The sequence below is a fragment of the Populus nigra genome, chromosome 11, assembly GCF_951802175.1.
Source record: "Populus nigra chromosome 11, ddPopNigr1.1, whole genome shotgun sequence".
Classification (NCBI taxonomy): domain Eukaryota; kingdom Viridiplantae; phylum Streptophyta; class Magnoliopsida; order Malpighiales; family Salicaceae; genus Populus; species Populus nigra.
The window spans coordinates 953,401-1,025,489 of record NC_084862.1 but is presented as its reverse complement, the minus strand read 5'-3'; the positions used below and the strand labels follow the sequence as shown (position 1 = coordinate 1,025,489).

Here is a 72,089-nt window from a genome sequence, read left to right as displayed (position 1 = left end):
TGCAATGAGGATATAAGAGAAGGTAAAAGAAATCCATGACTAAAGGGAATCTAGTATAGAGAATGGTATGGAATTAAAATAGCGTTTATCAGCCATTTACTCTCAAATTCCTTATTTAAAAGAAGAAAAGAACACATTTAACGAACGTGCTAACCAAATCAACAGCATCAACAAAAACAGCAATTGCTTTGCAATTCGACCAAATTCATAGAATCTTCAAAAACAATTTATCAAGTAGATTGATAACCTTGTAGACTCGTAGATTGAGTGGATTTGTAACCAATAGGATAGTAACTAGTGGGCTTTTAATCAATAAATTGATAATCAGTAGACTTGTAACTATAAACTTGTAATCAACAGACAGTAGTTTTCATAACCTAAAAATCCAAAAAGAACAAAAAATATATATGTTCTTCTATCAAGAATCTTCATTGCATGATTGTACTAACAACTCCATGATTGTAATTCCCGTTTGCAATAAACTTCATTGTTCTTGAATTTCAATCATCTTTTAATAACAAATGTCCAAGTTATTTGATTTATTCGGTGTTTAACTTTGCAATTCAAATTTTTCTTAGTTAAGACAAGCACAAAAGAGCCCGCAACAGTACCCAACAACTATTTTTCACACAAAAAAACATAAATTACTGAGTTTCTTGAATAAGGGTACGTAAGGATAATAAAATGTTATTTGTTTAGATATCTTTATGTATATAATTTCTTACAAGTATTTCTATATTATTTTGTAAATATTTGATATTTGGTAATTGAATGCTGATTTATAAGATTTATATACTATCGTTTTTTTTCTATTTAATAAAATTTTGTATTAAAAGCGAATTCAAGCGTGCGTGCGTGTATATTATTTGTGTGTGTGTGTGTGTGTGTGTAAAACTAGTATCAGATTTCAATTTGGATGCCATGAAATTAAAACCTTAATATATATCAGAGATGGAAAAATTATGCAAATTGTCAATCCAATCAATTTACAAATCAATGTTTCTAACCATTGAGCTAGATATAATTAAAACTTGGCCTCTGGTCAGTGTAAGTGTTAAAGGAAAGCCAATCCAAGAAAATCAAACCAGTTCAGGAAACCAAGAAAATCAAGGCGAGGAATCTGCAGAATAAAGTTGCAGCCACTGTTAGTTAATGTAGATTGATTTGTTTGTTATTTGTTTTAATACAAAAGCTCTGTTTTCATGCTGGTGGTTAGCGGTGAGAAAAAAATAAAAAAATTAATTAAATTGAGAAAACCAGAAAAAAATAATTGAAAAAACTGAACCGTGAAAAAAAACGGATTAAAATTTTAGAAAAACTGATCATTCGGTTTGGTTTCGATTTTATAATCCTAAAACCAAAAAAACCGAACCGAACCGAACCCAAACCGAAAAACGGAAAAAAAAAGTCAAACAAGAAAAAAACGAGCCAAACTGAAAAAACCAAGCCAAACCAGTTTTTGTTCTAAAAACTAAACCGAAACAGGTCGGTTTGAACTATTTTTTTTAAATCAAAATCAAATAAAAAATAATCACCCCTGTTGATGGTAGTGATGCTTATACTCACCTTTGGTCAAGTTAAGGCTGAATCCAAAGAAAGCATTTACAAATGCCATGCTTGTAGGAAGGAATGCAGGGCGTTTGTAATTGTATTTTTTATAAAGAAATAAAATTTTTATTTAAAATTATATTTTTTTATGTTTTTAAATCATTTTTAATATTAAAAATAAAAAAATATATTATTTTAATATATTAAAAAAAACATTTCAAAAACTAATTAATATTACATATTCTCAAGTACCCTCAAATGCATTGCGGGGTGGGTGCGCTGCCTTGGGTTTCCATAATTAATAATATGGAAGACAAAATAGCTCTTTCAATAAGCTCAGCTCATGAAAGGAAGATTGAATGATATGCTTTTATATTATCATTACGTACTAAAAACATGATGATGTGGTTAGTTTTCGATAATTAGTTTGACACGTCACTAATGTGTTTATTATTATTATTATTATTATACTTTAAAATTTTTATTTTATTTTTATTTTTTCTGATTTTATGAATATTGAGTTTCCCAATAAAGAAAGATGATACACGTGTAGCTGGGGTTGGGTATTGTCTTAGCAATTACTAGTTTATAGGCAAAAAAATTTAAAAATAAAATATGGCAAAAAATTGTTCAAGATAATTATTTAATAATATTATTAAATCTTGTCTAATAAATCAACTTCGAAATCTCTAATCTGACTAGTAGTCAGTTACCTCTATGGACACCTTCTTTGTGAGACAATTTGGTATTTTATCATATGGGCTGGGCTCAGCCCATTGGACCTTCTCTTTATTAAGTAACCGTTTAGTTAGCCTCATGTAATTCTTCCTTTTCTTCCCGGTGGTGATATTTTCTTCTACTATCAGTCAGGTCACGCGTTACCAAAATTAATTATTTTCTTTATATGGTTTCAAAGAGTAGTTTTAATATTGCTCTTATATCAGTATGGTATGTGTAAAGAAACATTTCCCTTTTGATTTATATTCTTAGTTTACTGCACCGCATGGTTGATTTGATCGGGATTGCATTGCCAGTACGTGATTTGCATCCATTTTGTCCTCTTCTATTTGCCTGAAAGCTGGACATGCTATTATTCCATGTCAGGGTATTAAGATGCATGTAAAACGAGCTCGAAGCGCAGACATATGAGGGCCAAAGAAAGATGAAAAGACTGCTTCCACCGTCCATTCATGCATTGCCCCACGGGCCACTAATTCTTCAAATGAAAGCTCATCGTAAACCAATGGCCTACAAAAATTGACATCATTTGGCATTTTCCTCACAAGCCTTTGATAACTAATGATGGCTAGATTTTTATTTGATGTAGGGCTCATAGTCCACCATATCCAACTTCAGATGATATTTTTAACTGCTGTGGATCATATACGGATGTGAAGCCTTTCCAGTCATTAATTGCAGATATCTTTCTTTCAGCCTCACAAATAGATAATGGGGTTCTGTGTTTTGCTGCTTTTAATGTCAATCTCAGTTTCTCTACTGCCAATCGGTGCAGGTGAAGGGATTATAGTTCCAGGCAGATATGTCAGTGCAAATCAATCCATAATTTCTGCTAGTGGAACTTTTGCTCTAGGCTTCTTTAGTGTGGGAAATTCAACTCCAAGGTACTATCTTGGCATTTGGTATAACAAAATTCAGCAGAAATCTGTTGTCTGGGTTGCGAATAGAGAATCCCCTACTGATTCTCTAGGAACTTTCTCACTCGGGGTCGATGGAAATCTAGTGGTTTTGGATGCAACAGGGAAAATTGTTTGGTCATCTAATGTAAAGATTGCTCATTCAGCTATAAATAGCATGATGGGTGTCCTAATGGATAGTGGAAACTTTTTATTGAGAAGTGGGGAAACCATCCTGTGGCAGAGCTTTGATCATCCGTCGGATACGTTCTTGCCTGGCATGAAAGTTGGAAATAATCGCAAAACTGGTCAAAGAAGGCAGCTTACATCTTGGATAGACGCTGAAGATCCACAACCAGGATTATTCTCTTTCGGCTTGGATACGACGGGACCTCTGCAGTTTTTCATATGGAAGGATCATGTTCCTTATAGCCGAACCAATGTCTACAGCAATTCTATGTCATTAACGAAGTTATCCCGATGGCTACCTTTTGCTTATTACATTACTGTGAAGTTAGAGGGTGATGATATTTATCTTTCTTACAGTATCTCAGATATCTCAGCTATATTAAGGATCACACTGGTCCCTAATGGGCGACTTGAGGCTCTGATATGGGAGGAGAAAAACAGTAAATGGTTTTCTATGTGGCAGTGGCCTAAAGTTTACTGTGATTTCTATGGTCATTGCAGTCCATTTAGTAGCTGTGACAAAAAAGGTTCTCCAGTTTATTGCAAATGTTTGACAGGTTTCCAGCCAAAAGTTCAGCAAGAGTGGCATATGAGGAATTGGACTAGTGACACTTGTGTGAGGCAAAAGGCACTAACATGTGACAAGGGTGATGGGTTTTTGAAGATTGAAACTATAAAATTACCAGATCATTCGTATCTAGTGGAAAATATGAGTGCCAATGATTGTGAATCAAGATGCCTACAAAACTGCTCTTGCACAGCTTATGCACTTGTCAATGCAAGTCAAGGAAATTCAGTTAATTGCCTGAGCTGGTATGGGGAATTGATGGATATTGTACATGACATTGAAGGGCAAATTCTTTACGTTCGTGTTCATGACAGAGAACTTGGTATGATCATATAATTTCAACTAGTTTTGACTTTCTCAACATCTGCATTGAGCCTCATGGATTAGGACTAACTGTCCCCTTTAGTGAATTTCAATAACAACTAATCTACCTTTACTTTTATATGCAGTTGAAAATGATGGAAGTAGTGATAACTTTTCCAGTAGACGCAAGCGCTCTATTATAATTCTAGTAGCAGTAATTTCTTTAGGGGTTCTTACTATTCTATCTGGCTATTTCACCTGGAGAAAAAGATTTGGAAAACAAGGTGTCTTTCCATACCTTTCTTCATCAAAAAGATAATGATTATTGTTGGCTGTCCTGGTTTACTCTGTAGCTTAACATTAATTGATACCTGACAGGGATAATTGAAGGGAGTTTTTCAGGGACCAGCACCCCCATTGGAGGTGAAGCTGGTAATGGTGACACGGAGCTGAACATATTTAGCTTGAACAGAATACAGGCTGCCACAAATGACTTCTCTGAAGATAATAGACTGGGAGAGGGTGGTTTTGGCACCGTTTATAAGGTTTTATTTCCACTTTTAGGAAATGCTGCATCCAACTTCTCAAATTTAGTTGATTTCAGTTACTTTCCGTTCTTGATTCTATTCTCTTTCCTGATGATGTGATTGGTTTTATTGAGCATTTGCTCTGTAGGGGGATTTGGCATTTCAAGAAGTCGCAATAAAAAGGCTTTCTAAGAAATCTGGACAAGGACTAGAAGAGTTCATGAATGAGTCAAAACTTATTTCTAAGCTCCAACACACTAATCTGGTGAGTCTCTTAGGTTGCTGTGCTGAAGGGGAGGAGAGAATATTGGTGTACGAATACATGCGGAATCGAAGCCTGGATAAGTTTTTGTTTGGTAAACTTCGTTCTCTCTTTTGAAACTCCTAAAATATGTAGCCATCCTTGTCTGAACATCGTCAATAGCTTGAACACTTACATTGCATTACATTAGGTTTGTTCTACCATAATCACATTGTCAGCTAATGATTTCTTCTATCAGATCCTTCTGAAAAGGCAAACCTTAATTGGAGCAAACGTTTTCGAATCATTGAGGGCATTGCTCAAGGTCTACTTTACATTCACAAGTACTCTAGATTGAAAGTGATCCACAGGGACCTAAAGGCAAGTAACATATTACTGGATGATGCAATGCATCCTAAGATTTCAGATTTTGGATTGGCAAGGATGTTTGGATCTGACCAAACCGAAGCAGATACCAAACGGGTGGTTGGTACTTAGTAAGTTTGAATACTCCACATAAACTTCGATTGGCGTCAACGTGATTCTACTGATATTCTAATTTTCTGTCACTACTAATTCATTTGCACTATTACTTCTGCAGTGGCTACATGTCACCTGAATATGCACAATATGGAAAATTCTCAGAAAAATCAGATGTCTTCAGCTTTGGAGTTTTGCTATTAGAGATTGTGACCGGTAAGAGAAATGCTGAATTTTTTCGCAACGATCTTCCTCAAACCCTTCAAGGATGGGTAAGTTGAAAAAATAAAAGAAAAAAGAAACCTTTCCTTCTGTGTTATCTCCATATAATAGTTGATTACCAGTAAAACAAGACATTAATGTATTTAAAATGCTTCTCAGGCATGGGAATTGTGGAATGAAGCTAGAGGACTAGACCTTATCGATCCATCGATAAAGGACTCATGTGAAAGTCCTGACAGAATTTTCAGGTGCATCCATGTAGGGCTTTTGTGTGTTCAGGAATCTCCAGCTGATAGACCTACGATGCCATTAGTGGTTCAGATGTTGAGCAATGACAATGCATCACTTCCTTCTCCAAAAGAACCTGCATTCTCGAGTCTTAGTCGTCGGAGATCTAGCAATTTTGTTGCCTTTCACAACACATCAACTACATATTCTAACAACGAATTGACAATTAGCCTGCCTGAGGCTCGATAAGACTTTCCAGGTTCTTCGTTCACTTGACATGTATATACATTGAAATTCATCAATATTTCAAGTATCAAAATTTACTGGTTCATAATGCTTCCGTACCATTTGAAAACGAGGTGCAAATAATGTTTCTAAAAAATTAATTATTTTATTAAAAATTAAATTTTTTGTGTGTTTTGAATTGTTTTGATACGTTAATCTTAAAAATAATTTTTAAAAAATAAAAAAAATATCATTTTGATATATTTCAACATAAAATATATTTTGAAAAGTAATCGCAACCACACTCCTAAATAGACAAATTCATATCCAACTTGAGATCTTATTGCAGCTATGACCAAGAAAAATATTAGAAATATCAACTGCATCAAAGAAAACAAATAGTGAATTTAAAAAATAAAACACATCATCAGCTTCAAACCACTATCAGAAAATTGAAAAACGCTGACAAGGATATTCTTTTAATGTCTAGGAAAACATTTTGTTAGTATCTGACCTGTCAATGGAATTGTTGAAGGAAATATGTTAGTGGCAAGTTTCTCGTCAGGGATTTACATTCCATCAGCAATTTCTGTTGGCAACTTCCAACTCCGATAGAAATGCGGATGAAATATCCACTAAAAAAAATAAGTTTTTTTCCGCCGGCAACCCCATCGACACCTTAAATGCGAAAAGAACTGTCCATCGTGAATTACGTTGAAAATGCCAAAACCTTCTACAACTTTTCGAAGAAATTTGTGCGAACATTGCCACTGAAATGGTTGATGGAATCCCATGTCCATCAACGATTTTTTCAGCGTTTCATTTTTCTTTTTTATTTTTAAATTCACCCTGTAATCACAAAAACAACAACAAAAATGCAATCACAACAAAAATACATCTTCATAACAAAAATTTTATAATACAAGTTTCTCTATTCATCTAAATATTCTACACACAAATATTTTTTAAACAAGACATAAACTCCTAAAAAAGTAGAGGTTGAGGGAGAGGAAAGTATCCTGAACTAGAAGGTCCAAAGAGAGGGAGTCAAATGTTGTTAAATAATCATCTCAACTCAAAAGTTTAAGCTGTTAGGTGAGGTCCCAATATATGATTTATATTATTCTCTAACACACCCTCTCAAGTGAAAGCCCTTTGGGCTTGAAACTTGCACAGGTCCATATTATCTTATGTTTAATTTTTATCAAATAAATAGGGATGTTGAGATTTGAACTCGAGATCATTTAGTCATCAAGGCTCTGATACCATGTTAAAAAACCATCCCAACCCAAAAGCTTAAGCTGTTAGGTGAGGTTCTAGGATATGATTTATATTATTTTCTAACAAATATAAAGTCATATATGCATGTAATGTTTCCCAATACCTCTTAGTTTCTTGTTCAAGTTGTGCTTTTTTTCTCTCTTCAAATTAGGTAATTGTACTTCCAGTTGTTCCTGAACCATTTTTGGGACAGACTCATTAACATCTTGTGATTTCTAGCATGGGTTGAAATGTGGTGTGCCTCTTGTTGAAACATAATGGCCTACCCTCATTTTTAAGTCGTTGCTATAAACATATTATAAACTCGATTCCTATAAGGTCTATTAGTTGCACCAACTTCCAACCATAATTGAAGATATTGAGAAAGATGGGTGGAAGTGTCTTCACCAAATTTTACAGTTATGCCAACATTATTTTTATCCTACAAAATAAAATAAAATAAAGTCAAAATTCTAAATTCATATTAATAATGCAAAGAAACATTATTAATACAATGATATATATATATATATATATATATATATATATATAACCTTACAATGAACACTTCTACTTTTTTATTGAAAAACTTTTTTTTCTCATTTCCCTTTATTTTTCTTTTTTAGATGAGTTTCCTCGAATAATTCAATTGGAGTCGATTTGCACCCAAGCTATTTTTTTTTACAAATTAAATAGTTTATTTTAACAGTTTCATAAATAAAAAATTAATTAAAACTTAAAAAATAATACAATATATAATTTTTGAATCCTGGATCATAAGCATTTTTTTAAAACCTTCTGATACCACAAAATCTTGAAACAATGCGCAATTACGCTCCATGATGTACCCCAGTTAATTGCTTGTTTGCGGGCATCATACCACAAATCATGTAACTTGGTACATAAATTTGTTAAACAGAAATAGGATAAGGAAATAAAAGAATAAAAATTTACAATAATATAATTTTTTTAATTGATACCTACCTTATAAAGGAAGATTCTGCAGATCATGATCAAGTTAAAACAGCGCACAATTAGCCTACAATCATGTTAACTATTCTGTCACTGATATTGCAATTACAATTGATTATATGCTCAACATCTACAGCTGTAATGGCAGCATAGATTTAGCATAGACATTCGAACATTTTCTAAGATAGATTCTTTACCATTGTAAATATAAGACACAACTCCTATCTATGAAAATAATACAGACTTTGAGCATTCTTGCTATCTTATATGGTATTAGAGCATCTAATCTCTAACGAGCCAATGATCCAAGCATCCATCATGTCTGTTTCCCCCAATTAAACTTCAACCTTTCCTCTCCAACCCCAACCCTCTTCCACAATAGATAAGCCACTCATTGCCTAAATCAATGAAAAATTAACCCCCTCCACCTTTCTTCAATGGTGTGCTCAATTTGAAGCTCTCCTTATCGGGTATGATTTACTCAACTATGTCGAAGGCACTTTTCCATGTTGTTCCTCCAATGGTACCACCACTGATGAGTTGCAAAAGAACCACTGGATCAAACAGGATAAACTCATATTGAGTGTTGTTCTAGCCTCTACATCTTTCTCAATAACACCCTTAATTGCTACAGCACAAACCTCTCATGGAGCCTGGAAAAAGCTCAAAACTCTATGTGTTAGCAGATCTAAAACTCGTGCTATGAAGTTAAAGGAGGAGCTCACATTAATCCAGTGCGAAAATTGATCAATCACAGACTACCTCCAAGTTGTGAAGACATTGGCTGATGAAATAACCATTATTGACCACCTAATTTCAAATAATGACCTAACCCTTTATGTGTTAAATGGTTTAGGTCCAAATTTTCGGGAGATCGCAGGACCCATCTGTGTCAGGGAGTCCTCTCTAAACTTTGAGGAGTTCCATGATCTTCTAGTTGGCCATGAGGCATATCTAAGGCGCCTGGAAACTGTAACATAAATCATGGTTGTCTTTGTCAACTACACGAAGACAAAGCAGTATGTGCAATGAGGATATAATTAGGGGTCTTCATGGCACAATAGGCCACAATGTGGGCCTCACACTTTCAGCCCAGGATGAAACTCCAATGGAGTTCACCGTGATAGATATAGCTCCAACACTAGCAGGCCCACCAACTCCAATCGGCGTTATCAGCCCAAATGCTAACTATGTTATCAATTGGGTCACACTGCCAAGTTTTGTTCCCAATCAAATTCATCAAATGTTTTTGCCAACTATTCCACATCATCTATGGACAAAGAAAAAAATCGGCTCATTGATTCAATAGCCTCTTATAATATCACAGAAGATCTCTCTAATTTATCTATTCATTCTGAATATGATGGCACTGATGGAGTACTTTTTGGTGATGGTTCAGGTTTGGTAGTCTTACATATTGGTTCTTTGGCTTTGCACTCCCCTAACCAAACTTTTCTCTTACGTGATACCCTTTGTGTTCCAAACCTTTGCAAAAATTTAATTTATATTCATCATCTTACCAAACAAAATAATGTGTTTATTGAATTTCAACCTTTTTATTTTCTTGTGAAGGACATAATCACGGGGGCGATACTGCTAAGAGGAGTATGTAACGATGTCATCTATACCTTCCCAACATCAATGGTCCCAGTCTCCTCCAAAAAGGTTGCTAATGTTCATGTACGAACTTCTATTGATGGATGACATAAGCGTTTTGGGCATCCTTCTAATAAAATCATTCGCGGTCTTGTTAAGAGTTTTTTCCTTCCTATTACATCCAATAAAAAGTTGCCTTCATTATGTCACTCATACTCTATTAATAAATCACATCAACAACCCTTTTGTGTCTCAAGTCTTTAAAGCCATGGACCACTTAACATTATCTACATTGATGTGTGGGGTCCCGTTAGTTATACTAGCATTGATGGATCCATATAATATCTTATTTTTATGAATCATTATACTAAATATACATCGTTTTATCCAACGGCCACTAAATCTAATGTCTCCACTATTTTTCCACATTTTAAAAAGTTTGTGGAAAATCGTTTTTAAAAAACCATCAAAACATTATATTTTAAAAATGATGGTGAATTCATTACTTTAAAATCATATCTTTTACTTCATGGTATATCTCACTATACCACTGCTCCACACACCCTTCAACAAAATAGTGTCTCTGAACGTCACCATCATCATTTAGTTGAAACGGGCCTTACCCTTCTTCAAGATGCAAATCTTGATTTCTTGTTTTGGCCTTATGCTTTTCAAATTGCCTCTTATCTCATCAATAGACAACCTACACCTCTTCTCCAAGCAAAATCACCCCTTGAAGTTTTTTTTAGTCAACCACCAAATTATTTCAAATTAAGAAAATTTAGGTGTATTTGCTACTCTCTTACCTGGTCTTATAATTCAAACAAAATGTAACCCAAATCCCAAACCTGTATTTTTCTTGGCTATTTTTCAACACAAAATGCATACAAATGTTTTGAACCCACTGCAAAAAAAATTCTTTACTTCAAGACACGTGTTATTTAATGAAAATAAATACTTCTTCAAACCATCCACTCCCATGTCATCCCTTCTTTTCACAAACCTTCAGTGTTTCAAACATGGCTTCCCCTCTCTCTTGCTCCTTCGATGTCTGTTCTCCCTCCATCACACCAACCCAGCAACCACTAGGAAGGTACACCTGCCATCGTTACATCCTTTTCAGGTAATTTCAAAAACCCTTCTGATCACTCCATTCTTAATTGTTCCCAAAACCTAAGTCATCACACATCTTCGCATGATCCACTACATGATACTATGCCTAGCTCTTACCAATCCTCTTCTGATACCACCTCAAGTTCCCATCCAAATTCCCCCAACCATATTACCCTAACCTTCCCAAAGCACATGCATCTACTCAATGCACTCACAGCATGACCACCAGATCAATGAACCAAATCTTCAAGCCTAACAACTCAATACCATATCCAAATATCCCCTTCCCCAAACCATTGAGCCAACAAGTGTTAGTCAAACCCCATCTCAACCTCACTAGAGTGTTGTTATGTCTCATGAGCTTACTGCTCTCATGAAATACTGAACTTGAGACTTGGTTTTATTACTTTCAAACTATCAACCATTAGGTTGCAAGTGAGTGTTCCGTATAAAACGCAAACAAATGGGTTAGTGGATCGATTCAAAGCCTGTCTAGTTGCTAAAAGCTATAATCAACGTCCTAGTGTTGATTACAAAAAGACTTTCAATCCCGTGGTCAAACGAGCCACCATCAAGGTTGTCCTCTCTATTGCTGTCATAAATGAATGGGTATTGAGGCAAATGGATGTTCATTATGCCTTTTTAAATAGTGAACTAACTGAGATTGTGTTTATGCAGTAGCCCATAGGATTCAAGGATTTGTCCAAGCCTTATCATATATGCAGGATAATCAAAGCACTCTATGGCCTCAAGTAAGCCCACGGGCTTGGTATACAGCTCTTAAATATGCCATTCTTCAACAAGGTTTTCACAATTCCAAGGCAGACTCCTCTCTTTTCATTTACAGGGACGAATCAATTCTTTGTTATCTCCTAGTATATGTGGATGATCTTGTCATTACAGGAAATAATCCATCATTTGTGCACTCTGTTATTCAGCAGCTAGTTGTCATGTTCTCTCTCAAATATATGGGTTCGCTTTATTATTTCTTAGGTATTGAAGTGATCCCTAATCCAACAAAGTTATTTCTTTCTCAACATAAATATGTTCGTGACCTCTTAGCTATAACAAGTATGAGTGGTGCGAAAGATGTCTCCATACCTCCCTTACCAACTCAGTCCTTTTAATTGGTTGATGGCACCATTGTTGTGGATAGCTCAGATTTTCATCGCATTATTGGCAAGTCTTCAATACCTTATTTTGACACACCCGGATATCTCATTTGTTGTCACCAGATTATCTCAATTTATGTACAGGCCTACTACAACACACTAGACTGCCACCAAAAGGCTCATTTGCTGTTTAAAACACACCATTTGTCATGTATTCAGCCTTACAAAACTGGCACCCCAGCCTTACAGACTTGCTCTGATGCTAACTGGGCTGGAAACATTGATGATTGCACGTCCACCTCTGCATATATCATTTTTTTAGGCTCTAATCCTATTTCTTGGAGTTCAAAGAAGCAACAAGTTGTTACACGTTCCACAACCAAGGCTGAATATCAAGCTCTCGCAACTACGGCTTCCGAAACTATGTGGTTGTCCACTTTTCTCAAAGAACTAGGACTTTCAGTCACAGAATGTCCACAACTGTTGTGTGATAATCTCAGTGCAACATATCTTAGTTTCAACCTAGTTAATCATTCGCACATGAAGCACATTTAAATAGATCTTCATTTCATACGTAACTTGGTACAAAATTAGGTCTGACACATTCACACTTAGGACCAATTATCTGATCTCTTAACAAAGCCATTGTCGAGGCAACACACCAAGTTATTGCGAAACAAGATTGGTCTTGCTGATGAAAGCTCAATCTTGCGGGGGCGTATAAAGGAAGATTCTACAGATCATGATCAAGTTAAAACAGTGCACAATTAGCCTATAATCATGGTAGCTATTTTGTCACTGATATTGCAATTACAACTAATTCTATGTTCAATATCTACAGCTGTAATGGTAGCATAGATTTAGCATAGACATTCAAATATTTTCTAAGATAGATTCTCTACCATTGTAAATATAAGACACAACTCCTATCTATGAAAATAATATAGACTTGAAGCATTCTTGTTATCTTATATACCTAGTAGCACGATATTGTCCCAACAGAAAATTTCTTTATATTAAATTCATACGTTAATTACTTTTCAAAATTTAAATAATTATTAACTTAAATTAGAGATTATTTATCTAACGTTAATTTTTTTTCCTACCAAGCTTATACCTTATTCGTCCATTCAGAATATTCATGAAGTTGACTCCATTGAAATAATAGTTCTTTGAATAATAATTTCATCATAGACGAGATTGAATAGGCAACTTCAATATTGATAAACCTGAAAATCAATTCATCAAAGCCATTTCAATTTAAAGTAAATCTTAAAATAATCTAATACAAATAAATAACTTTAATATTTGGAAAAAAGAACATTAATTATAAAGGTCACCACTCTAGAATAATTATGCCTGATCATACTAAGTATCTAATAGAAGGGATTCCAGCTCTACTGTTTGTATTGATTGAGCTTTGATTGTTAACATCATAATAGGTGTTTTATAATCATCAACACCTGAGTTAACAACATAATCATCCCAATTAACAAACCTAAATTTTCAATTACAATCAAGCCATTAAAATTCATATTTTCTACCTTAAAAATTCAGCCTTCTTCCCCATTCAAATGCCAACATCATCCCCATTTAACTAGGTTCGACAGTGCCTCGTATCAATAGCCAATCCCTAAGCATCTCTCATTGCAACAATTATATATATATATGTCGAAAACACTTAACAAGGACGCTGAAATTGAGTATGCCCTTATAAATTCATCAACATTCTACTTATATCCTTGTATTTTTAATTTTCAAATATTACCCTTCAACTTTTCAAAAAGTTTCCATGAAATGATGAAACCTGTTTTTAATTGGTTGTTTTGGATCTTTAAGTTTTTTATTTTTATTTTTATTTTTATTTTGAGATAGTGAAGCATTCATGAGGATTTGTGGGGGGGGGGGGAATAAGAGAATAAATAGAAAGACAAGAGTGAGCTTGTTGGTAGTTATTTTCTTTTAGGGATAACAATGGATATCTATAAGTCAATTTTTTATATATATCTATATCATATCCATTACATATCAGATAAAAAATTTAGTTATTTATATTTTATGTATAACTTTTTGGGTATCCATATAAATATCCATTATATTACTATTATTTATTATTCAATAAAAAATGAAATGGTAATATATATATGAATAAGTATATTAAATGACAAAATTATAAATGTTATACACACATATGTATATCATATCAAAATTGATATATATATATAAAACTACATATTTGGGTCTCACTTACAAAGTTACAGGAACTATAGGGATAATATTAGTAATTATCAAACTATGTGGGGCAGGAGTATATGTACACCATCCATTTACTTTGTGAGTGGGTCTACGCAAGCATTATCTTCGATTTCTCTATCTCTAGCGATATCGAACGTTTTAAAGGGCGATTACTTTAGATATCGATTAATTTCGCAGATCAATTGTTCGATGGAATTTTCCCTAATGTTGTTACTTATTAAGGGTCAACTCTCGCTCACTCAAATCCATAATCCCCTTCCCGAAAGAGAAAAAACAAAAAACATTGAAATCATATACTTGATGAGGTTTGAAATTATTTCCTTTTTTTCTCTTATGCATAGATTTTTTTCTGTTTAGAGTAAAGTTTAACAATACTCTTCTTTCTTGGTTTCTTTCTTGGTTTGGTAGATGGAAGGCAGCTTGGGTAAGGAGGATTCCAATTCGGCTAAGGATCTACAAGAAAAAAACGGTAAGTCAAATAATTGTGGTTATAATTTATAGTTTACATTTTATAAAACCATTTAATCTTTCATATTTTAGAGACTTCACCTAATCAAAATCACTTGGAGTTGAATACTAAAGTTTGATCATATATATGTTCTATGGTTTTTTTTTTTTTTTTGCTAAATAGATGCATGGTTAGATCTAGTTAGATAGATGAGTTTTTATAATAAGGAAAGGTTTTACGCATCCTCTTTTGGATAATCTTTGATTTCTCTCTTACTGTTTCAGCTCTGGTTCATTTTTAAGTCAAGCTCTTCAGGCCGCCTGGGTTTCTAGCAATTACTCTTTTTTAGTTTTTTGTTTGTTTTAGAATTGCTTTTTTCCTTATTAAATATTGACTTTTATTAAACAAAAAGTGTAGGAGCCAACCTGAGAATGACTCAACGGTGTAGATGAAAAGCAATACAAAAATGTTAAAGCCATGTTAGTCGTTAATACTATTACCTAAGGATATGGTAGACTCACCTTTGATGAATTACAAACTTCTTTGCTGATTTATAAGCAGAAGTTGAATTGATAAGACAAGGAGAAGCAGGTTTTATAAGTTTAATCTGATAATAACTTTTTTACCTTGCATAAAGGTGGTTAAGAAAACGGGAGTATAAGCAATAATAATAGTAGATTCACACTAATAATTAGTCTTCCAATTATTCTCAAAGAAGAGGATATAACAACAAATCAGAATGTCAAACTGATTTAAATAGAAATGGTGATGAAAAACATAACTTCATAGAGAAGGAAGAAGATGAAACATTTGTATTGATGACTTGTCATATGAACAAGAAAAAAACATTTGGTATCCTATAGCATTTGTTCTACTTTGCTGCATGTTGGATCAGAAATCTAAACTCTTCATTTTGGTATAATAATGTTGATTTGTATAGAAATCACGAATGTATTTCGGCTTAATCCGCTTAAGTCCTGATTTCGTTTGATTTTTGTGTTGTTTGCTTCATTAGTACGGTTGGTTGTTTCCTTGTTTTTCTTCCTTGTAATTAGATTGATGCCGAGGCTACAACCTATGTAGCTAAAGCTCTGCTTTCTTTAATCAGGTATTCTCTTTTTATTCTATATATATTCTTGATTTCACCAAAATAAAAAAAAAAACAAGAAAAAAACATTAAAATTTATGTTACTTAGACACTTGTTATAGTAATTACATAAGTGAAGATAAGTCAATTTTCTCTAATTTAAATGAATCTTACCAAGATTTTGTTTGATGATGCGTAACACTTGCTATAGGATTGTTCAGAGTCAAGGTGAGTATTTATGCATGCTTGCCCCAAAGCAGCTCATGTATACACGTTCAAATTAACTCGCAGGCTCTGGTCATAAGCGGCAAGGTTCTGTTCAACCATCATCACCTAGAGCTGGGAAGAAACCCAAACGGGATATCGACAGAGATCACCGTGAGAAAAAGAAGGTACGTAGCCAGCTAAATATTACCACTCTCTAGCACTACTTTGTGTTACGTTTCTTTCTTTTTCTTTCCCTCGTACATAACTCATATTCATTTCTATTTCTATCTAATTTGCAGGGAGAGATGAACGAGTTGAAGAAAGAGAATGGGATACTTCAGGAATCCTATTGGCGTTTTCTAGGACAAATAGATCAGATAAACATGGAACTGAGGGAACGTGGAGAAGAAATTATCAGCTTGAGGATAAAGCAAGATAGACACGATAATTCTCTACGTGAACTAGAAGAGGTGGGATTTTCTCTTCATCTTCTATACACTGATCTTTCCACAAAACAACTACATTGTACGTGTGTATTGAGAAATCATAATAAAATTATCCGTCTAATTAAGGCAGAATCTTGATATATACTCAAAACAAAACATTTACTGGGAAAAGATGAAAATACCGTCTCTTAACTGTTGGGAAGCATGACTCGTATCAATGAAAATGTTGAAATTATGCATATTGATATTATTATTTTCATGAGGAAGTAAATATCTCTGTTTACTGACTCTCTAATTCAGCTAATTTACTCAGGACTTGTCCATGTCTCTTGTGTCACACCCTATGAATTGCTGTCTCGAATCCATTTGGTCTAAATTATTTGTGAACCTTTCATAGTAAATTATATTATTATACACTATTGATGAGTAAATTTCATGACTCTCATTCTTGCATTTATAAACTTTAATTAGAAATCTACGTACATGATCTCTTTGAAAGCAGATGTAGATTATTAGTACACACTCCTCAAAAGAAGGCTAATTACATCGTGTCTCATATAATATCCATTAATTTCATCAACACACTTTTGGCTGCAGTTGACTGCCTCAGGTGAGGAAAAGATGAGTGCCTTAAAAGAGGAACATGCACAGGAGATTCATGCCTTGAAAGCGAAACATGCACAGGAATTGCTGGAGCGCGACAGAAAGTTTAATGCCTTAAAAGAGGAACATGAACTGCATATGCGGGTGTGCACCTCGTGGGACATAGACCTGGGAAATTGGCTTGAGAACGCCGGAGAGATGGTAATGCAGCACTAAAAGCTCTCATTTCTTTATTTAAGTACATTCTGTCATATAAAATCATTTGAGGGGATGCAGTAGTAAGTTCAAAAGAGCTGGGTCTCATCAACTGGTTTAAATTTCTGCATAGAGATGGTTATTAGAGTTTTCTTTTTACTATGGTGTTGTGTAGGTTTCAAACTTGGTTATGACTTAATATAAAATTAGTTTTTAAGCCTTACACAGTAGTTAAAGTTTTAAAATTAAGATAAATTTTCAATATTTTTTTAATAAAATCCTAGTATTCTCCTTTTCTTCTTATTAATCTGTCATACTATCAATATTCTAACTGTTCTATGAACAATATTGTTCACAGAACAACCCCATGGAGACACCTGCCACTGCTCAGGCCACCACCAACTGCTTCAACTCTGACCACTTCGCATCCCAAATGGCCTAACTCAGCAAGACATCTGTAGCAAGAGTAAACATTTTGAACTACTAAACCCTTATTTTATATTTTCAAACTGTACTGAGAGGCATGAATAATTGCAAGATGGACACCTTCTATGTGAGACAATGTGGTATTTTATCGTATGGGCTGCGCTCAGCCTATTGGATATTCTCTTTATTATGTAACCTTATTTATGGTGTTTATGGTTGTGATTGAGGTTGGGTATAATTTATTTATACACAAAATTTAATTATAAAAATTAATTTTTCTGTTTTTTTTTTAGTTTTTTTTAGTCCCATACAAGGTTTGATCAAATTTTTTTTCAAGTTTTGATAAATTATTTTTCAAAAAAATCAACAAATTAAAGATCATGTTTCTATTAGATTAGGCTCTAGTTAACTTAAATTTTGATTTAGTTGGCTGAGTTTTTTTTTTTTAACTCGGATTGGTTTAGGCTTCGGGTTAGTTGCGTTCCAAGTCAAACTCCAAGTTTAATTTGGATTTTACAACTATAATTTATATGGTTTTAAAGAGGAGTTTTAATATTGCTTTTATATTATTTGGTATATGTAAAGAAATAAGCTTTTCAACAACTTAGAAGAGATCATCGCGTTTTTATTGCATTTGTTCTTATATGACTATTCTTTCTCATGCTTACGACTCTGTTAGTCCCTATATTCTTCCATAATATTTAATTGAATCTCGTTTTCACAAAGTTAATTATGTCCTTGGATGTCAATGATTTGCTTAATTATCCCTTTATTTGTTCTTAACATTACATGGGAGCTTGTCTAGGGAAGGGAGTATTTGAAAGTGTGGTAATAGTTATTTTTTGAAGTATTTTTTATTTAAAAAAGTATTAAAATAACTTTTTTTGTTTTTTTTTTAATTTATTTTTTATATCACCATATCAAAATGATCATAAAACACTAAAAATTTAATTTGAAGAAAAAAATTAAATTAAAAAAAAATAAGTTAAAACTCAATCCAAAACATTATCAAAAGATCAGCAATTCTAACATTGTATTTTTATAGTTGGATTAAAGTTTTTTTAATCATAAAATAATATATCCATATTTAATTTTTAAACCTGACAAGCTTTCATGCAACAGCAGGTTAAAGTATAACTTGGACTACTCTCCTCCTCGAAAACTAACTTATAAGGTTCCATTTGTAAACTCTTCTACAACTCCAATTTCACATGATAGAAGAGATTTTAAAATATTATATATATATATATATATATATATATATATATATATATATATATATATATATATATATATATATATATATATTTAATACATATGTCAAGTTTAAAATTTTTAGGGCCTAAGCCGAATTCACTATAGGCCAACGAGTTAAGGGTCACAATCCGAGTCTTAAATGTTCATGCTCCTATTAAGACTAACCAGTAAAGACCTCCAAATATTTTTATTTTAACTCTACGGTGAAGGGTATTTAAATATTTTTTCCTGCATATTGTTCGTATTGAATTGGTGTATTTTAAAAAAATTCAATACATTTCTGTAAATGTTAGTCAAAGTAAAAGTAAAAGCCTTCCTTGACTATAAAAGCAACCGGATCACCTTTAAAAATCCTGAGTACCTGTTATACATAAAAATTAATTAAGAAGAAATGAAGTCTGTGAAAGGAAAAATGAGCCGAAGTTACTTATATAATAAGTAACAGGTTGTTTTCATATTTGCTTGGATGAAAGATGGAAGCAGGCTCACGTTTTGGGCTTAAGCAATTCAGATGCAATGAGGATATAAGAGAAGGTAAAAGAAATCCATGACTAAAGGGAATCTAGTATAGAGAATGGTATGGAATTAAAATAGCGTTTATCAGCCATTTACTCTCAAATTCCTTATTTAAAAGAAGAAAAGAACACATTTAACGAACGTGCTAACCAAATCAACAGCATCAACAAAAACAGCAATTGCTTTGCAATTCGACCAAATTCATAGAATCTTGAATTTTTTTTATATCAAGTAGATATATTGATAACCTTGTAGACTCATAGATTGAGTGGATTTGTAACCAATAGTGTCGCATGTCTGCGATGTCGCTGTGATTGTCCACTCTCTTATGTGTGTATTGTGTATTTCTATTCTGGCAAATGGAAAGACAATGAATTCTTGTCTTTAATCAATAAAAAAAAAATAAGAGTCGTCACCTAGTATTTTGATCACTAGGAACCCTAACTAGTCTTAGAGATCGGATACGAAAACTGGTTGCGTAAAGGAAAGGTATTAACACCCCAAATACATCCTACCTAAGGTAAGCTGTATTGTTTTGTTGTCTGATAAAAAACTAAGGTCTTGTGCTTTCTAATTGCTAGTTAGTCTAAGGTTGAAGAAAAGTTCTTTTCGGTAAGAAGATTCTTATCTCATCGGGTAAAACTTAATCATTTAATATCAATAAAAAAACTATTTTTTTAATATCGAGACTACGCTTTACGTATAAGCGCATAATCCTTAATATTAAAAGAAAAAACATAATGATCTTTTGGAGTTTTTTGAAATATTATCCTAGTCCTCATGACTTTAACAAACTAGTTATTAAAGTCAAGATGCATGCTAAAACATATGTTTTTTTTTTGAAATTTTATTTTTATGAAAATACAATGTGATTTTTTTTTGTTTGAGAGACTTGACCGTATGTATGAAAACAAAATATTTTTTTAATTTTTAACGAAAACTAGTTATTTTAATACTAAATTTGTATCTTTACGGTATAAAATTATAAATCAATATTAATCAAAATATCATTAAATATTTACGCAGGAAAATCATAAATTTCAAAATGATTTTTTTTGAATTTTTTTTATGGGCCAGACACAATCCAAAAAACTAGGCTGAAATCTGTCTAAAATGAAATCGAACTAAAACCAACTCGAAAAAAAACATACTTGTGGCTGTACTCAACCCAGCAGCCGCATGAACTGGGCTGATGTCCAGCCCAAAACAACCAATGCACTCAACTAATTATAATTAGGTGGTTACTGTGCTCTACAGCAACCATCTAATTATATTTCATTTGTTGCGGAATGTGAAAACATGAATTGCTCACGTTCTCCATGCAAATGAAGACGAACAAAAAATGAACAGAAGAGGGGGGAAGGTTACCTGGAATGAAGGAGCGTGGTTGCTGTCTCTGGTGGCTTGTGGTGGTGGCGGCGGCTGGAAACCCTGGTGATTCTTCTCCCAAACGTGGTGGCTGTACAGTAAGGAGCTGCTGCGCCGGTCGATGGTTCTCCTCCTGAGAGTGTTCTTTTTTTCTGCTTTGTTTCTACTCTTCTTCCTTCTCTTTTTCTCTTCTATTTTCTTTTCTTTCGCTTCGTTCACTCTTTCTCTCTTCTCTGTTTCTGTTTCCCTCTTTCCCCTCTCCTTCTTCCCGCCTCTGTTCTCCCATGTTTCCTTCTCTCTATCTCTCTATCCCCTGTTCTTCTTTCGATTTCTCTTCCCAATCCCCCTCTGTTTCGGTTTCTTTATTTCTTCGTTCTCCCATCAACTCCCCCCTGTTCTGTTGGTTTCCCCCCCTCTCCGTCTCTGTCTCTATCGTTTTTTCTTCTCCTCTCCTCTGTTCTGTTCGGTTTTTTCTTCTCTGTCTTAAAGGAAAAAGAAAAAAGAAAAAGAAAAGATTACTAGTAAAAGAATAAACCTTTCCTTCAAGGATGGGTAAGTTGAAAAATAAAAGAAAAAAGAAACCTTTCCTTCTGTGTTATCTCCATATAATAGTTGATTACCAGTAAAACAAGACATTAATGTATTTAAAATGCTTCTCAGGCATGGGAATTGTGGAATGAAGCTAGAGGACTAGACCTTATCGATCCATCGATAAAGGACTCATGTGAAAGTCCTGACAGAATTTTCAGGTGCATCCATGTAGGGCTTTTGTGTGTTCAGGAATCTCCAGCTGATAGACCTACGATGCCATTAGTGGTTCAGATGTCGAGCAATGACAATGCATCACTTCCTTCTCCAGAAGAACCTGCATTCTCTAGTCTTAGTAGTCGGAGATCTAGCAATTTTGCTGCCTTTCACAACACATCAACTATATATTCTAACAACGAATTGACAATAAGCCTGGCAGAGGCTCGATAAGACTTTCCAGGTTCTTCAGTTCACTTGACATGTATAAACATGAAATTCATCAATATTTCAATTATCAAAATTTACTGGCTCATAGTGCTTCATATCCAACTTGAGATCTTATTGCAGCTGTGACCAGAAAAATATTAGAAATATCTACTGCATCAAAGAAAACAAATAGTGAATTTAAAAAATAAACACATCATCAGCTTCAAACCACCAAGAAAATTGGAAAACGCTGACAGGATATTCTTTTGATGTCTAGGAAAACATTTTGTTAGTATCTAACTTGTCAATGGAATTGTCGAAGGAAATATGTTGTTGGCAAGTTTCTCGTCAGGGATTTACATTCCATCAGCATTTCTGCCGGCAACTTCCAACTCCGATAGAAATGCGGATGAAATATCCAAGTAGTGAGTTTTATGAGTTACCCTTATTAACTCAAGTTTTTTATTTGTTTTTTTTAATGAAATATTATTTTTTTCAATTTCATTCTTCATAAAAATTAATATTTTATATTTTATATATTTTTATATTAAGTTATCTTGCTTTTCTAATTCTATTTTGATAAGTTAACTTAAGTTAATTGGATTATTTTATTTTTTATTTTTATTTAATCTCTTAAATTGAGGAGTGCTATAGGACTTACTAGAGCTAGCGTGTTTGTATACACAGCAGTTGCAGTTGCGTTTTGAAAAAACCATAAAAAATTGTGTTCGGTTAAAATGTTAATTAGCGTTTTTCAATCAAAAAACAGTATAAAAACATAGTTTCAGGAGAAACATTTGACTGTAACATGGACAGGAAAGGCAAGGAAAGAATGGCGCAGGGAACCAAGTCATATTTCTAGCTGTCCAATAGATAATGAAGGTTCCGAGGGATTTACCAACATAGCCATGAGTAGTTTCTTGGAAGTCCAAATCAGAGAAGTTGTCTCGTATAATATCTACTTTAGTTTCCCTAAATATTCCAGAAATTGAACTTTCCTTTCTGTCATTGTCCCCAACTCCATTCACATAACATCATTCATCTCAACAAGTTAATCCAATTATAGTATTTTAAAAAAAATTATTTGTCCAATTTGTACCAAATCACCGAAGCAATTGAATAACAATCAACTAATTTATTTCAATTGAGCCAAATTTATAAATATATAATGTTGCTGAATAGATTATTAATGTGGGAATGATTTTTTAATAATTGAAATAGATATAGAAGCAAAGTAAGCTAATAACTTTAAAGAATAATATAAATTATATTTTTTAGTTTTACCTAACAATTTAACCTATTCAGAAAAGTATTCCCACGTCATAAAAACTAAATTGAAATAAATTATAAAATCTAATTTTCAATCAATCCAATATTAAAAGATGAATTTTAAAAAAAAAACCTAAAAAATTGATCTAAATCAACTGAGTCAATCCATCAAATTCATGATCTGGGTCAAGAGATTAGAATAATCTCATATAAAAAAATCAAAATAAATTTTGAAACATAATTCTCGATCAATTAAATGTTAAAAGATAAAACTTAAAAAAAATCAATTAAAAAAAAACTTGAGTTAATTAAGTTAACCTAATAAACTCGCGATCTATATCATAATATTGAAATAACTTGATAAAAATAAGATCAAAATAAATTATAAATCTCAATTCATATCAAATAAATTTCAAATGATAAAATTAAAAATTAAAAAAAATATATCTTTGTTAACTGTAACAATTACATGTGAGGAGTGGAAGAATGAATTCCCTCCTCCATTAGCGTTTGTTAATTAGTTTACGTTTACACGCTAAGTTACAATTCAAATTGATTATTTTAATTTTTTTTATATAAAATTATTCTGTTTTGTGATCTAAATTATAATTTTTGAAGCCATGTTGACTTGGTAATGTTTTTGTCTATTTTTTAAATATGTTTTTTCTTAACTCTATCTTTAATTAAAAATTATGTTTTATAATTATTATTTTATCGTATTTTATATGAGATTATTATAGTCCCGTAACTCATGTTCCGAGTTTTACAGGTTAACAATGTTGGTTTAGGTTATTTTTTTTTAATTAATATTTTCCTTTATTTTTCAACATTGAATTAAGTAAAAATTAGATTTAAAATTTTTTTTTTCTATAAATTTATTTTGATCTCATAACTCAAGCAACGAGTTTTACAAGTTACCCTTATTAATTCAAGTTTTTTTTAATAAAATATTATTTTTTTAATTTTATCTTTTAAAATTAAGGAGTGTTGATAGGACTTACGGCATGCAACATGGACAGGAAGGGCAAGGAAAGAATGGCAGGTCACCAAGTCATATTTCTAGCTGGCAAATAGATAAAGAAGGTTCCCCAGGATTACCAACCTATATAGCTATGAGTAGTTTCTTGGAAGTCCAAATCAGAAAAGTTGTCTCGTATAACTTCTACTTTAGTTTCCCTAAATATTCCAGAAATTGAAGTTTCCTTTCTGTCAACGTCCCCAAAGCGGTCTGCGAGGGACGGTAGCCGCACACGCCATGGACACAGCCATTCTTCGTGCTTGGTTCTTTCTTAAAGAATGAAATAAAAATTGCCTTGTGCTTCTGGTCTCATATTTTTATCTTTATTCCAATGAGATCATGTGTGAAGGGGGATGTTCCCAGTTTTCCTATTCACAGAAGCCCAAGTTCCAAATATTGATTTTCTTGTTTAAAATGTGATAGTAACCTATGTTTTGTTTAATACGACAATTAATGCGAGGAAACCTTGGATTTGGAAAGATTAAGGTTATTTATTGCATAGTTTTTAAACCTATCCTTCGAATAAAAAAACCTAGAAAACTTATAATAATATTCTTAATCTAAATCAGATTTTAAGTTGAATCAGAAAAGATATTAACTTGATAAAATATAATTGATTTGGTCAGATATAAACAATCTAGTTAACCTAAATTTAAACTAAGTTGGGTCATTAACAAGGAATTTTATAAAAAAAAATTAAATGACTTAGTAACCTAAATTATTTTTTAATTAGTCTCCAAACCAAATCTTCCAACTATTTGGTTGTCGCTTTTTACGTAACTGGGTAAAAGCTCTTCTATATATTCAAACACCTCCATTCCTTTATTTTTTAAGAAAGAAGAACATTTCCATAGAATAACGAATAATACTTATGAATGGGTTTGCCTGATTGATCTATGAAAAGTAAAGGTAGAAACTTTTCAGAAAGTGATTTCAAGAAAATTCTTCAACAAGAACAATCAATTAAATTTCAGTCATCTCTCTTAATTTACTAGGAAAAAACATAATACTAAGATTTGACATGAAACAACGTTTACGTTCAGTTTCCAGATGGAGACTTCTTAGTCGGTCAAAACGTGTGGACAGGTGATGCAAATCTTTCCATACCCTAACTGCATTTTTTACATTTTTATTTTTTTTATTAATATCGATATTCGAGCCCGTTTACGTGTACTTCGACTAATTTCACGGGTCTTGAAATTAATAATCATATAAGTTTCCAATGGTTCTGAGATTTATGATACTCGAACTGATAACCTCTAAAAAGCAAAGTATTTTTTATGATATTAAACTTTACCTGATTGCATCAGATATTAAATTAAATTAATCCAATAAAAATTACTATGATTAAACTCATGTAACCCTGCAAAAACCTCGTTTAACTCTCTTCTAAAAAACATTTCTCACGTAAACCCACTACGAACCAAAACTAGACTTTCGCAATGGCAACCCCACACAAACTGTAGAAAATAAACTGGCCGGCAATGTTAAAGAGACAAACTAAAACTGAGACAGGATGCAAAATTTCCAAGGAAAGAGAAAACCGACTGTAGACTTTCTCTTATGCTGTCAACAAAAACCTTAATAGATTCTAAATACTAGTTTAGGTGGTGAAGAAGATATATTTTTCTTCTTTTTTAAAATTGTGTAGAGTTTAAACTTCACGGTTCACGCTCAATAAAATTTATTCTAAAATAAACCCGTAAGATTATTTGATAAAAAAAATAAGTTTAATTAAATTTGAGTGGTAATAATCTGCTTAAATTTGTGTAAAGAAAAGATTTAATTATTAATCTTTAAAGTTTAAAAATAAAAAAATACCCTTCTGTAACAGTCCCTCCTCCTCCGGCCTAATAGGATCATTGGTCAAAAAACACACACATTGGTTCCACAAATCCATCTCAAATGACAACAATACCCTTCCGCTGACCATTTCTTTGGCTTTCCCTATGCGACAATGAGGAAGTCAAAACCAAAAGAACCACTGATGTGAACAGGCACAAGCTGTCCTAAATGACCAAAACACCCATGACAAACTTCTGCGAAACAGAGGCAGCGGCATCCTCTGTAAGGAATCAAAGCCGACCAATGCAAATAAAAACCTCACTGTCCCCTCGCTGGCACCCATCGTAAGACCATAACCCTTCAGTCCCTTCCTAGAAGATCCTCTACTTTCCTTCCTCCCCTATATAAATCCACCAATTCATGCATTTCAACTCATAAAATCACAAAAAAATCCAATCCTTACACTTATTTTCAAAAGGGTCTTGATCAAGAATGGCAGGAGCTGATAAAAGAGCAGATTTTGAAGACTTGTTGCCTGTAATGGCAAACAAGCTAGGTGGGGAAGGGTTGATAAACGAGCTGTGTAATGGGTTTCAGCTGTTGATGGATAAAGATAGAGGGGTTATTACCATGGAGAGTTTGAAAAAGAATGCAGCTTTCTTGGGTTTGCAAGATTTGAGTGAGGATGAGCTTGTTAGTATGGTTAAAGAAGGTGATCTTGACCGCGATGGGGCTTTAAATCAAATGGAGTTTTGTGTTTTAATGTTCAGACTGAGTCCTGAATTGATGCAAGAATCAAGATTTTGGCTTGAAGAAGCACTTGAAGAGGAGCTCAAGGGCTACGGATTTTGAGCCATGGCTAGCTGGCGATATCTATAATGATTTCTTTGCCATTGCAAAGATTAAGTTGTCTTGAAAATAAAAATAACATTGCCTTGATATGGTCCTGACTGCTTCTGTTTGATTTGTTTTCTTTCTTTTTCCTGAAAGAAATTTGTTTTCTTATTTATCGTTATTGATGTTCAAAATTGAAAAGAAATACACAGGATTATTTATTGTTATTGATGTTCATGATCTTGTGCATTTATTGCTTGTTTCATTTTTTTTTTAATTTGTTTTACTAATAATGTTTACATTAATCAATATTAAATTAACAAAATCTATTACTTAGATTTGGAACTCGTTCGGGACATTTTGCCGGCCTAAGACATCATATTTTGAGGTTTCATTAGTCCCTCCATTTTATATGGTGGTTAAAGTGGTCCCTAATCTAACACTAACCACTAATTGCTTGTATTTATTGACCATTCCACTTGTTCAGAAAATAAATAAAAAATAAAAAAAAGGGCCGTTACCCATACTCCCAAATACTAATAAAGAAGTAGACCAGGTGAGGGGTAATATTGTAAAAGTGTCATCTGAGTCAACCTAAATGACAATTCTCAGTTGGGCTCTTATGGTATGGTTTTGTCCTCTGAGTTTCCAATTTACAATAAATCATTAATTACGTCTCTTTATCCAAATAAAAAAATGTCGTTCTTTCCTAAAGAATATAGAAGTTATAGAAAGAACTACTTTATTGACATTATTTTCATTGCGGGTGGAATCTAATTTTCTAGAATGTAAAAAAATTATCTGGATCATTAAAAAAATTTCAATATTGTCATGAAAGTTAATACAAAGATTCAAATTTAAAAATTTTGACTTTTTTAATTTGATTAGTCTGAATTTTAAATTAAATTATATAAAAATTATCCTAATGTGAGTTTGTTTATCAGGTTAAAAAAAAATCAACTTAACTAATATTGCAGGATAAAATTAAATAAAAAATTTATATTCAAGAATAAAATTAAAAATAATTTTATTATATAATAAAAAATATAAAAACTAATTTACCATTAATCTAATACTAAATAAAAAATTTAATAAAAACTCAACATTAAAAGATAAAATTAAAAAAAAAACATAGGGCCAATTAAAAAATTTCATACATATATCATTAAAAAAAATAAAATTTAAAATAACAAACATAGGGCTAATTAAAAAAATTCATACATATATTATTAAAAAAAATCATGAATGATAAAATTAAATAAAAAAACTCATTTTATTAAAGAATAATAATAATAAACAAAACAATTATCCAATTATAAAAAGCTACGAGCCTAATATAAAACAGCCTAGGCGCGTGGGCCAGAGTTAGGCCCCGCGCCTGTGCCGTTTTATTTTTTATTTTTTTACAAGTCATCTACCCCTGCTTTTAAAAGAAAAACAATAGATACGACAAGTCGTTTATCGTTTCTTAAATGTGAAATATTTTGCTTCAACGGAGACTTGAACATGCAACCGCCACTCTCTCACGCGTTAATCACTAAGCTACAACACGCAGCTAGTAACAAAACGATTGAGCAAATATTTCAACCTGTTTCACTGCACCCCAGTTTATTGATAATTAATTGAACATTTTAGATAGGATGGAGACCTAATTAATCAAAAGATAGAGTTTTAGGGACCCAATTTAGAATTAGCTTTTAGTTTGAGGGTTTATATGAGGTTAATGACCCCATTGATAAATGTTTCACTGCCAAAGATGACTTGAAAATGGAGAACTTTTCACTCAAGGAAACTTTTAGGATTGATCGGCTTATGATGTCTTCTGCAATTCTTAACTAGGAAAAGAAAAGGAAAGAAGAAAAAAGAAAATAAGGGCACAAACAACTTTGAATAAGATTTCAATCATGATACGGGACAATGAATCTACCCAACTTAGATTCCCAGGTTTTATTGGCTGTCGGAACATGCCATATTATGCATGTGATTTTCACTAATCACCCTCCAGCACTCCATGTTCACCGAGCTATATTTTATTTTAAGGTAATAATCTGGGATTGTGATGCATGCAATGATCTATTACTTCGTGAAAAGTAGGGAAGATCTGATCTTTTGGGAAACTCAGAGGAAAGAGAGACCACAAGAGTGGCTGTTGCCATCCTTGAATTGATCACAGAAGCTTTAATCCATGATCAATATGTGTTCATAATAAATAAATGATTCATTCCTTTGTCCCTTGTAAATGGCTTGAATCGACACACTGTTTTGTGTATGGCTGTAGCATAAACAGGAATGGTCAAGCTGGCAGCAAGTTCCATCCTCCTTCCATCCCTCATAATATATTTTGATATAAAAAATACCCCTTGTTGTTTTAATTTCTCAGTAAATTCTTATATGTATAATTGTATCTATTACGTTTTCAATTTTTAGCTAGATCTTAAATATATTTTTTACCATAACATACTATTCAAATTAACAAATTCATGGCATGTTAACTATAAGTTTAATTTTAAAACCAAAAGATTCTCCTCTTAATAACATAGAAATACAAGACAAATACGTACATAATATTTTTTTTGTATGTTTTTTTTAGTACATGACAAATAAATATGTTTAAAATAAACCGTAAATCCTAATAAATGCATGTCTCATGTTTTTAAGATATCATAGATGATTTTTTCTACAAAATAAGATTGTGAAATTAATGTCATTTAAATTAACTAAAACTTTTCAAGTGAATTGCGCATGAATTACAAAGTTTACTTCTTATATGAACTACTATCTTTTGAATATCTTAAAAATGCAATTGATATAATTAAATATATAAAACCGTATTGAAAAAAACATTAAAATACAAGAGAACAAAATGCATCATATGCTTATATACTTATATATTCAGAATTTGGAGAATTCTTACATCAAAATGCATCATATGCTTTTGTATTAGTTTCGATTAAAAAATAGATGAAAAAACATACACTATCAGAATTTTATAATTTACTGAGAGAATATTTTGTCAGTAATTAAAAACCAATTTTGTCAACATAACTTTTATTGACGGGCTCATAGATGGTTAATATTCATCATAAAAACTCTCATCGATGATTATTGTTCTATCTATAATTTTATTGGTAAATTAATTATTAATAAATTTACAAATAAAAAAAGCACACCAAACAAAGAAAAAATTACACACTTTATTTCAATGGTATATTCCTTGCTGAATATGACATATCACCGAAAAAACCATTTATAATTTCATTGGTGATTTTTTAAATATTATTGATGAAATTAAACTGTCAATGATTAAACAATAACAATGATATTTCTAGTAATTCTTTTTCAACTCTCTAAAATATACTGATAGACTTAATCTGTCGGGAAGACTATCAATAATTTTAGTAAAATATTTTTTAAAAAATCTACTAAACAAAGTAGAAAATAATTAAAATAAATTAAAATAAAATAAGAATCAAATATTTATTATATATTTAAAAATTCATCATTTTAAATACAATTCATCTAGAGGATATGGACTTTATTGCTCTTCATTTCAAATACAATTCTCATTCATCTATAATTTATTTAATTAAAATAAATTTTTAACCGGTTCTTTGACATGGTATTAGAGATTTAATGACCAAGCAGTTATTAGTTCGAATTTTATCTTCTATTTTAATTAATAAAAGTAAAAGTAATATAAATCTATACAAATTTTAAAATTAAAAAAATATATTAAAAATTAATATAAATCAAATCTTATCCCTTTCCAAGCCATACGATTCAATAATATCGTGGGCTCTGCTGCTATTGTGTGCAGGCACTATAGATATTGACAATGTTGACTTCCTGTAATTTGTACACTTATTATGTATTCCGTGGAATTCTTCAACATGCAATTGTGTTAAATACGATGAGAAATCATACCATCACAGTTTTTCTACGAGGTTGACGAGAAAGTTACTAAATTTTCCACTGAATAGATAATGGACAGGCCAGCGTTGTCAGATTCGAGAAATCAAAGATTAAAAAATCATTGTGTTCCATTTTATGCTTATTTAAATTTAGATACTTTAATTTCAGAGTTCATCTAAAAACTTTAAAAATATCCGAAGGTTTCATTAACATGGTGTTTTTGCACCAACTATGCACAAGACATGGCTACTGCTGCTGATATGTCTATTCAACATTATTAAGATTGAAATATTGTGATCCTTATTGGAAATTCACTGGTTGGTATAGTCAATTACCCATAGACTGTGACATAGAGTGGTTCTTGTTCTTGTTTTTTTAATTTTTTAAGCGATAATCTAAAAATTAATTTAGATCTTCAATTTGAAGTCAGAATATTCTCAAAGAAAGTCAAATTCTAACGCATAAAACGATGCCAACATAATTTGTAAGGATTAAATAGTAAAGAAATAAAGTTTGATTACAAAAATCATATTACAAAATTTATTGTTCAAATTGATAGTTGAAGAGAAGTAGCTAAACCCGACAAATGACTTATCAGTCGACCGCATTAACTATGTGAGGAGAGATCTCCCATATTTATTGTGCGAAATGTCTTCGGCATTGGAGGCCACTTGGTTGTAAGCTATACCCAAAAGGCCTCATACCAATGGAGATATTTGTCCATCCTTATATACCCATGATCCTCCCCATTTCTAGCCAATGTGGGACTTTGGTTGTATACCCAACAATCCTCCCCTCAAACAAAGGACCACCGAGCCTCCCCTCAAACCGATCATTCATCCATCCACTCTCAACCAACCAGGATTCTTCATTCTCTACTTCACCGTGGTGGGGTCAGGACACGTCCATGAAGCATCTGGAGAGCACTACCTGACTTGAGAGTTTGCTCTTTCTAGGTCAACTCCTCTTCACCGTGTTGGGATCAGGACACGTCCATGAAGGGAGCACACCGCCTATCCAATAGAGCTGATCCATGGATTACATCGTGATTGGGGGCCCACCACCTTCTGTTCGGCATTCCGAGGATTCATCCATCATGGCTAACTCCGGGGCCTGGCTCTGATACCACTTGTTAGGATACTAGCATGCAAACCCGACAAGATAAAAGGCAAGAGATAGGATAAAATGAGAAATGAGACACACAAGAATTTACGTGGTTCACCCAATTTGGCTACGTCCACGGGCAAGTATAGAAGGATTTTACTAAGTAATGTGGGAATTACAACCTCTCTCAAATAATAGGAGAACAACTAAGAATCTCTCTATTACTAGGAGAAAACACCTCACTTACTCTCTCACAAATACCTCACAACTTTGTGGGATTACTCTCTCTTCACTCTCCTCTTCTTCTTCTCTAACTTGGTGTGCAAAATAAGCTTGAAGGCATTGCCTATTTATAGGCAAGAGTGAGGGGACAAATACCATAAATCATGGCACCAATTATGCCACAAATTATGCCATAAATCATGGCACCTAATTATGCCAACAACTCCACTAATATTTGTCTTCCACTAATTAATTAAGTGGTGGCTTCACATTCTCCCACTTGAAGACTTTGATGATTTAATCAAGTCTTCACACTTGATCATCTGTGATTCTTCTATCCTTTCTATACTTGCCATCTTCATGCTGCTTACGTTTCTGCTAGGCCAGAAGAGGATCTACACCATATATACTTATCAGTGTTGACTGGTTTGGTCAAAGCATCTGCTGGGTTTTCCTTTGTGTGAATCTTTTGAAAGTCCACACTTCCATCTTCCACCACTTCGCGAACAAAGTGATACTGAACATCTATGTGTTTTGTTCTTGAATGAAACGCTGGATTCCTTGCAATATGCAAGGCACTCTGACTATCACAATACAAAGGAATCTTCTCTTGTTTGTGCCCGAGCTCCTCCATAAGTTTCTTCATCCATATTGCTTCTTTACAAGCTTGTGTAGCTGCCATGTACTCAGCTTCTGTTGTGGACAATGCTACAACAGTCTGAAGTTTAGAGATCCAGCTCACAGCTCCTCCTGCAATTATGAACACATAGCCTGTAGTGGATTTTCTTTTCTCAAGGTCACCAGCAAAATCTGAGTCAACATAACCTCTGACAGTAAATTCTGATCCTCCATAACATAATGCAACATCTGAGGTACCCTTGATGTATCTCAAGATCCTCTTAATAGTATTCCAATGCTCTCTACCAGGATTTGCCATGTATCGACTAGCTGCTCCCACTGCTTGTGCAATGTCTGGTCTTGTACATATCATGGCAAACATTAAACTTCCCACTGCTGATGCATACGGTACTCGAGACATCTCCATCCTCTCTGCTTCATTGCTAGGAGACATACTTGAGGATAATTTGAAGTTAATAGGAAGTGGGGTGGAAATTGGCTTACAATCTTGCATGTTGAAGCGACGCAAGATCTTCTTCAAATAATTCTTCTGAGAAAGCCAAATCTTCCTCTTACTTCTGTCTCGGTGAATTTGCATCCCTAGAATCTTGTTTGCTGGTCCCAAGTCCTTCATATCAAACTCCCTAGCCAACTGTGCCTTCAATTCTTGGACTCGATCTTTGTTGGGGCCTATCACCAACATGTCATCCACGTACAACAACAGAATGATGAAAACATCATCTTCTTCAAACCTCTTGTAATACGTACAATGGTCTGAACTGAGTCTGTTGTACCCAAGGCTAATTATGAAGGAATCAAATCTCTTGTACCAACACCTCGGCGCCTGTTTGAGACCGTATAGAGATTTGTTCAACCTGCAAACCAAGTTCTCCTTGCCTGTTTCAGCAAAACCCTCTGGTTGGAGCATATAAATTTCTTCTTCAAGTTCTCCATGAAGAAATGCAGTTTTCACATCTAACTGCTCTAGGTGAAGATCAAATATAGCACACATTGCCAAGACTACTCTGATTGTAGTAAGTCGTACCACCGGAGAAAATATCTCATTGAAGTCTATTCCTTCTTTCTGAGCATATCCTTTCACCACCAATCTTGCACGATACCGCTCCACTTGATCATTGCCATCACGTTTTATCTTGTAAACCCATTTGTTGCCAATGGCCTTTCTTCCTTGTGGTAGCGGAACAAGATCCCAAGTGTTATTCTTGTGCAGAGCTTCAATCTCCTCTTGCATTGCTGTCATCCACATAGATACATCTGTGCTTTTGATAGCCTCATGGAAAGTTGATGGCTCTCCATCCTCTGTTAGAAGACAATATGCAATATTGCTCTCAGTACTATATTCTGAGTGCCAAGCCGGTGGTCTTCTTTCACGAGTCGACCGCCGAACTTCAGGAGTTTCAGACTCTATTTGTTCTTGCTCTTCATGCTCTGGTGCATCTTCAGAAGAAGTATGATTCTGAGTATTTTCAATCTGGACTGCTGTAGTCTCCTTTAGAATGCTATTATGTTCTTCCATTTGCATTTTACCTTCTGCAAATATGACATCTCTGCTGATGACTACTTTGTGGGCAGTGGGATCCCACAAGCGATACCCCTTCACTCCATCAGCATATCCCAAGAATACACATTTTCTGGATTTTGAATCCAGCTTGCTAACTTCTTGTGTATTGTACATCACGTACACAGGACTTCCAAATATATGCAATCGAGAATAATCAGCTGGCTTCCCAGTCCACATCTCCATCGGTGTCTTCAGCTCAATTGCAGTTGATGGAGATCGATTTATCACATAACAGGCGGTATTGACTGCTTCTGCCCAGAATGACTTTCCTAGACCTGCAGCCTTCAACATTGCTCTTGTTCTTTCTAATAGAGTTCTGTTCATCCGCTCTGCCACTCCATTTTGTTGTGGAGTGTATGCCGTTGTGAACTGCCTTTTGATACCTTCATGTTGACAGAAGTTATCAAATTCATCACTGGTATATTCTCCTCCATTGTCAGTCCTCAAACACTTGATCTTCTTTTCAGATTCAAGTTCCACCCGCGCTTTGAAAGTTTTAAAGACTGCGAACACATCTGCCTTCCTTCTAATTGGATACACCCAACATCTCCTGGAGAAGTCATCTATAAATGATACAAAGTATCTTGCTCCTCCCAAGGATACAACCGGTGCTTGCCAAACATCAGAGTGAATCAGGTCTAAGATGCATTTGCTCTTAGTTGTTGATGTGTCAAACTTTAACCTGTGTTGTTTACTTGTAACACAGTGCTCACAAAAGGGTAAAGTAACCTTTGTAAGCCCAGGGAGTAACTTCTTATCAGAGAGAACTTTCAAACCTTTCTCTGACATGTGGCCTAGTTTTTGATGCCACATCATCGTCTTCTCTTCTGCAGGATTGGCTGATGCGATTGACGCTTCTGCCCCATGATGTGTTTCTCCCATTAATACAAACATGTTTGCAACTGTCTTTCTTGCTTTTAAAACCACCAGCGCTCCTTTGACAATTTTCATTATTCCATTGTCTGTTCGGATCTTACAGCCAAGACTATCAAATTGTCCTACGGACAAAAGATTCTTCTTCAAGTCTTTCACATGCCGCACTCCTGAAATAGTGCGAATCAAGCCATCATACATCTTCAATTTGATGGTGCCAATGCCATCAATCTCTACAGCATGATTATCACCCATGAACACTTTGCCTCCAGAGATGGGTTCATATGTATGGAACCAATCTCGATTAGGAGTCATATGCCATGTTGCTCCTGAATCCATTAGCCAGACATCAGTAAGCTCTTCTTTATCTGTAGAGATTGTCGCTGCTTCACTATATAAAACCTCCCCATCTTCTGAGGTGCTCGCAACACATCCTTGAGGTTTTGATGACTCTGCAGTGTTCTCTATACCCTTTTTAAACCAACAATCCCTTTTGAAGTGCCCTTTTCTGCCACAGTTGTAGCATTTCACAGTCTTCTTGCTTCTTGATTTGGACCTCCCTTGCCTTTGACTCCCACTGGAGCCACGCTCCGTTGATCTCCCTCTTGACACCAATAATGCCTCTGCTTGGTTTGAACTATTTCTGTCTCCTTTATTTTTGCGCCTATTTTCTTCTTCCAAGATGGCGGCTGCAACATCATCAAAGACTAAATAGTCTGTGAGGATATTATTGGTCAAGTTGATAATGAGCTGATCATACGAATCTGGAAGACTTTGAAGTAGAAGCTCTGCACGTTCACTTTCCTCTATTTGTTGACCCAACGTAGTGAGTTGTGAAAATAGAGTCCTTATTGTGTTGATGTGGTCAGTCACCGCCGTGGTTTCTGCCATTCGAAGGGTATAAAGTCTCCGCTTTAAGAAAATCTTATTGTGCAAAGACTTGGACTCATATAGCTTTGTTAGAGTCTCCCATATCTCCTTAGCTGTTTTCTTCTCCGCCACACTTGATAATACTTCATCAGCTAATGCTAAATGTATGTTAGCAATAGCATTGTCATCCATCTCATTCCATTTTGCATTATCAGTGATCTCCGCGGGTCGATCCCCAATTGCTGCCAAGCAATTGTCTTTCCTTAATATTGCCTTGATTCTCATTTTCCACAATGAAAAATTGCTCCCCTTGAACCTCTCAATCTCGTACTTTGCTGCCATTTTATTCACCGTGATCTATTCAGCTATCACCGTTTCACCGATCTGTAACGTATATAGAACTAGTATCGTGTAAATAATACTTCACTAAGTAAGTTCCCAGGAAAGATTGGAGGGGTCACAAATGGTCCCGCTTAAAACCCAATCTCCTTAGACAGAACTTCCTAGCCTGTATTTATTTACCGCACTGATTTTCTATAGCGCCAACAGTATCGTATGTAAACAGTATCGTATGGATGAATAGTGCCGTATAGGTGAATAGTGCCGTAGACGTGAATAGTAACCGTATACACGAATGACTTTTGTGTATTAACAACACCAACCAAGAAGGCTCTGATACCACTGTTAGGATACTAGAAAGAGCAAACTCTCAAGTCAGGTAGTGCTCTCCGGATGCTTCATGGACGTGTCCTGACCCCAACACGGTGAAGTAGAGAATGAAGAATCCTGGTTGGTTGAGAGTGGACGGATGAATGATCGGTTTGAGGGGAGGCTCGGTGGTCCTTTGTTCGAGGGGAGGATTGTTGGGTATACAACCAAAGTCCCACATTGGCTAGAAATGGGGAGGATCATGGGTATATAAGGATGGACAAATATCTCCATTGGTATGAGGCCTTTTGGGTATAGTCCAAAAGCAAATCCATGAGGGCTTAGGCCCAAAGTGGACAATATCATACCAATGTGGAGATAAGTGGTGTCCATAGTCCTTACAACTTGGTTGTAAGCTCCAAAGAAATTTTTGCTCTGTCACGACAAACACTAAGAGGAAGCTTCCGAAAAGAGAGAGTACAATCAAAAGCACAAGTTTGCTGCTTTTTGGAAGATTATTACATGGCTTTAGACCACTGGCGTTGCCAAATATACCGGGTATAGGGCCACAATTGTTAAGCTTAACATGTCTTTGAACGTGCTCGGAATCAGTCCAGAAAGCATGTTGTGAGAGACATTCAGAGTTTCCAATACCGAGGCAATTTCCCAGGTTGCCTCGGTATCTCTCGACTCAGGAAATTGCAGCTAAGATCAAGATCTTAAAGAGAATGTAGAAATCCTATCTCATGTGGAATGCTTTGTGTGTAAATTTATTACCGCTGAGGTTCAAAAACAACAATTTTGAGCATTCCCCGAGTAGTTTTGGAATTAATCCACTTAAATTATTACATGCTAAATCAAGGATTTCAAGATAAGAAAGCATCGTGATGTCTAAGGGAATGGCGCTTGAAAGAAGGTCGTCAAGAGTAATCTTGTACAACAACCTCAAACCTCCATACAAATTATTGTAACTCAAATCAATATAATCCAGATATGGATAGACACCAAAAACCTCAGAAACATTTCCTGTTAATTGATTCCATTCACGTCTTACTCGGTATAAACTAGTACAATTTTTTAAGCTTTTCAGGATGGAACCTGAGAAATAATTGTGTGAAGCAGTAAAGATTTTTAATACTCCTCCAAGGCATAAATCTTGTGGCAAATGACCCATGAATTTGTTGACAGACAAAGTAAAAAACTTCGAATGGGTTAGATTGCTCATCTCTAAAGGCAATGGCCATGAAGGTTGTTCTCATGGAATCTCAAGTCCGCAAGGGATTTAAGTTGTTCTATTTCTGAAGGAACACATCTAGAATCTTTTTGACTTGGATGAAGTATACTGAGCATTCTCATGTTTCTAACTTTTAAAATATTGGTTTACAAGTCAAGTTAGCAATCTAATTTCTTGAAGAATAGAACCAGAAAGTTTAGAAATTTAATTATTATAAACCATGGCTACCAAACTAAAGACAGTTGGGTATGTAATAACTGTCAAATCCATATTTTTTAGATTTAGTAAAGAGTTCAGTGAAAATTTTAAAATTAATCTTTTTAATTTAATTATGTTTAATAATATTATTAAAATATTCTTCTTATTGTTAATATATTTTTATATTTTTTAAAAAATTATATTAAACCGTGCGAAGCTTGGGTTTAATATACTAATTCATTAGCAAATAAGGAGGCATCTCGCGGCAAGATGTTAAGAGCATGCACTTGAGGGCCTAGCTGCTGTGGTCAATCGTGTGACTTGTTCCGTTCCCGTTCCGGGTTCGACTCTCTATGTGCACGCCTGTCACCCCCGCGATGCCTAACCTGCCCCTGGGCTTGCAGGATGTCCAGTGAGCCGTGGGGAATAGTCGTGGTGCACGCAAGCTGACCCGGACACCCCACGTGAATCAAAAAAAAAAAAAAAAGATGTTAAGAGCATTGGATTTTGTTTTCCTCTTCAACAGTAGGTTTAGCATTGGATTTTGTTTTCAAGCCACTAAAACCCCTAATGATGGATCCGTTTTCTTGCAATTAGAATTATGGACTAGTGTTTATGGTCTTTTAAGGCCTAATAGGCCGGCTGGGTTAGTGTTTATGGGTCTCAATGCATACTGGGTTGGGCGTAAGTCAACCATTGGTAAATGTCAATACATTTGGGCTATGATTCTTGATAACTTGGGCTAATTTGTTTTGGGTTGTACTCTTGGGTTTAATGGGTTTTAGTTAGGTGTAAACATCAATTTTTTCATATTTAATTATTGTAAGAAACAATTGTCCTTCTGATGCATTTTTTTACATAAAAAAGATAAAAAAAAAACAAAAATATTTTCGCATTCTAAAAAAATAATTCTCTTAACATTAAAAAAAAGAGTTTTTATTTTGCATTGGAATCTTAATAAAATGTTCTTGTATTATTGTTTTTATTTATTTTATTAAAAAAATATCACATGTTTATATTTAATAAAAAGTTTATTAAATATAATAAGACTTGATCAAAATCAAAAGATTCATCGGACCTGCATATCCAATAAACTAAAAAACAAAATCAACCCTAGTTTTTAATTTTTTTATTTACCTTTAAAGCAAATGAGAACCTAGAAATAAAATTTGAGAATTCAAAACTAAAAATTAGAACTTTAATTTAGACTTTTTCTAGAAGTCTCTTTGTTTAGGAACGATATAGGGAGTTTTGTTTTTATGAAAGACAAACCTCCTTCTTTAAATGATCGATAATATATTTTTACAAATGATCAAATTGACGCTTCTTTTATTTTTAAGGATTAATATCAAAATTTCCTTAAATAATTAGAAATAAATTGGAAATAAACTAAAAAAACAAGGCAATCAAAAAGATAAATTTAGAAAAAAACACATAATAAAAAATTATTTTATGGGTTTAGAAAATATATTTTATTTCTCTTATATCATATATTTTTTAATGTGTTTTAAGCTTATTTGAGCTTATTAAAATTTATTTTATGGGTTTATCATGACTAAGAGACTTTGTGAATTAATTGCTAAAAATTTAAAAAAAATTGCATTTTATGTTTCAAACTTTTATTACTTGTTTCAAGTTCTTCACTAAGTTAGAGTTTCAGAATGAAAATGTGTACTTCATCACATATCAAGTTTTCTAGAAAATCCATTATGAGCAAAAGTTTGAGTTTCCTCGGGGCTCTAAATGGAGTCGTAAAATCAGGTTTGAATCCTATTTGATGTTCGCACACTAAACATTTAAATGAGCATATCTTGACTTTCACATATCAAAATTAAAAGGTTCAAAGACCTGAATTCATCTACACACTCAGGGCTACAACGTTTATGAAAGGCTCAAGAATATAAAAGATCATTTTCAATACAAAAACCTTCATACAAGTTGGAGGGAGAGTTTTGTTTCCTAATATGGTGGGAATTGATTAGAATTGAGAATCTTGTCATTAAAAAGAAATATAAAGGGATTGGAGAGATTTTCTCTACAATATTAAATCTCTTAATTTTTATCCTTGATATCTTATCATTCCACTTCCTTGAGGATGAACAACTAATTCTTTTGTTTAGTTCAAAGGGAATAGAATCCATCTCAATTATCGGTTGTGAGAAGTAACATTTACCATTGTTATTTTTTTACATTCAAATACTTATTCATTCTTGTTTTAAATTTATGCTATTGATCTCTGCTCATGCTAATTGAATTGGTTTGAGATGATAATATATATTTTCTAGTTTCTTTTAATTTGTAATTGTTATTAAAGAGAAGAATAAAAAGCAAATGAATTAATTGTTATTAGTTTAATTTATTAGGGAGGAATAAGCCAAGTAAAATTGTTCAAGCTTTTGAACTGTTGTTTGGAATAAATTTTATAGTCTTTGATCCTAAGACTATTACCGAGTAAATGAAAATTATATTTCAATATTAAACTTGCTTGATGATAAAGAATTGATTCTAATTTTTATCTGATTAATTGTATTGTTAATTTTCTTGATTCCCCTTAACTTTAAAGAAAATCGAGTTTATTTGCTTGAATTGAAAGGATATATATTTTACTTTTATGATTAATTAATTTATAAGAACGGATGTATAATTCTTTAAACTGAGTTAACAAAATATTGATTTACCTTCTTTATTTTTAGAATTTGTTTTCTTTAATTTTTTATTCAAACCCTCGTCCTTTCTTATTTTGGTATCTTGTAAAAAGATTTAGCAAAGTCCTCTTTTTTTTATTCAAACCCTCGTCCTTTTTTATTTTGGTATCTTGTATAAAGATTTAGCAAAGTCCTCTTTGGATTTGACCTGATCATACTATAATTTTTTTTATGATAATAAAATCAGAATTAAATTTTAGAGATTTTAACGACCTATAACATTAGTTTCTATCAATGCCTTAATTCCTTTTATGTTATAGAATTGTTAAGTGCTGCTTATCTTAATTTGTCCTCCACCACAAACTCTAACATTGAAGCTGAGCTTCAGCCTTTTTGGTAGTGAAAATTTCCTCCCATCTAACGAGGAAAAAAAAGCACGAGTTTTCTAAATCTATCTTTTTTATTTTCATATTTGTTATTTTAAGAGTCTAATCTTTATCTTAAGATATCATATTCATAAGGTTTCAAGATTAATATTTCTTAATCGTTTTTCTAGCCACCACATTATTAAAAACTTTTTTTTCCTTGTGTAGATTGTTTTCTAGTCTATAAAAAGTCATACATTTTGAGGCTTAGAATTCAAAACATATTTTCCGTTAAAAAATAAAATGAAATTCAAATAAGAAGTTCCTCCCATATAACAAGAAAAAAAAACTAATTTGGAGGAAAGATAGAGCTATTATTTTTTTTATTAGAAAAGTAAAATAATCAATTACTCTTGATTATTTTATATGTTGTTACCCATTTTTGGATTCCAAAAAAAAAAAAAAAGAGCAAATACAAAAAAATATATCAAAAATATTGGGAAGAAATCCAAAAAAATAATAGGAGCGAGAAAAGGATGTTGGAATGCCCAAAAAAAAGCCAAAATTGATTGAGGAGGTTCAAAAATACAAAAAGTTAAAATTTGACAGTATATCGTTGATTGATAAGAGTCCTGATGACAAAGAAAATTCAATTTTTGAAAAACTATATTCAAAATCAGATGTTTATGTACTCAATTAAATTTTATCTAAGGTTTAATTGAATTTATGGAGGATTTGATTGCAAGAAAAATTGATTTTTAAGTTAATTTAGGCTTTTATTTGAAGAAATTAAAGTTCTGGGGTCCAATTATAATTTTAAAGAGTTGATTTGGTCAAATCAGGGGTTTAATTGTATAATTATTAAAGTTTGATGGTCAATTAAGGACTTAATTGAAACAATCCGAAACCAAGGACTAAACCGAAAACGGCGATAAAATAAAGGGATCCAATTACAATTTTTCCGGGGGCTTGATTACAAAATTGTAAAACAGTCAATGACCAAATCAGAAGTATCTATTTGAATTTTGAAACGGCGCCGTTTCTTGGACACTATTCATTGTCTCTTCCATGCAGCCGTTTTTCAGCAGTAAAGGCTGAGGCGTTTTCTGCAGCATGGCGTCCGTCATGGAGCATGCTTTAAGGCTGTGATCCCTCTACATGCAGATTACAAGCCGGCCTTTACCAGCACAAGGCTGTCTCTGGCCTATAAAAGCAGGAGAAGAAGACTGAAAGAGAAATAAAAAGACGAAGGAGGAAAAAGACGAGACAGAGAGGGAGAGCGTGAGGAAGAAAACAGAGGAGAAGGGGGGGGGGGGGGGGGAACAGAGAGGCAGAAATAAAAAAAGGGGAGGCAGAGTGAAGAAATGAAGGAGAGAATACAAAAACCAAGGAGAGGAAGCAGTGTTGGAACAGCCCTTCCACATTGTTTCTTCGTCTGCAACTGCAAAGGAGATGGACTGTTGAACCTTTTTCAAAACTGCAGTATCCGTGTGATCAAGCTCAGAGAAACTGAAAAAAAAAAACACGAATACCAGTTGCAAGGAAAAACAAAAGAAGATGATGAACCAGAGGAACCGGAGGAAAAGCAAACGAAAAGGGGAAAATAGAGGTCCAAAACATGCTGCTGCTTGAGTCTTGCTTCCAGGTAACTCCAGCTTTGCAAGATAATGCACCAAACACTGTGCACTTAGAATTTAATTACATGGTGGCTGTAGCAAGCGTGCGTGACTTATTCACGCACGCTGGCGGGAATGAATCCAGCCGGGTCACTGGTTTGGGCCAGTGACCCGGCTAGGCCTGCTGGGTCCAGCCCAGCCACATGGGCCGAGCTGGATCCAGCCAAAAAAAATTTTCAAAAATCTTTTTTAAAAAATTTGTGATTTTCTCGTATATTTTTTACTGCATTTTGATCAATATTGGTTTGTATTTTTATATTGTAAAGATATAAATCCAGTATTCAAATACCTGATTTTTGTAAAAATAAAATAAAATAAAAAAATAAAATATTTTGTTTTCTTGCATGTTGTCGCAGGTATGCGGCGTCGCAGCGGGTTTCCCACTTTAAATCTAGGAAGTGTGTATGGTATCTATCAGGCAAATATGGGGGGACAAGAAAGTCTAGTCTTTTATCGGTGGAAAGTGGAATGGGAGTCGCCACCTAGTATTTTGGTCACTAGGAACCCTAACTGGTCTCAGAGATTGGGTACGGGGACTGGTTGCGTAAAGAGAAAGTATTAGCACCCCAAATACGCCCTACCTAAGGTAAGCTGCATTGTTTATTTGTCTGATAAAATCCGAGGTCTCGTTGTGTTTCCTAGTTGTTGGTATGACTCAAGAAAAGTCCTCCTCAATAAGGAGGTCCTTATCTTATCGGGTAAAAAAGCTAATCGTTCTAACGTCTATATAAAAACTATATTTTTAATATCAGGAATACGTTTTATGTATAAATTCGTAATCCCAGATATTAAAAGAAGACAAAAAAAATCTTTTAGAATTTTTGAAATATTGGCCTAGTTCTCATGGCTTGAATAAACTGGTTATTAAAGCCAAAATGCATGGTAATACATATATTGTTTTGAAATTTCCTTTGTTGTGTGAAAATATGATGTTATAATATATATATATATATATATATATATATATATATATATATATATTGGAGAGACTAGGCCGTATGCATGAAAACAAAACTTTTTTCTTTTTTCTTTTTTTTTGAAGACTTGACTAAAACCAGGTATTTTAATACCGGATTTGTATCTTTACAGTATAAAAATACAAACCGATATTGATCAAAATACAGTAATAAAATTTCAGAAAATCACATATTTTTTGAAGAATTTTTGTTTGAACGGGCCAGACCCGGCCCAAAAGGAAACTGGGCAGAAATCAGCCCAAAATAAATTGGGCCTACTTTCTACGGGGTTGGACTCAGCCCAGCCCAAAACCACATGACTGGTTACTGTTCACTGTACAATACCCGTTAATTAATTAGCCGGTTACTGTGCACATGCACAGTAACCGGGTAATTAAATTTGCAAAAGTGGAAAGAATGCAGGAGCTTACCTGATAGCTGACAGGCGAAGATGATGATGCTGCAGTCCTCCCGCACAAACGGTTATCACTGATTCTTGAGACGATGGCGAACGCTGGTAACACTGGTGTTGGTCTCTGTCTTTCTCTTCTTGCCGATGCTCTCTCTAGGGACGACGAAGACGATGATACAGGTGTGATGTGCTGGTGTACTGGACGTTCTTCCCTCTGTATTCTCTTGCTCCTTCTCTGTTTTCCTGTGGGCTGTTGCTTCGCCTAATACCCTCTCCTGGTCTGCTGGCGAAACCGGTTTCTTCAGTCCTCACTGTCTATGCTCGCCTTCTGCTCTCTTGCGTCTCTGTTCTTTCCGGTTGGTTTTGCTTCCGTTTCTCTTCTCTCCCTCTCCTCCGTTCTGTTTTCCTTTCTCACAGTAACGAAAAGGATGAAGGAAAGAAACTCCCTCTGTTCTCGTGTTGTTAGAAAGGAAGGATGGCTTTTGTTGATTCTACTACTGCGGTCGAGGAAAGGTGCAGCTTCTCCTGGTTCCCTCACTGTGGCTGAGGAAGGATATGGCTGCGGAGGAGGCTACAGCTGGGCGAGTGGCTTGGCTTGTTCCTGGTTGCTGTTGGTGCTGGCCATGGTTCAGTAGAGGTGGTGCTGCTAGCTGCTCTTCCTCCTGGCGTTGCTGCGGCTGCTCTTCCTCCTGGTGTGGCTGCGGGATGAAGGAGATGATGAGCTGACGATTGCGTTGCGGCTGCTCTTCCTCCCCTCTGCCGTTTCAACGTTTGCTTGGCCTCTTTGTTTCCTTTGTTTCTTTCCTGTTCTCTTCTCTTTCGTTCAAAAAAAAACTTTCCCCCTCTTTTAGTTTTCCAGCCCTCTCTCTAGTTCCAAAAAACTCTACCTCTCGTCCTTCCCCATCCAAAAAAACTCCCCCTGTTGCAACTGCTAAGGGAAGTATTTATAGGCGAAGGGGGAGCGGGCTGCTGTTGTGCATGGGGAGCAGGGCACGCGGCGGTTGGTCGGCCAGACAAGGGGCGTGGGGCTTTAGGTTCGGCCACTGTTCCATGTTTTAAGGGGCGTGGGGCTTTAGGCAGTGTGTAGAGAGAGAGAGAGATGAACAATGTTCCTTTTTTTTTCTTTTTATTTTATTTGTGGGGACCCAAAAATAGGTTACAACACATGTGGCCAAGTCTCTCAAAAATAATAATAAAAAATCATATTGTATTTTCATACAACAAAGAAAATTTCAAAAAATATATATTAACATGAATTTTGGCTTTAATAACCAGTTTATTAAAGCCACGAGAACTGGGCCAATATTTCAAAAAAATTCAAAAAAATTATTTTGTTTTCTTTTAGTATTTGGGATTACGACCTTGTATGTAAGACGTATTCCGGATATCAAATTTTTTTGTTGACGTTAGAACGATTAGGTTTTACCCGATAAGATAAGAATCTCTTTACCGAAAAGGACTTTTCTTAAACTATAGATGAATCAACAACTAGAAAACACGACAAGATCATAGATTTTATTAGACAATAAAACAATGCATCTTACCTTATTTAAGATGTATTTGAGGTGCTAATACCTTCTCTTTAAGCAACAAGTTCCCGTACCCGATCTCTGAGACCAATTAGGGTTTCTAGTGACCAAAATACTAGGTGGCGACTCCCATTCCATTTAACTGATAAAAGACAAGAATTTCTTGTCTCCCCACATTTGCCACATTAGATACAAAAAATTGAGAGTAGATGTTTTCGCCGCAACGCCGAACACATGCGACATTATATATATAGCTTGTGTCATTTTTTCTTTCAACAAATGAACCTAGGAATGTTTATATTTTTATGCATTAGTTAGTTGAATAATCTCCTAACTCTAGGAGTTTGATTCACTTTTCTTGGTTGAAGTTGTCGCACGTCCCCCGCGCGGCGTTCGATGGCAATTTTTTATTTGTTTTGCTTGATTGGTTCTTCGGAGTTGCCATCTAGTATTATGATCACTAGGAAACCTAACTGGTCTTTCAGAGATTCTAAGGTAAGGGACTGGTTGCGTAAATGGAAGGTATCAGCACCCCTAGTACGACCTACCTAAGGTAAGCTGCTTGGTGTTTGGTTTGCCTTATAATTGCTATGGTGTTGGTGTTCTCTTAAATAGGTTTCCTATGATAGGTTTGCTATAATGAATGGATTTGGGTTCAAAGTCTAAAAGCAAGAACCCTTGGTCAATGTGGATCACACTCTTAGATATGTTTACAAAGTACCAAGGAGAACCAATGCAGATCTCTTGAAATCTGTGTTTGATTCAGACTAAATTTATAACCTATGATTTATGAGATAGGTAAGATAGAAATATAAGGAGATTCAATGTGCTTAGGAGCTCATTTTTCTCTTAGTATTTCAAGAGTTTGCGACTCGTAAATCGCAAGGAGGAGGGACAAAGATTCAGAAATCTAAGGAAATTCAGAGCGCTTTAAAAGCCTCTTTTTGCCTTAGTGTTTCATACTCATGACTCGTAAACCGTGGAGTCAAAAATTAAAATGTCCTCGATTATAATCAAGGCTTCTTTCAAGGATATGTGATGACTTATTATTCCTAGAAAATTATTTTGGATATTTACCATTTAGGGTTTCTTTATCCAAACATTAACAACGAATAATAACAAGTTATTCCTAATAATATTTTGGATATTCATCCATTTGGGATTTCTTTATCCAAACATTAATGGTGAATAATAACAAGTTATTCCCAATAATATTTTGGATATTCATCCCTTTATGATTTCTTTATCCAAACATTAACGGTGAATAATAGATGAATTCTCTCAAAATAAGATTTTTGTATTTTTTGGAATATTGGCCAACACCCTTTGGAGTTTTACAAGCATGTTATAAAATCCAGAATGCAAGAAAATAATTTTTTGTGTGTTTACGAAATCCATGCAAAAACACATTTTCTTTTTTAAACTTGAAATATTTTTTTTTAAAAGAGAAAATTCAAAATATATTAGGGTATTGGCGTATGCATGGAAACATATATGTGTATGTATATATATATATATATATATATATATATATATATATGTGTGTGTGTGTGTGTGTGTGTGTGTGTGTGTGTGTGTGTACTTGCCGTATTTGCGTTGAAAACCGGGTATTCTAAATGCGAGATTGATATATTTTTTTATAATATAAAAAAATACAAACCTTAAAATAAATATGCTAGAAAATCATCAATCTCTCTTTCTTTTTTTATAATCATCAATCTCACTTTTAAAATTGGGTAGCAATAGAAGTTGTAATTTTTTCTATAGTTTAGAGTTATAACCTTAGAGCTTAAGAGCCATAGTTTCTTTCTTTATAGTTTAGGGCTGTAAAGCTTTAGGGATTAAGGAACCCTATCCATGTTATATGCTATGCCAGTTGATACCAAAATAGGCTGCCTATTTGATGAACGAAGACAGTAGAAACCCACCCCACAATACAGGAGTAAGGGTCATTCTCAGGCACTATGAAAGCTCAGGAAATAACATAAAGAACCATACCATAAAATTTTTATCAACAAGAGAATTTCATAGCAAAATTGATTGAGTGGATAGATCACTTATGATAAAGAGAAGAGAAACATGCTTGGAGATTTACCTTAAGGTAGGCATAACCTTAGACTTATTTTTTAAAATTGACCTAAACAACCACTTGTCTATATGGAGGGTGTTGATGAAGACAAACATGACAGTGGGTCGTAGAGTCTTCACAAACCAAGATAGACCACCATAACCCCAGAGATATAAATTCATAATCATCATCGACGAGCAATAGAACCAAAAACCTTATAAAGTTAGGATTTTGAGTTTCTTAAGTAAGAGTATTTACAATAGTTTGGATGAAGAATTATGACAAAAGAATAAATTAGAGAATGATCATACATTTAGAGAAAAATTGAGAATAAGTATTTTTGTAGAGACATATTAAAGAATTTTATTCTCAAATATATGTAGAAGATGAGTTACTTTCTCATTATTTTTTTACTTAAGAGACACCTAGTATTTTAGAGGTTGATGAGTTTTCCATGTATAGGTTTTCTTCATCCACTTCTTTGTACGTGGAAAACATCATATTCTCAATGTATACATTTCTTATAACACTAGTATCAACCCATCACTATTCAGGATTGTATAATCAGGTTGACTTTGAAAACAATAAACATGTTCATTTCTAAAACTTTATCAGCCAGGTAATCAACTTTTATTGATATTGGCTTCAACAATCATTTTTTTTCTTAGGCCATGTTTGTTTCCCGGAATTCATTTTCCGGGAAACCACTTTCCAAACTTTCCTGTGTTTGTTTGCCATTAGGAAAGTTGGTCAACGGAAAACATTTTCCGGTCAACAGAAAACACTTTCTGGTCAACGGAAACACTTTTCGGTCAACGAAAAACACTTTCCAGTCAAAGAAAAATTTGGTTTGATTTCTAGGAAAGTGTTTTCCCTTTTGGCTGTGTTTGTTTTCCGGAAAGTGGTTTCCGGGAAACCACTTTCCAAACTTTCTTGTGTTTGTTTGCTATTGGAAAAGTTGGTCAACGGAAAACACTTTCCAGTCAAAGGAAAATTTGGCTTGGTTTTCAGGAAAGTGTTTTCCTGAAAAATTTGGGCGGAAAACACTTTCCGGAAGTTGTGAAAAATTTAGAAATGTCATTATTTGCTAATTATATCAAATTTAATCCTCAAACTTTTGATTGTTATATATAATTTGTTTTGAATATTTATTTTTTAATTTCATCTCTTAAAATTTAATTTTTATATTAATTTTGGTCCTTATTTTTATAATTGCTATTTGCTTTTTTCTTATCATTTTTTTATTGAAATTTTTTATCTATCAAATTTGGTCCTCATTCTTTTGATTTTTACTTATTTTATTTGAAATAATTTATAAAATGTTAATTATTATTATTTTAATTTCTTCACCTTTCATTTTTTTTAATTTTTTAGATTTGATCTCTATTATTTTGATTATTATTTATTTTATTTGAGATAATTTATGAAATTATATTTTTTTTTCAATTTCATTCTCATTCAACTTTTTAATTTGTAAGATTTGTTCCTCATTATTTTAATAAACTTGAAAAAATAAAATATTAATAAGTTATTTTCCAGCTCATTTTCCATAACATAACCAAACACTGGAAAATGTTTTCCAACTTATTTTCCATTATACTACCAAACATCGGAAAATACTTTCCCGGAATTCACTTTCCCGGAATTCACTTTCCCCGGAATTCACTTTCCAAAAGGAAACTACTTTCCTGCAAACAAACGGGGCCTTAGGTTGCTTTGCTGGACATTATTTTGTTCACTATGATTTGTTTAATTATCATCATTTCACTTATGAATTATACCATTAAAAATAGTGTCGTGTGAATTATATCTTTAGTAAGTTCTTAGAAAAGATTGAAGGGGTCACAAATGATTCCGTTTAAAACTCAATCTCTTTAGACAGAACTTACTAGATCATATTTATTCACGTCACTAACTTTTTGTATATATAAATAGTAACATATAGTTGAATAATGATGTATACATGAGCAAATTTAACCAGATAACTTTGATGTCATTCTTAGATTTAGAAATTTGGTGACTATGAACCTTTACATAACGACAATTTCAACCTTGAACTTTTTGTTAAAAGCATTTCAAAGTACCTTTGCACTCTTGATTGAACTATACACATTATATTGTGTATTTTTTTTAATATATTCAAAATACAACTTTTTAAAGCACAAAATCATTTTTACACGTGCGTGGCGTTGCAACGATCATCCTTCTAGATCAGGAATGGTGTGAGTGGAAAGGAAAAAAAATTCATGTCCCTTATCAGTAGAAAGAGAGAATGAGAGTCACCATCTACTATTTTGGTTACTAGAAACCCTAACTAGTCTCAGAGTTCGGGTACGAGGACTAGTTGCATAAATAAAAAATATTAGCACCCCTAATACGTCTTACCTAGGGTAAGCTGCATTATTTATTTGTTTGATATAAACTTAGATACTGTTGTGTTTTCTAATTATTGGTCTATCTATGTTTGAAGAAAAGTCTTTCTCAGTAAGGAGATTCTTATCTTATCAGGTTAAAAATCTAATTATTCTAATGTCAATATAAAAATAAAACAAACTATATTTTCATTTAATATCAGGAATATGTCTTACATATAAGTTTATAATCCCAAATACTAACAAAAAACAAAATAATTTTTTTGGTATTTTTGAAATATAGGCTTAGTTCTCATGGCTTTAATAAACTAGTTTTTAAATCTAAAAATGTATGCAAATGTGTTTTTTTAATCTTTATATGGAAATTTGATATATATATATATATATATATATATATATATATATATATATATATATGAGAGACTTGACCATATGCACACCTATAAAACATATTTTTTGTTTTTTTAAGTGAGAATTCCTTGAAATTTCAGTGAAAAGCAGATATTTTGATATCATGGTAGTATTTTATAGTATAAGTCCATAACTTCGATATGAAGTATAAAAATTAAGGAAAACATGTGAGGGGCTCACAAATAAATTTAAAATGACCTATGAAAATTTTTAGAACTTTCTGAGATTTTTTAAGGGCATGTTTGGTTGGATTTTAAGATAAAAGCAAATTTAAAACAAAAAAAAAGACATAAAGGCGTGTGTCTATCAAATACACCCTTTAGCTTAAGAGCTGGGCTGGTTAGGTTTGTTGAATGCCCAACAAAATCTTTTTTTTTTATAGATATAACTGGGCTGAAGATCCAGTCGAATAACCGATTAACTGGCTCAGCACACCAACCAGTTAATTATAATTAGTTTGTTCCAGAACATGAAATTGCTCACGTTCTGCATGCAGGCTAAAGGAAGCAGAAGGGAGAAACAATACAGGAAGGGGGAAAAGATTACTTGGAATTGGGGCAGTGTGGTCATTGTCGTTTACGGTGGCTTATGATGGCATTGCCCTGATGTGGTGATTGGGATGAGGAAAAGTGGTTCAAAACGTTGTTTCAAACTAATGGAGAGAGGAGGCTGCTGCTGTTCCAGCTTCATAACAAGCAAGTAAAATAATATAAAACTTAAAATAAAACAATTTGATAAACAAAAATATTTAAATTATACAAGATTAAAAATAAAAGTTATTTGTTTATTTTAGTTCAAATTAAATATGCATTATATTAAAAAATTATATTTGAACAAGAAAGATAAAATGCATGATTATACCAATAAGCTTGCAAGTACCATGTATAAACTAAACAAAGATATAAACATGGTTTAAAAAAGCTTAATTCATAAGAAATATATCATGCAACAACTCAAAGAGATTCAAATAAATTGTATAAATTATAATTTTGGAAGATAAATTATAACTTTAAAACAAATATAGATAACAATTTTCTAAAATTAAATAAAAAAAACCAAAAGCAAACCAAAAGGTTATAAATTAAAACATATAGTATTGAAATAAATATATACGTGAGAATATCGAAAATTAAAAGAAAGTTAAATTATAATTGTCATAACCCAATTTTTGAATAAATAATAAAAAATAAATGGATAAAAATATATTTGAGAATAGGATTAAGACAACACAAAATTTAAAGTTTGAGGATGAGATTATTAAATTTGAGAGTCAATTGGTCAAAAATTGAAGAATTAATAAGTTGAAAATTTAATTAGAATTTAGATTAGTTTAATTAATGAAATCAAGAAAGCTAATAAGTTTGCGGACTTAATTAAACTTTGATTTAATTAATTAAATAAATTCAGGGATTTAATTGAAATTAACCCAAGGGCACAATTAGAAATCGATTATTACTTATTAGGATCCCAATTGTTAAGTTTAAACTATTTAGGGACCAAAGTGAAAAACAGTCATGCCCAAGGAGACAACGGCGCCGTTTGGAAGCATTGTTCATTATCTCCTTCGTTTCGCGCGGAGGAAGCCGGTTAAACAGGGAAAATTCAGCAGATCACGACCACTATACCCACGATTCCATTCCTGAAGCCACGATCTCTCGCCTCCACGATGCCCGCCATTTCTGGAGATGTAGAAACAGAACCGGGGGAAAAAAAAGAAAAAACAAAGAAACAAGGGGGCATGAGAATAAACAGAGATTACACAGAGAAGGAGAGAAAGGCAGAGGAGAGTCACAGATCAGCCCTGCCATTGTCTTCGTCCCTGCAAAAAAAGAACAACAAAGAACTAAAGACTATTGACAACCGGCATCACCATTGTCTACTTTCCTTCATCTCAAAACCAGAGGAGACAGAACGCAATCAAAGAAAGAAGCAGAAGGAAAGAACACAAGCAGAGGAAAGTCACCGAGACCGTTGCTACTACCTTCGGCGTTTCCAGAACCAGGAGAGAAAGCAAAGGAAGACAGAAGGAAGGAACAAGGTGTTGCCTAACCAGTGCACTAATCACCCGCAGCTTCGTCTTCGTGGTCAAGCACACCAGACCAGGTAAGCTCATCCTTTCCCATTTTGCAATTTAATTCATTAGACACTGTTGCCGTGAATTTTAATTAGCCATTCACTATGCACGCACGCGTTGTGCGTGCCTTTGCCCAGCCGGGTCACTGGCTTGGGCTTGTGACCAGGCCAGGTTGGCTGGGTCTAGCCCAGACCTAACCTTCAAAAAAAAAAAAAAAAAAAATTTATGCATGTATAAATAAAAAAAATATTAATATAATTTTTTTTATTCATTGATGCTAGAGTCAGGAATAAAAAATACTGATTCAAATTTATTTCATTGTATTTTATTTAGTTACATAAAAATAAAAATAATTATGCATGCGTAAAAATAAATTTATTTTATTTGTTTATTCACTGACGCTAGAGTCGGGAATAAAAAATATTGATTTAAATTTATTTATTTTTATAGTTACGTAATATTTACCAACACTAGAATTGGAAGTATCCGTAGTTGAATATTCACTGGTGCCAGAGTCAGGAATATTACACGCAAACCATCATAGCATAAACCAGCAAAATGTTAGCAATTTATGACAAAACTAGGAGATAATATCTTCCCAGACTTCCTTTTTGCGTAACCAGTCCCGTACCATAGAATCTCTGCTGATTAATTAAGGTTCCCAGTGACCATAATACTAAGTGGCGACTCCTTAAACAAGACTTTTCTATTAAAGAACAAGATACAAGAAATTTGTTCTTTTCCATGAAAATTTTTAAGGCCACCGCAATGTCGAGTGTGACAATAACTTAAATTTTAAAGATGCTAAAAACCCTTTAGCAATAATCTATATTATTATTATTATTTTATTATTATTATTATTATTTTCACATGATAAACTAAACAAAGTCTAATATATAGATTAAAGACTTAAGATTGTAGATCAAAATTTGTAAATATATTTATTAGACTAGTGAGTAAAGATATTTAGTTTATCATCACTGTCGCACCCTCGCGGCGGAGCGCGGCGTCGCGGCGATCCTCGATTGATTTCGGGGTCTTTGTTTTGTTTGTAAAGGAGTCGCCACCTAGTGTTATGGTCACTAGGAAACCTAACTGGTCTTTCAGAGATTCTAAAGGCAAGGGACTGGTTGCGTAAAGGGAAGGTATTAGCACCTCTAGTACGCCCTACCTAAGGTAAGCTGCTTGGTGTTTGGTTTGTCTTATAATTGCTATGGTGTTGGTGTTTTCTAATCCCATCAGTTTTCTAGGTTCTGATTCAAACTAAAATTATTAGGATAGAAATCAAAGGAAGTTCCATGTGCTTTAAAAGCTCATTTTCCCCTTAGTTTTTCAAGAGTTTGCGACTCGTAAATCGCAAGGAGGAGGGATAAAAATTTAGAAATCTAGGGTGCTTTAAAAACCTATTTTTTTTTGTCTTAGTGTTTTATACTCTCACGGCTCCTAAACCGTGGAGTAAAAAAATTGAAATGTCCTCAATTATAATCAAGGCTTCTTTCAAGGATGGGTGCGGATTTATTATTCCTAGAAAATTATTTTGGATATTTACCACTCCGGGTTGCTTTATCCAAATATTAACAGTGAATAATAACAAATTATTCCCAATAATATTTTGGATATTCGTCCTTTAAGGATTTCTTTATCCAAACATTAGCGGTGAATAATAGATGAATTCCCCCCAAAATAAGAGTTTTATATTTTTTGGAATATTGGCCAATACTCTTTGGAGTTTTACAAACATGTTGTAAAATCCAGAAATGCAAGAAAATAATTTTTTTTGTGTTTAAGAAATCCATACGAAAACACATTTTCGAAACTTCCAATATTTTTTGTATATAAAAAAGAGCGTTCAAAACATGTTAGGGTATCGGCCGTATGCAACACACAAGAAAATATTTTTTTTATATTTTTTCAAAAACACAAACATCACAATTAGATGTAAACATCAAAATGGAAAGTAGCAAGCTATCATACATATTATAAGAATTACAAGAAGCTTGAAACAATTCGTAACAAAAACCCTTCAAAGCCAAATCAACTTAAAATTTTGTAACTGGAAAGGAATAAACTCGTATGCATGAGGGAGCCACAGTTTTAAAACTGAAATTTTGAAATCAAACCCCTATGTCCGTGCCTCACAACCCCATTATTTCCTCACCTTAAAAAGCAAATGCCTTATTCATTTCACAACGCCAACAGAGAGAAACAAAACAGAAACTGGGAGAGCATGCTTTATTCATGTATATAGGAAAAACAAAACCATGGCCGACTAATCTCTCAAGAAGCAAAAAAACGAACAGAAAAGGGAGCTGATGATGAAGAAACAACAGCCCCCCCTCCCACGGTTCCTTATGAACCAGCGAAAGAAAGAAAAGAAGAAAAAAGAAACAGGTTTTTAAAACGTCAGGAACAACAAAAGGCAAGCGTTCATTGTAGTCTAAAATTGAAAACGAATGTGCAAAGCAAAGACAAAACAGGTTTTTTAAAACGTCAACACAACAGATTTAAAGGCAGCAAAGGAGGAGAAAGTTAAGACTTATACCTGCAGGTCTCAACGTTTTTCTGCAGAAGATGAAATGGAAAACCAAGCGAACGTTGCTGTCAAGGTTTAACAGCAAATCTCCCTCTCCCTCTTGTCTTTTTTCTCTCCTTTTTCCTCACAATAACACCAGAATGCAAGAAAGGAACTCCCTCTATTTACTGCGTTGTTTTTTACTCTGCCTCTCTTGCGTTTTTCTCCTTTTTTTATACTCTTTTTCTCTCCGTTTTCACCTCTTTTTTTATGCTCTTTCTTTCTGCGTTTTTCCACCCTCTTTCACGTTCCAGTCCAGGCTTTTTAGTATCAAAGAACAGCCTCCTTTCTTTCCTCTTGTTTTGCCTCCGTCTCCTCTTTTTTTCTTTTCTCCCTTCTCCTTTTTAGGTCAGCAGAGGCAGAGTATACATAGTCTATACACAGCTCTTATTAGGAAAGATTCAATGCATTAATCTAGGATGACAATCCCAGCTGATTTGCAGCCAAATAATACAAATGAGGAAACTACAATACTCTCATTGATTATGTACTGATTCTAGTGATTTCTTTCCAACATTAACACATCATCCAAGCCATCTATGTTAGGGTTAAAATTCCAGCCATTAGATGATGGTGAGGTTCTTCTCTTTATGGCATTTTGCAGCTGTCAAAAGCTGCTGTTTCCTATGAATTATAGTTGCACAAAAACGTGATCTGCAGCTCCAAAATCAAACGAGATAATCATGGAAACTAGCAGGAAGTTGTGGAGAAAAGGAAAGAAATCAGACAGGGAGGGTTGTGCAGCAAAAAAGGAATGAAATCAGATGGGGAGGGGTGCATGCTGCAAAGTCTTATTTCCTTATTCGGTGCGGTAGAAATCCCGTCATTTTATGATGATCCAGTTCCAACCAATTTCCTTCTGATTTCATCTTCAATTGAATCCCTTATTTTATCACTTTTAAATTCAGTCCTTGGTCCAAAAAAAATCCTTCAAATCAGGCCTGCGAACTTGGGCAAAAATCCTTTTCGCGGCAGGAATCCCTGCTTTCACACTAAATATTCAAACGGGAATATCTTGAGCTTCTGATATTGAAATCAAGCGATTCAACAGCCCAGATTCATCTACATGTCCCGGACTACAACTTTGATGAAGGATTCAAGGTGAGATAAATTCGTTTTGAATAACAGAATTGCAACCAAACTCGGCTGGAAACCTTCTCGCGGCAGGATTCTATGTTTTCACGCTAGATTTCAAACATGAATATCTTGAGCTTCTGATATTGAAATCAAGCAATTCAAAAGCCCAAATTCATCTATGCATCCAAGACTACAACTTTGATGAAGGAGTCGAAGGGAGATAAAATCGTTTTAAAGAACAGAATCTAGCACAAATCTAGTTGGTCAAAAAAGTTCTTGATCTGACAATGCCGAGCATCCAAATCTGACTGAGAGTCTGCCCTAAGATCAGTGATCCCTAGGACCCAATAAAGGTATAGGTCAATTTTTCAACATGTCATGAGTGACAGAATATAGCTAGGATGGTCAGATATCGTACGAAACCAAGTCAGAATCAGAGCCTAATTTGGAATAAAAAATTACAATAGCGGCATAACCATTTTTTAATGCAAATTCTGAGGGATTTATCCAACCTTAAAGACCAGATAAAGAAGGAATGAATTTAGCATTATGAAGAATTCTGATCAATCTAAGAAAACCTGATGATTTTGGCAGCAAAGGGGAAAGGATAAACAGAGCAGAAAACAACTCAAACAGGGTTCGAAAAAAATATTTCTTTCTCCTCCGCTTTTGTCAATTTTCTAGCAAACATGAGCTACACTCCTACACTCAGTTCAAAATGGGTATACACCATCTCCAGCACATGGGGTCCAAAATTGAGTAACAACAATCACAAAGACATGTTAAACAAAAGATTTCCAACAAAAGCCTAGAATCTATATATGTTTTAAATTATAAGTATGCAAAAGCATAACTAAAGACAAACATGCTTTCAACACAAAAATAATAATAATAGAACTCTAACATGCATACTAAACACATATAATCAAACTTGCAATATATATAAGATCAAATTTCTAACATGCATACTAATAATAAAAATAACAATGCTTAAATTAAAATAAATGAGGGTATGTACTTACTTATTGAAACACTTTAAAAGAATAAAAATTTTGTTGTTGTCAAAGATGAATTATTTATTCTTAACACTTTATTACTCCTCACTTATGCAACTAGGATATTTGTAATATGCCTTTTAAGATTCCAACAAAACAACCTTAATTTAGATACACTTCTAAATAAGATCTTTACACTAAAGATTATGTAACTCAAATATATCTCAACAAGATGAACCTAGACTCTAGATTTTGGGAGGAACTTCAAATGATAAAAAGAAGAAGAAAAATACTAAAAAAAAAAAAGGTAAGGAAGAGTGTGTGAAATCTGAAAAATTCTTAGATTAAACTCTTCTTCCACTCTCCTTTTATAGTGAATTTTAAAAGTTAAGAAATTAAAGAATTAATTCTCACTATTATTAACCTTTAATTAACCACCATAAATCAAGAATTAAATCTATAAAAATCAAGGGTTTTTTCATATTAATTTTTCATTCAACTATAATTTGTTTAATTAAAAAAAATTTCTAGTAGGTTTTTTGACCTAATATTAGAGACTTGATGACTAAACAATCATAAGTTTAAATTTCATTCCTTTTTAATTAATACAAATAAACACAAACTAGTATAAACCTATATAAATTTTAAGTTTTAAACCTAATTTTTTTTATTGAACAAATATGTTAAATCTTGGTAGGAGATAAAAAATTTCAAATCATGAATAATTTCTTCTCCCTTTCCAAATCATATGATACGACAAATATGTTTTTAAGGGACTTAAAAACATTCAATAACCTTATATAAAACAATTCATGTAAGGTGAGATCATACATAACTTTTTGTTTAGCGAATTTGATATATACTTATGGAGGCAGGATTCCTAGTGAAAGAGATTGGGATTCACCCCTAGAGAGGATGTAAATCTTAAGAAGATTTCGTTTTTAATTGGGAATGAGAGCATCTATAATCACAATAAAATAAGAAGATTAATGAATTAAGCCATTTGCAATAATTTCTTCTCCCTTTCCAAATCATATGATGCGACAATATTGTGGGCTCTCCTTGCTAGCTAGTGTGCAGGTCCTGTAGATATTGACACTTTCAGTGGAAACTGTAATATCTCACATCGACAGGTGATGACTTGAAGAAAGGTCTTATATGAGCATGCTCATTTTAACTAGTCAGACACGTTTTGGGGCCATGCGTGATTGCCAAGAACAAATCCGTAAAGCCTGTAGGCCAAAGCGGACAATATCTTGCTAGTGGGGTGGAGTGTTATATTTGGTATCAGAGCCCGGCTCACTGGTTGTTCGATGGTGCCAACGGAGTCGTCGAACCCCTTAAGAGAGGTGGATTGTAATATCCTATATCGGCGGGTGATGACTTGAAGGAAAGCCTTATATGAGCAAATTCACCTTGACTAGTCGGACGTGTTTTGAGACTATGTGTGACTACTAAGAACAAATCCATGAGACTTGTGAGCCAAAACGAATAATATCTTATGAGTAGGGTGGGGTGTTATAGAAACTTTCTAAATTTTCCACTGAATTGATAATGGAGGGCCACGCGAACAGGTAAAGCAAGGTGCCGGAACCATCTTTTCTTTGCATTGTCTTTCAGGCTCTCCCTTGTCATGGCAAAAAAAAATTCATATTATCCAAAAAAAAACAAAAAAAAAAAGAAAATACAGTTACGTTTTTACAGCCAAGCTAATATAAAATATCCGCCACCTCATTTCCTTCGCTTAAAACACCGGACACAGAAACTCAGTTTAAGGGACTTGAAAACATTCAATAAACTAATATAAAAAGCTTCACCTAAGTTCTAAAATCTTAAATTGAAACAGTTGTTTGATATAGTAGTGATATTATATTAAAGAGCTTTTATTTGAAATAGTGTATTAAATAATAATATAAAAATACATTTTTTCTCCTAACCACTTAAGTTTTTACGTCTATACCAAATTTTACTGCAAACATTTTAAGATTAAAAAATCAATGTTTTCATTTTATGCTTATTTACCTCAAAATTTTAAGAAAATTTTGTTTTATACTTTTATTTGTATTTTTATTTTTATCACTTTTTTTAATACAAAAAGATATTTGAACTCAAGACTTTCTTTTGTAAAATAAAATAAATAGAGAACCTACTTGAAGTTTAACTCACTACTAGTAAATTGATAAATACAAACAGAAATATTAATCGAATTTTTCTATTGGTATAGTACGATGACCTTTACCGACATAATCGGCCCTCTTATCCCCCTTTTAATGCATTTTTTCTTGCATCGAACTACCACCCCTCCCCTCCAATCTCAACACAATTCAACTTCTCATAACAAATTCAACCACTACAGTACTTAATTTGTTAATATATGTGTTCTAATTCAATTTGTTTTTAGGATTATTTTTTTTAAGTAAGTAAATTTATCTTTTTTTATTTGAACTCAATTTTAAAATGTTATTTTTTTTATATTTTTGTAGTATATGTATAATTTTTTTTGTGTTTACTTATTTTATAGGTTTTTCTCATACATTTGTTGTATGAATTTATGATTTGTACATGTTAGGATTTATTTTAGATTTTATAAAATTATATTTGTTTGTAAATTGATGAAACTTATGTCAAATCTTTTACTTAAGTGTTTTGTAATGAAATAAATAATGACTTATTTAACGAGTCCGTTTTATATTTTATCAATTTTATTGATGAGTTGAATTTTTTGTTAAAGGTGTAGAAATTACCAACTAGAGTTTTTTTGACGTACTGTTTTTGTCTATGAGCCTGTCGATGAAGTATATACCGACAAACTATGAGTGTAAGTACCGATGAAAATATCTGTCAGTAAAACTGTTAAATTTGATAGTGTCTATAACTCATTATAGAATTTCATATGGCTCTTATTGTCCGTGCTATTTTTTTATATTTCATTAAATTTTGCTTTTGAAATCAAATTTTGTACATATATTGTTAAGTTAAATCAAGAAATATTTTTGTTTAGGTAGTCATTAATTGATAAATTCATATACTTTTAGAAAAAATAAATTGAAGTTAACAAAATAAGAAGGCATTTTATGCTAGTTTTTATTATTTTTACTGATATAACCTGAAGGATTTTATGGGCAAATTAATGAATTAAAGGATTTTTTTAGAAAGAATTTGATAGAGCCCATATATTTTTTAAATGAACGTGCCCATTTAAAACTGATGTCACAAAACGATATTATTGGAGCTTCAATCCTGCTCATCATGGTTCAGTGGTAGCCTTTATCGATAGTCTATGTTCTCCTTGTATTGGGAATGAGGGCAAATATATATCACAATTAGCTGTGAATATTAATGGGTGGAGCAATCAGCTGTCTATGTTTTTCATTAATTTGTATCGATAGTTTTTTTTTTTTTAATTTTAGTTATTGTTCTTTTAATTTTTTCAGCGATAACTTAGAATTTTATTCCATGATATTGATTTTCAATTTAAAGTCAGAATATTCTCAAACCCTTCATATATGTGACATCATGCAAAGACAAATAAATTCTAATGTATAAAACAGTGCCAACATAATTTGAAAGAAATAAAGTTTGATGATGAAAATCATATTACAAAAATTTATTGTTCCAGTTGATAATTGAAAAGAAGTAGCTAAACACTAGGAGAAGAGATCTCCCAAACTTATTGTGCAAAATGCCTCAGGCAGTGGAGGCCACTTAGCTGTAAGATCCAAATAAATTTTTTCCATTGTAGGCCGAGATTGGGGATTGGGATGCAAGCATGCAAGTGCAATTTTCATCACGTGGACAACGCCCTCTGCTGCTCCTTTTTTAGGAAGGGAGATGCGTTGGTCTAACACATCCTTCAATAGTGCATGTTGAGCAATCGGTGGCATCGACGATGATGACGAAGATCCTGGTGATAAGAGTGCTGAAATGAGATCGCCTGGGTGCCTTCCTGTCATCACCTCCATTGTTACCACTCCGAAGCTATAGACATCACATTTTTCAGTCACTTTCATTGTGTAAGCTAGCTCTGCCAAATTAAAAAAATTGATTATGCTTAGTTTTAATCAAATAGTTGAAACAAAAGACTTTATAATAAAAGCTAAAAAAGCACTATTATTTTCACTATAACACATTAGTAACTTGATGTTGAAATAAAGCTACGCACCTGGAGCAGTATATCCAAGAGTACCTGCAAATGAGGTCCAATTGGATGAGTCAGGCACCAACATTCTAGCTGTGCCAAAGTCAGAGACATGTGCCTCATATTCCAAATCCAGAAGGGCATTATTGCTGGTAATGTCTCGATGAATGATCGGAGGAGAGCAAGAATGGTGTAGATAGGATAAAGCTCCAACCACCCCTTTCACAACATTTAGCCTTTTCATCCAATCGAACTCAATTGCTTGTTCCTCACTGGTTATAATCTTTCTCAAGCTTCCTCTTTCAATGAACTCATTAAAGAAACTCAACACAGCAGCTGTTTCAATGAATAATTCCACTTTCTTATTGATAGTTATTGTGTGCAATATATACAGCAACGTGGAATCAGTTTTGGAAACAAATAAATGGTAATGCTAAAACTGTGCTATTACAATATACAGCTGCAGAGTTTACGTTTCAAGTATATCGTTGATGGCAGAGTCTGTGCCATGATTTTCTGCTATTCCTTCTTTGTGTTGATTTGAGCAGATTCTCTACATGTTTCCCTGATACGCCCCCGCAAGATTGAGCTTCCATCGGCAAGCCCAATCTTGTTACGTAACACAGTCGTTCTTTGTTTGGACAGTGGCTTGGTTAACAGATCCGCGAGTTGGTCTTGTGTGTGTACATGTCTAACCCGAAGACTTCCTTGTTGCACCAAATCTCGTACAAAGTGGAGATCAATTTGAATATGTTTCATGCGTGAATGGTTCACTGGATTGAAGCTGAGGTGCGTGGCTCTTAGATTATCACATAACAGCAGAGGAGAGTCTTGGATTGGAAATGCAAGTTCTTTGAAGAGAGTGGACAACCAAATTGTTTCTGAGGCCGCATTAGCCAGTGCCCGGTATTCAGCCTCCGTTGAGGAGCGTGCAACTGCTCTCTGTTTCTTGGATGTCCATGAAATGGGATTGGGTCCTAGGAAACTGATATATGCAGACGTCGACGTGCGGTCATCCACATTCCCAGCCCAGTCGGCATCAGAATATGTGTGCAACACTGAAGGTCCAGCTCTGTGAACCTGAATACCATAGAAAATAGTTTGTTTTAAGTATCGTAGAAGCCGCTTGGTTGCTGTCCAGTGGGTTGTAGTGGGCTTGTGCATAAATTGAGAGAGTTTGTTAACTGCAAATGAAATATCTAGGCGTGTCAAAGAGAGGTATTGAAGGCTGCCCATAATGCGGCGAAATTCTGAGCTGTCCACAGCAGTGGTACCATCAACCAGCTGAAGTGACTGTGATGTGGATAGAGGCGTGGAGATATCTTTGGCACCACTCATGTTGCTATTAGCTAGAAGCTCACGAATGTATTTATGTTGTGTGAGGAACAAGCCAGCCTTGGTGGGAATGACTTCAACTCCCAGGAAGAAGTGAAGAGGTCCCATGTCCTTGAGAGAAAACATATCGCCTAGCTGCTGAATGAAGGTGGTCACAAGAGTGGGATTGTTTCCTGTTATGACAAGATCATCAACATAAACTAGTAAGTAGCAGAGATTGGATTCATGGCTGTAAATGAATAGAGAGGAGTCGGCCTTGGAGGTGTGGAATCCCATCTTAAGACTAGCAGTTCTGAGTGCTGTATGCCAAGCTCTAGGTGCTTGTTTAAGGCCATAGATGGCCTTGTTCAACCTGCAGACATGGTTAGGTTTGGATAAATCTCTGAACCCCGGAGGCTGCACCATGAAGACAGTTTCAGTTAATGCACCATTAAGAAATGCATTGTTAACATTCATTTGACGTAATTCCCAGCCACGCATGACTGTAATAGATAATACAGCGCGTATAGTTGCTGGTTTTACTACAGGGCTGAACGTTTCTGTATAATCAACCCCTGGACGTTGATGGAAACCCTTAGCAACAAGGCGGGCTTTGAATCTGTCAACAGAGCCATCTGCATTCCTTTTAACCCGAAAGATCCACTTGCAACCCACGGGTACACAGTTGGGAGGTAATGGCATGAGGTCCCATGTTCCATGTTTCATTAGAGCAGTGAGTTTTCTTGACATAGCCTCACGCCAGTGAAGTTGAGTAATGGCTTGGCTCACACAAGTTGGTTCTAAGGTCTGGGGGAGAGGGTGTTTGGTTACTGTGTGAAGTTGTTTAGGTTTGAAGATTTGGTTCATGGAGCGTGTGGTCATGGTGCGGGTGTGAGGAGGAGGATTTACAGGTGGGATAGGGCTGGAAACAATGGTATGTGGAGAAGTTGGACGATGCAGTTCAGTAGGGTGAAGAGGGGGGTGTTGTTCCAAATTTAACGAAGACACAGGGGTATTGAAAGTACCTGGGGAGGATGCAACAATGGCAGGGGAGTCTTCCGGAGACAGTGATGAGGTTGGTGTTGTGGAGACCATTGGTGGTGGCACAGCGATCTGTGGGAAACCAAGATGCAGTGGAGTGACTTGATGACTGGCTGGACTAACCGGTTTGGACAGAATTTGTGAGGAGGTGCAGTGATATTGAGTTTCATCAAACAACACATGACGAGAGATAAAGAATTTTTGTAAATGAGGATCAAAACATTTATATGCATTTTGAGTAGATGAATAACCAAGAAAAATGCATACTCTGGATTTTGGTTGCATTTTATTTGAATTATATGGACGTGTGAGGGGATAACAAATGCAGCCAAATTTTTTTAATTTTAAATAACTTGGGTTTTGATGAAAAAGAGCTTCAAAAGGTGATTTGTGTTGCAGGAGTGGTGTGGGCTGTCGGTTTATGAGGTAGGATGCAGTCTGAAAAGCATAGGGCCAGTACGAAAAATCAAGATTTGCATCTTGAAGTAGTGTAAGGCCCGTTTCCACAATGTGACGGTGACGGCGTTCTGAAGCACCATTTTGTTGAGGGGTGTATGGAGCAGTGGTGTAGTGAGTTATGCCATGACGTGAGAAATAAGATTTTAAAGCAATAAACTCACCTCCATTGTCAGAGTAGAGTGTTTTGATTGGTTTTTGAAAACGGGTTTCAACAAACTTTTTGAACTGTGGAAAAATATTAGAGACACCGGATTTAGTTGCCATTGGATAGAACCAAATATATTTTGTATAGTGATCCACAAAAATAATGTAGTATCTTGAACCATCTATTCCAGTATAACTAGCTGGACCCCACACATCCGTGTAAATAAGTTCAAGGGGTGCATGGCTTTGAAGACTGGTGCCATGAAAGGATTGTTGATGTATTTTATTAATGGAACAAGAATGACATAAGGATGAAATTTTTTTTTTTTTTTTGCGATGAAATGGGAAGGGAAAAATTCTTAACAAGATGATGAACAATTTTGAGTGAAGGATGCCCAAGACGCTTGTGCCATCCATCAATGGAAGTCCGTTCATGCACATTAGCAACCTTTTGGGGTATCACCATTGAATCCGGAAAGATATAGATGCCATTGTTACACGCTCCTTTTAGTAGAATCGCCCCCGTGGTCGCGTCCTTCACAAAAAAATGAAAAGGATGAAGTTCAACAAAAACATTATTTTGTTTGGTAAAATGATGGACATAAATTAAATTTTTGCGAAGATTTGGAACATAGAGGGTGTCATGGAGTGTAAAGTTTCGGTGGGTAGACTGTAAATTCAAAGAACCAACATGTGAGACTGCCAAACCTGAGCCATCACCGAGTATTACTTCATCAGTTCCATCATATTCGGAATGAACAGATAAATTGGAAAGATCACCCGTGATATTATGTGAAGCAGCCGAATCAAGTAACCAATTGTTGTTCTTCCCGGTAGAGGTTGTGGCACAATTGACAGATACATTCTGTGGATGAAACTGAGGACAGGACTTTGCAACGTGACCAAATTGGTCACATATTTGGCATTTGGGCTGATAACGTCGATTGAAGTTGTTGGTTCTGCCAGAATTAAAACGACGTCCATCACGTTGAGTGCCACTAAAATTTCTGCCTGTGTTGGAACCATGATACCCTCGGGGGTTGTCATTTGGTTTGGGGGACCACTGTTGACTCCCTCTATAATTAGAAGGCTTCGTCTTTGTGTAGTTGGCGGAAGCTACTAGGTGCTGCGTTGCTGTTTCCAAGCGCCTCAGATATGCCTCATGTCCCACCAGCAGATCATGCAACTCCTCAAATGTCAGTGGTGATTCTCGGGCTCGAATAGGCGCTATAATCTCCCGAAATTCTGAACCTAAACCATTCAATACATAAAGCGTTAGGTCATCATCTGAAATTGAGTGATCAATAATGGCTATTTCATCAGCCAAGGTCTTCACAGCATGGAGATATTATGTAATTGACCGGTGTCCACGCTGGATTAAGGTAAGTTCCTCCTTTAACTGCATAGCACGAGTTCTTGATCGGCTAGCATATAAATTTTTCAGCTTTTTCCAAGCTTCATGAGATGTTTTTGCTGTAGCAATGAGTGGTGTGATTGAGGATGATGTGGAGGCTAGAAGAGCACTCAGAATAAGCTTGTCCTGCCGGACCCAGTAGAGCTTGCAGAGCTCATCAGTGGCGGTGCCAGAGGAGGAGGGACACAGAAGTGTGCCTTCAACATAGTCGAGTAGATCGTAACCAATAAGAAGTGCTTCAAATTGAGCACGCTATTGAGGGAAGGTGGAGGGGGTTAATTTTTCATTGATCTGTGCTGTGATATTGAAAGCAATAAGTGGTTTGTCTGCTGTGGAAGAGGGTTGGGTGTTGAGGGTGAAATTTGGGTTTTGATCGGAGGATGATGACATGGTGTTTTGGATCGGTGATTCGTTAGAATTTGGTTGCTCTGATACCATAAAGAAACTCAACACAGCAGCTGTTTCAATGAATAATTCCACTTTCTTATTGATAGTTATTGTGTGCAATATATACAGCAACGTGGAATCAGTTTTGGAAACAAATAAATGGTAATGCTAAAACTGTGCTATTACAATATACAGCTGCAGAGTTTACGTTTCAAGTATATCGTTGATGGCAGAGTCTGTGCCATGATTTTCTGCTATTCCTTCTTTGTGTTGATTTGAGCAGATTCTCTGCATGTTTCCCTGATACTCATAAACCAAAAAAGAATGCTTTGCATGTGAGCAAAATCCATACATTTTCACAATATTTCGATGTCGAATATTTGCCAACACGCAAACTTCCTTTTCAAAAGCTTTAAAATCGGACAACTTCTCTGTTTGTGACCGGTGAAGTTTCTTCACAGCAACCACCTGTTCTGTTGGCATCACGGCTTTATAAACAGTTCCATATCCTCCTTCGCCAACGCAGTAGTTGGAGTTGAATTCCTCTGTAGCTTCAACGATATTCTGATACAACTTCTTCCCATCATGGCCCAATATCGTGAATATGTTTCGATCTTGTTCATTTTCTGGCTCAGGTTTTCTCTTCCTAGCTCTTTTGCAGAGAATGAATAAAGCTCCAATCACAACAAACACTAAAAGCAAGCTTCCTAAAAGAGGGAGTACAATCAAAATCACAAGTTTGTTGCTCTTTCTCTTAACAGTTGTGCTGCTTTTTGGAAGATTGCACGGCTTTAGACCACTGGCGTTGCCACATATACCCATATTATCCCTTAATGCCTCAAATGAAGCGTTGTGGAAGGCTTTGACATCGGGTATGGGGCCTTGTAGCTTATTGGATGATATATCCACAGTTGTTAAGCTTAACATGTCTCTGAAAGTGCTCGGAATCCGTCCAGAAAGCATGTTGTGAGAGACATTCAGAGTTTCCAACTTTTGCAGTTGCCCAAGTTGCCTCGGTATCTCTCGAGTCAGGAAATTGCAGCTAAGATCAAGATCTTGAAGATAAAGTAGAAAGCCTATCTCACCTGGAATGCTTTCTCTAAATTTATTGCCGCTGAGGTTCAGCAACAATAAATTTGAGCATTCCCCAAGTTGTTTTAGAATCAATCCACTCAGATTATTAGATGCTAAATTTAGGATTTGAAGATTGGAAAGCATCTTAATATCTAAGGGAATGGCACCTGAAAGATGGTTGTTGTTAAGAATAAGCTTGTACAACAACTTCAACCCCCCTAAATCTTTTGGGATTGTTCCTTTTAACTGATTTGATGACAGATCTATCAAGTGTAATTGAGTAGCCTTCCCAAGCTCTGGTGGTATCTCACCAGAAACATTATTGTTTGAGATTTTAAGGCTTGTCATGTTACGACAATCTCCCCATTTTGAAGAAAGGTCACCATAAAAATTATTGTAACTCAAATCAATATAATCCAGATGTGGATAGACACCAAAAACCTCAGAAATATTTCCTGTTAATTGATTCCAATCAAGTCTTACTCGATATAAACTAGTACAGTTTTTCAAGCTTTTCGGGATTGAACCTGAGAAATAGTTGTCGGAAGCTGTAAAGCTTTCCAATCCTCCTCCATGGCATAAATCTAGTGGCAAATGACTCGTGAATTCGTTGTTAGCCAAAGACAAAGTATTCAAATGGGTGAGATTGTTCATCTCTAAGGGCAATGGGCCGTGAAGTTTGTTCTCAAGTAATATCAAGTCCACAAGCGATTTAAGTTGTCCTATTTCTGAAGGAACACATCCAGATAAATTATTTTGACTTAGAAGAAGTTCAGTGAGCATTGTCATGTTTCCGGTAGAAGAAGGGATGGGACCTGAGAGTTGGTTATCAGCAAGGTAAAGGAAAGATAAGTTTCTCAAGTTTCCAATGGAATAAGGGATTCCTCCTATTAAGATATTACTTGACAAGTCAAGTTCATTGAGAGACTTTAGCAACCCAATTTCTTGAGGAATAGAACCAGAGAATTTATTATCCCAAAGATAGAGTATGGATAGGTTTGTCAAGTTTCCAACAGAGAAGGGGATCAAACCAGTGAGATTATTTTGTTGTAGTGATACATCAACGAGCATGGTCATGTTTCCAATAGAAGAAGGGATGGGACCTGAGAGTTGGTTTTGATAAAGGTAAATGGAAGATAAGTTTCTCAAGTTTCCAATGGAATAAGGAATTCTACCGGTTAAAATATTATTTGACAAGCCAAGTTGATTGAGAGACTTTAACAACCCAATTTCTTGAGGAATGGAACCAGAGAGTTTGTTATCCCAAAGATAGAGTTTGGATAGGTTTGTCAAGTTTCCAACAGAGAAGGGGATCAAACCAGTGAGATTATTTTGTTGTAGTGATATATGAACGAGCATGGTCATGTTTCCAATAGAAGAAGGGATGGGACCTGAGAGTTGGTTTTGCAAAAGGTAAAGGGAAGATAAGTTTCTCAAGTTTCCAATGGAACAAGGGATTTCATCGGTTAAAATATTATCTGACAAGTCAAGTTCATTGAGAGACTCTAGCAACCCAATTTCTTGAGGAATGGAACTAGAGAGTTTGTTATTCCAAAGATAGAGTCCAGATAGGTTTGTCAAGTTTCCAATAAAAGAAGAGATGGGACCAGAGAGTTGATTTCTAGAAAGACTAAGAAAATATAAATTTCTTAATTTTTCAATTTCATGTGGGATGGTCCCAGAAAGAGAATTGTTCTGAAGGTCAAGAATAGAAAGATTGGGGAAGGACGAGAAGTTGAAATCATAAAGCGTACCTCTCAAGCCAAAGTCTGCAAGGCTCAAATTGGTGACGCTTCCAGAATTGTCACAAGTGATTCCAATCCAGTTAATGCATGGGCTCCTGCCGACCCAAGAAGAAAGGAGAGATTGGCTTTGGTTGTCAAGACTGGCTTTCCATTCAAGAAGAGCCTCAGCTTCTGTATTATTACCAAATCGTGAAGTTGTGGAGGAAGCGTGTTCAGCTAAAGCAAAGAAAGAAGAAAAGTTGAATATGTGAAGGAGCAAAAACAGGATGTGGAGAAAGAACGAGAAGAATGGTTTGTGTAGTAAGGACGTCATGGTGTGTTTTTCAAGAGATATAGGATATGGTTTGCTATGGTAGATTAGGCTCTTCCATGGAGAGGTATTTATAGGAAGGAAAACATGATTAGGATTATTTTTTTAAAAAAATCATTGAATATTACATCTCTTCTCTAATTAAATTGAAATTAACTACGCTAGTGATAGTGCATAAAATTTAAATAAATAAATTATTATTATTTTCAAACACGGACCACTTAGATATACTTTTTGAGTACTATACAACATTTTCTCCTCATTTCTACAATGAACGGTCCCTTTCCAATTTAAAAAAAAACTAGTTTTTTCTAGAAAAAAATTCAAGCTTATCATTCAATGAGCCCAAGACATAACCATAAAAAAATAATTTTGCCTAGGACACAACTTACTAGATACTGCTGATACATAGAGGTTGTGTCATTTTTTTCAACCAATGAAAATATAAATATTTTTATCTTTATGCGATTGATCAATTATTTTAGAAAAAATAAATTGATATATTTTTATATTTTAGATTCTGTCTTTAATATGTTTTTCTTAACCTAATTGATCTCAATTTGTTGTTAGAGTAAATTATAAATTAATCCCTCTGTAAAATGAATTAAATACCCCCTGGCTTTAAAATATTAATTAATCACTTGACCAATGTTGACTATATATGCTTGATTGAATTTTTTTGTTCTAGAAAATATCCTCCTTTTCTCATTAATTTTTCCATCTTATCTTTTTTTCCCTTTTACTATGTCATATAAAGAAATAAAATAAATTGAAAAAGACCATGAAATGGAGAACAGGATCAAATTACAAATAGATTTTAAATCATAGGGATTAATTATTTATTTTCAAAGCTATTTCCAATAGGATGTAGAGTCTCGTAAGTGAGTATTTACAACAGTTTGGATAAAAAATTATGACAAAAGAATGAATTGGAGAATGATCATAAATTTAGAGAATGATTGAGAAAAAGTATAATTGTAGAGACACATTAGAGAATTTTAGTCTTAAATAAATGGAGAAGATGAGTAATTTCTCATTTTTTTTACTTGTTAAATAAATGAGTAACAGTGAATAAATGAACTGAGTTTTTTTCTGAATAATTATGTACAATAAAAATATCCATAATATTTATAACGATTCAAAATAATATTCTGATTTAAAAATTTAAAACTATGATCGATGATTGCTCTCGTGCTTGACACGGTTGTCAAATTTCTGATAAAATTCCAATTCAACTTTCTTTCCCCTTTCCATATCATAGTTTGCGACATTAACTGGAAAGTCCTACGTTCACATGCACACTGCCTTGTGTCTACCATGAAGGGATAAAGGTCTCTACAATGTCAAGTCTTCTCACTTTTGCTTTTTCTGTAAATTCTCATGCTTGACAAGTAGACAGAAAAATGAAATAGTTAGACTATTTCCAGCAGGAGATGAGATTGATAGAGAACGTTAATCACTATGAAAGTATTGTGGGATCATAGAGAATATAGCTTCTTTATGACCAACTGAGTATGAAAGTAAATAAAGGGTAATAAAAAGCTAAGAATTCTATGAAAGAAACTTTAATTTCGAAAGTTTTTTTAAACAATGTGATCACTTCTATATATTCAATGGGAGATCGCTTTGTAATTCCAGTTCATCAATAATTTCTTCTCCCTTTCCATATTTTCCACAGAAAAGACAACGGAAAAGTGTATGTGAGAGACTCACCAAATTTCCATAATGGAGGGCCAACTTTGACGAAGAGACTGAGAAGACTATGGATCAGTACCCGTAACAACCACGGGAACAAGTCAAAACAAGTATGGTCCTTCAATGAGCCTGGTCAAGTTCCTATCAATCCCATTTTTATGAAGTTAATGAGGGAATATCCTATGGGCTGCAGATTTCCCTGAAATCCAGCCCTAACCAAAAGATAGGAAAATGATTAGATGAGAGTAAAAAATAAAATTTACTAAATCAAGATTAATGGGCAGTGATTAGTACCTAATCAAGAAGATTAATGAATAATTATCCATAATCAAATGCTTTCACATACATAAATTTGTTCCAATTTGACCAAGAAAATAAATAAAAACTCAAATTCAATCTTAATCACAATGTCAAAAATTAAATAATAAAAACTAGATTAAAAATAAATTCATAATTATTCAACAGACTCCATGAATCCAACCCAACTCAGAAAAACTGTTGTGAATTGTGTTGCTGTGTTTTGTGCAGGTGAAGGGATGCACAATCAAGAACAGTAGTGTTGGGTATTGAAGAACACGAACTACACACAAGGTATTTGATAAAATGTCTCACACATTATTTTATTAATTGCATGTCTTTAAATACATGAAAAAACTTAACAAACTTCCGTGGTTATCAGCCACTAACTGTAGTGGACAATGTGCTGCCACTAACTCAGCAACAACCTCAGAAAAACAAGGAATTTACTTTGACGAAATCAAAACAGAAATGAAAGAAAAGAAAACTGAAACACTAGAGGTAAAATGTCAATTGTCTAACACTCCTCCTTGACATTTTGACAACAAATTCCAATCATTTGTCTTAATGTCTCGAATCTCTCTTTAGGTAGTGGTTTGGTAAATATATCTGCAAGTTGTTCTTTGAAAGAACAATGAATCAGCATCACTTCTTTAGATTGTTGAACTTCTCTAATAAAATGAAACTTGATTTTGATATGCTTTGTACGTCCATGAAAGACTAGATTCTTTGAAATTGATACTGCAGAACTGTTATCACACATGATTTTAG

At 34.1% G+C, this 72,089-nt stretch overlaps 4 protein-coding genes across 4 annotated transcripts; 3 read left to right on the top strand and 1 right to left on the bottom strand.

Annotated features, from left to right (window-relative positions):
* Window positions 1–2,879: 2,879 nt before the first annotated feature.
* On the top strand, window positions 2,880–6,274 carry LOC133668604 (receptor-like serine/threonine-protein kinase SD1-8). The gene is made up of 7 exons (XM_062088557.1): window positions 2,880–4,261; window positions 4,389–4,526; window positions 4,621–4,787; window positions 4,918–5,125; window positions 5,270–5,507; window positions 5,612–5,762; window positions 5,872–6,274. The coding sequence occupies exons 1-7, from the start codon at window positions 2,998–3,000 to the stop codon at window positions 6,187–6,189; spliced, it is 2,484 nt and encodes an 827-aa protein (XP_061944541.1). The 5' UTR covers window positions 2,880–2,997; the 3' UTR covers window positions 6,190–6,274.
* An 8,297-nt stretch (window positions 6,275–14,571) lies between these two features.
* LOC133668606 (uncharacterized) lies at window positions 14,572–18,073 on the top strand. Its single transcript, XM_062088560.1, has 6 exons — window positions 14,572–14,779; window positions 14,883–14,943; window positions 16,301–16,401; window positions 16,516–16,686; window positions 17,260–17,466; window positions 17,819–18,073. The coding sequence occupies exons 2-6, from the start codon at window positions 14,883–14,885 to the stop codon at window positions 17,900–17,902; spliced, it is 624 nt and encodes a 207-aa protein (XP_061944544.1). The 5' UTR covers window positions 14,572–14,779; the 3' UTR covers window positions 17,903–18,073.
* An 8,344-nt stretch (window positions 18,074–26,417) lies between these two features.
* Window positions 26,418–27,124, top strand: LOC133668768 (calcium-binding protein PBP1-like). The gene has a single exon (XM_062088762.1). The coding sequence runs from the start codon at window positions 26,546–26,548 to the stop codon at window positions 26,903–26,905; it is 360 nt and encodes a 119-aa protein (XP_061944746.1). The 5' UTR covers window positions 26,418–26,545; the 3' UTR covers window positions 26,906–27,124.
* Window positions 27,125–60,821: 33,697 nt separating this feature from the next.
* Window positions 60,822–69,351, bottom strand: LOC133668338 (probable leucine-rich repeat receptor-like protein kinase At1g35710). The gene is made up of 4 exons (XM_062088114.1): window positions 68,105–69,351; window positions 66,505–68,032; window positions 61,463–61,761; window positions 60,822–61,324 (listed from the first exon to the last, which is right to left on the bottom strand). Exons 1-4 carry the CDS (start codon window positions 69,327–69,329, stop codon window positions 60,948–60,950), a joined length of 3,429 nt encoding a protein of 1,142 aa, XP_061944098.1. The 5' UTR covers window positions 69,330–69,351; the 3' UTR covers window positions 60,822–60,947.
* Window positions 69,352–72,089: the final 2,738 nt, after the last annotated feature.

Bases quoted from the DNA above. Each gene is read 5' to 3' on its own strand.
- LOC133668606 (XM_062088560.1), top strand. From the start codon at position 14,883: ATGGAAGGCAGCTTGGGTAAGGAGGATTCCAATTCGGCTAAGGATCTA. The intron at 16,402-16,515 runs GTACGTAGCCAG...TCTAATTTGCAG, and splicing joins ATCACCGTGAGAAAAAGAAG to GGAGAGATGAACGAGTTGAA. The intron at 16,687-17,259 runs GTGGGATTTTCT...TTTTGGCTGCAG, and splicing joins CTCTACGTGAACTAGAAGAG to TTGACTGCCTCAGGTGAGGA.
- LOC133668768 (XM_062088762.1), top strand. From the start codon at position 26,546: ATGGCAGGAGCTGATAAAAGAGCAGATTTTGAAGACTTGTTGCCTGTA.
- LOC133668338 (XM_062088114.1), bottom strand. From the start codon at position 69,329: ATGACGTCCTTACTACACAAACCATTCTTCTCGTTCTTTCTCCACATC. The intron at 68,033-68,104 runs CTGATAACCAAC...AACTTCTTCTAA, and splicing joins CTTATCTTTCCTTTACCTTG to GTCAAAATAATTTATCTGGA. The intron at 61,325-61,462 runs GTGCGTAGCTTT...TTAATTTGGCAG, and splicing joins TCTTGGATATACTGCTCCAG to AGCTAGCTTACACAATGAAA.
- LOC133668604 (XM_062088557.1), top strand. From the start codon at position 2,998: ATGGGGTTCTGTGTTTTGCTGCTTTTAATGTCAATCTCAGTTTCTCTA. The intron at 4,527-4,620 runs GTGTCTTTCCAT...GATACCTGACAG, and splicing joins AAAAAGATTTGGAAAACAAG to GGATAATTGAAGGGAGTTTT. The intron at 5,126-5,269 runs GTAAACTTCGTT...TTCTTCTATCAG, and splicing joins CCTGGATAAGTTTTTGTTTG to ATCCTTCTGAAAAGGCAAAC.